We start from the raw sequence: 71,493 nt of genomic DNA, 5'->3' as shown, positions 1-71,493 counted from the left end.
AAGAATTTTATCAATTGGTAACCTATTGTGTTCAAAAGGGGAAGAAAGTAGTATTTCAAAAATGATATATCAAAACCCTCTTGAACACTAAGAGGAGGATCTCATTTAGGGGGAGTTTTGTTTAGTCAAAGGAAAAGCATTTGAAACAAGGGGAGAAAATTTCAAATCTTGAAAAATGCCTTATAAAATCTTATTCATTTAACTTTGACTATTTGCAAAAGAACCTTGAAAAGGATTTACAAAAGAATTTGCAAAAACAAAACATGTGGTGCAAGCGTGGTCCAAAATGTTAAATAAGAAAGAAACAATCCATGCATATCTTGTAAGCATATTGGCTCAATCCCAAGCAACCTTTGCACTTATATTATGCAAACTAGTGTAATTATGCACTTCTATATTTGCTTTGGTTTGTGTTGGCATCAATCACCAAAAAGGGGGAGATTGAAAGGGAATTAGGCTTACACCTAGTTCCTATATAATTTCGGTGGTTGAATTGCCCAACACAAATCTTTAGACTAACTAGTTTGCTCTAGTGTATAAGTTATACAGGTGTCAAAGGTTCACAACAAGCCAATCAAAAGACCAATTTTGGATTCAACCAAGGAGCAAAGGGCCAACCGAAGGCACCTCTGGTCTGGCGCACCGGACTGTCCGGTGTGCCACCGGACAGTGTCCGGTGCACCACCGGACATGTCCGGTGCACCAGAGGACTCCAACTCAAACTCGTCACCTTCGGGAATTTCCAGAGGCACTCGCGCTATAATTCACCGGACTGTCCGGTGTACACCGGACAGTGTCCGGTGCGCCAAGGAGGAGCAGCATCAGGAACTCGCCAGCTTCGGGAATCTCCAACGGCTAGTCCGCTATAATTCACCGGACATGTCCGGTGTGCACCGGACTGTCCGGTGCAACTCCGGAGCAACGACTATTCGGCGCCAACGGCTACCTGTGGCGCATTAAATGCGCGCGCAGCGCGCGCAGAAGTCAGGCGTGCCCATACTGGCACACCGGACAGTAAACAGTACATGTCCGGTGTGCACCGGACATCCAAGCGGGCCCACAAGTCAGAAGCTTCAACGGTCAGAATCCAACGGCAGTGATGACGTGGCGGGGGCACCGGACATGTCCGGTGTGCACCGGACTGTCCGGTGCGCCATCGAACAGGCAGCCTCCCAACGGCCACTTTTGGTGGTTGGGGCTATAAATACCCCAACCACCCCACCATTCATTGCATCCAAGTTTTCCACTTCCCAACTACTACAAGAGCTCTAGTATTCAATTCTAGACACACCAAAGAGATCAAATCCTCTCCAAATTCCACACAACGCCATAGTGACTAGAGAGAGTGATTTGCTTGTGTTCTTTCGAGCTCTTGCGCTTGGATTGCTTTCTTCTTTCTTGATTCTTTCATTGCGATCAAACTCACTTGTAATTGAGGCAAGAGACACCAAACTTGTGGTGGTCCTTGTGGGAACTTTGTGTTCCAAGTGATTGAGAAGAGAAAGCTCACTCGGTCCGAGGGATCGTTTGAGAGAGGGAAGGGTTGAGAGAGACCCGGCCTTTGTGGCCTCCTCAACGGGGAGTAGGTTTGCGAGAACCGAACCTCGGTAAAACAAATCCACGCGTCACGCTCTTCATTTGCTTGCGATTTGTTATGCGCCCTCTCTCGCGGACTCGTTTCTTTATTACTAACGCTAACCCGGCTTGTAGTTGTGTTTATATTTATAAATTTCAATTTCGCCCTATTCACCCCCCCTCTAGGCGACTATCAAAAAGCGCGAAAGATGTTCTGGCAGAATGACTTTTTCCGAGGAAAATTTTGACGCAGAGGGGGTTCCCCCCCTTCTAGCCCCCGAGGGAGGGTCGGGCTTTGTCGAGGCGAGGCTGACCCTTCCTTGACGGTTAGACTCTATTTGTGTATGTAAAGAGAACGAGGTATATGAACGACTTGAAAACATCTTAAGGGTAAAAGCGACGTAGCCGTCGGATGTTCCAAGCGTTGCTGTAGACCTCGCCTTGACTGTTGGCCAGCTTGTATGTTCCGGGCTTCAAAATCTTGGCAATGATGAACGGCCCTTCCCAGGGAGGTGTGAGCTTGTGGCGCCCTCGGGCGTCTTGTCGTAGCCGAAGCACCAAGTCCCCCCACCTGGAGGTCTCGGGACCGAACCCCTCGGGCGTGGTAGCATCGTAGAGATTGCTGATACAGTGCCGAGTGTAGTAAGGCTATGTCCCGAGCCTCTTCCAGCTGGTCCAGTGTGTCTTCTCGGCTGGTCTGGTTGCTTCGGTCGTCGTACACCCTCGTCCTCGGGGAACCGTATTCTAAGTCTATGGGCAAGATAGCCTCGGCCCCATAGACTAGAAAAAACGGCGTGAAGCCCGTGGCTCGGCTTGGCGTCGTCCTCAGACTCCAGACCACCGAGGGGAGTTCCTTCATCCATCGCTTGCCGAACTTGTTGAGGTCATTGTAGACCCTCGGCTTAAGTCCCTGCAGAATCATGCCGTTGGCACGCTCTACCTGCCCATTCATCATGGGGTGAGCTACGGCGGCCCGGTCCACCCAGATGTGGTGGTCCTCACAGAAGTCCAGGAACTTCCTGCCAGTGAACTGGGTGCCGTTGTCGGTGATGATGGAGTTTGGGACCCAAAAGCGATGGATGATGTGGGTGAAGAACGTCACCGCCTGTTCGAACCTGATGCTGTTTAGGGGTCGGACCTCAATCCACTTGGAGAATTTGTCGATGACGACCAGTAGGTGCGTGAAGCCCCCGGGTGCCTTCTGCAAGGGACCGATGAGGTCCAGACCCCACACAGCAAACGACTAGGTGATGGGTATTGTTTGCAGGGCCTGAGCGGGCAGGTGTGCCTGCCTTGCGTAGAATTGACACCCTTGGCAGGTGCGTACAAACCTAGTGGCGTCGGCCACCGCGGTTGGCCAGTAGAAACCTTGTCGGAAGGCGTTTCCAACGAGGGCTCGAGGTGCTGCGTGATGACCGCAAGCCCCCGAGTGTATTTCTTGCAATAGCTCATGACCTTCGGCGATGGATATGCATCGATGGAGGATGCCTGAGGGGCTGCGGTGGTAGAGCTCCTTCTCGTCACCCAGTAAGACGAACGACTTGGCACGCCGCGCTAGTCGCCGAGCTTCGGCTCTGTCGAGGGGTAGCTCTCCTTGGTGGAGATATTGCAGGTACGGGGTCTGCCAGTTTTGATTAGGCGCGACCCCATTCCGCTCTTCCTCGATGCGCAGTGCCTCACCCTCGGCGGCCGAGGGTGCCTCGGGCTGGACCGAGGCCTCCCCGGGCTCGGGCGTGTCGTCGGTCTTGACGGAGGGTTGATGTAGGTCTCGGGAGAAGACGTCCGGGGGAACCATTGTCCGTCTCGAGGCTATCTTAGCCAGCTTGTCCGCAGTCTCGTTGTACCGTCGAGCGATGTGGTTGAGCTCGAGCCCATAGAACTTGTCTTCCAGGCGCCGAACCTCGTCGCAGTAGGCCTCCATCTTCGAGTCGCGGCAGTGGGAGTTCTTCATGACTTGGTCGATGACAAGCTGCGAGTCGCCACGAGCGTCGAGGCGCCGAACCCCTAGCTCGATGGCGATGTGCAACCCGTTAACCAGAGCCTCGTACTCGGCCACGTTGTTTGACGCCGGGAAATGGAGGCGCAACACGTAGCGGAGGTGCTTCCCGAGGGGTGAGATGAAGAGCAGGCCCGCTGAAAGGGAATTAGGCTTTCACCTAGTCCCTAATTAATTTTGGTGGTTGAATTGCCCAACACAAACAATTGGACTAACTAGTTTGCTCTAGTGTATAAGTTATACAGGTGTCAAAGGTTCACAACAAGCCAATTAAAAAGACCAAAGTTGGGTTCAAAATAGAGAGCTAAAGGCATCCCGAAAGGCTCCCTGGTCTGGCGCACCGGACTGTCCGGTGGCACACCGGACAATGTCCGGTGCCCCAGGGGACTTCGCCCAGAACTCCTCAGCCTCGGGAAATTCTCAGAGCCAACGCGCTATAATTCACCGGACTGTCCGGTGTACACCGGACAGTGTCCGGTGCTCCAAGAAGACGTGGTTCTGGAACTTGGCAGCCTCGGGAAATCACAACGGCTGCTCCGCTATAATTCACCGGACATGTCCGGTGTACACCGGACTGTCTAGTGCACCATACGACAGACAGCCTCCACCAACGGTCATGTTTGGTGGTTGGGGCTATAAATACCCCAACCACCCCACCATTCATTGCATCCAAGTTTTCCAACTTCCAACCACTATACAAGAGCTAGCATTCATTGCAAAGCACACCAAAAGAGATCAAATCCTCTCCCAACTCCACACAAAGCCTTAGTGACTAGAGAGAGTGATTTGTAGTGTTCATTTGAGCTCTTGCGCTTGGATCGCTTCTTTTCTTTCGCATTCTTTCTTGAGATCATACTCACTTGTAATTGAGGCAAGAGACACCAATTGTGTGGTGGTCCTTGCGGGAAGTTTGATTCCCAAAGTGATTTGAGAAGAGAAGCTCACTCGGTCCGAGGGACTGTTTGAGAGAGGGAAAGGGTTGAAAGAGACCCGGTCTTTGTGACCACCTCAATGGGGAGTAGGTTTGCGAGAACCGAACCTCGCTAAAACAAATCCTTGTGTCACACTCCTTATTTGCTCGAGATTTGTTTTCCACCCACTCTCATGGACTTGTTATTATTTCTAACGCTAACCCGGCTTGTAGTTGTGTTTATATTTGTAAATTTCAGTTTCGCCCTATTCACCCCCCTCTAGGCGACTATCAATTGATATCAAAGCCCGGTGCTTCATTAGAGCCTAACCGCTCGAAGTGATGTCGGGAGATCATGCCAAGAAGGAGATGGAGACCGGCGAAAAGCCCACTACAAGCCACGGGAGCACTTCACCGGAAGAGTCCCGCACCAAGAGGAAGGAGAAGAAGAAGGACTCCTCCAAAGGGAAGGAGAAGAAATCTTCTTCACACCACAAAGAGAAGAAGGAGAAATCCTCTTCCCACAAGTCGCATCGGAGTGGGGACAAGAAAAAGAGGATGAGGAAGGTGGTCTACTACGAGACCGATTCTTCATCGACATCCACCTCCGGCTCTGACGCGGCGTCCGTCACTTCTAAGCGCCAAGAGCGTAAGAAGTATAGTAAGATTCCCCTACGCTACCCTCGCATTTCTAAACATACACATTTACTTTCCGTCCCATTAGGCAAACCACCAACATTTGATAGTGAAGATTATGCTAGGTGGAGTGATTTAATGCGATTTCATCTAACCTCACTCCACAAAAGTATATGGGATGTTGTTGAGTTTGGTACACAGGTACCATCCGTAGGGGATGAAAACTATGATGAGGATGAAGTAGCCCAAATCGAGCACTTCAACTCCCAAGCCACAACCATACTCCTCGCCTCTCTAAGTAGAGAGGAATATAACAAGGTGCAAGGGTTGAAGAATGCGAAGGAGATTTGGGATCTACTCAAGACCGCGCATGAGGGTGATGAACTCACCAAGATCACCAAGCGGGAAACGATCGAGGGGGAGCTCGGTCGCTTTCGTCTTCGCCAAGGGGAGGAGCCACAAGATATGTACAACCGGCTCAAAACCTTGGTGAACCAAGTGCGCAACCTTGGGAGCAAGAAATGGGATGACCACGAGGTGGTTAAGGTTATTCTTAGATCACTCATCTTCCTTAACCCCACTCAAGTTCAATTAATTCGTGGTAATCCTAGATATACACTAATGACTCCCGAGGAAGTTATCGGGAATTTTGTGAGCTTTGAATGTATGATCAAGGGCTCAAAGAAGATCAACGAGCTTGATGATCCCTCCACGTCCGAAGCACAACCGATGGCTTTCAAGGCGACGGAGGAGAAGAAGGAGGAGTCTACACCAAGTAGACAACCAATCGACGCTTCAAAGCTCGACAACGAGGAGATGGCTTTGATCATCAAAAGCTTTCGCCAAATCCTCAAGCAACGGAAGGGGAAGTATTACAAATCCCGTTCCAAGAAGGTTTGCTACAAGTGTGGTAAGCCCGGTCACTTTATTGCTAAATGTCCATTATCAAGTGACAGTGACAGGGATAACGACAAGAAGGGCAAGAGGATAGAAAAGAAGAGGTACTACAAGAAGAGGGGCGGCGATGCCCACGTGTGCCGCGAGTGGGACTCCGACGAGAGCTCCACCGACTCCTCCGACGACGAGGACGCCGCCAACATCGCCGTCACCAAGGGACTCCTCTTCCCCAACGTCGGCCACAAGTGCCTCATGGCAAAGGACGACAAAAGGAAAAAGGTTAAATCAAAATCCTCCACTAAATATGAATCTTCTAGTGATGATAATGATAGTGATGAGGAAGATAATTTGCGTACCCTTTTTGCCAACCTCAACATGGAACAAAAAGAAAAATTAAATGAATTGATTAGTGCTATTCATGAAAAGGATGACCTTTTGGATTCCCAAGAGGACTTCCTAATTAAAGAAAACAAGAAACATGTTAAGGTTAAAAATGCTTATGCTCTAGAAGTAGAAAAATGTCAAAAACTATTTAGTGAGCTAAGTACTTGCCATGACACTATTGCCAACCTTAGAAATGAAAATGCTAATTTGTTAGCTAAGGTTGATTCTCATGTTTGTAATATTTCAATTTCCAATCCTGGAGATGATAATGTTGATTTACTTGCTAGGATTGATAAGTTAAATGTTTCCATTGCTAGCCTTAAGATTGAAAATGAGAAATTACTTGCTAAGGCCAAAGAGTTTGATGTTTGCAATGTTACTATTTCTAACCTTAGAAGTGAAAACGATATACTACATGCTAAGGTTGTAGAATTAAAATCTTGCAAACCCTCTACATCTATCTTTGAGCATGTATCCATTTGTACTAGATGTAGAGATATTGATATTAATGCTATTCATGATCACATGTCTCTAATTAAACAACAAAATGATCATATAGCAAAATTAGATGCTAAAATTGCCAAGCATAACTTAGAGAATGAAAAATTTAAATTTGCTCGTAGCATGCTTTATAATGGGAGACGCCCTGGCATCAAGGATGGCATTGGCTTCCAAAGGGGAGACAATGTCAAACTTAATGCCCCTCCTAAAAGATTGTCTAATTTTGTTAAGGGCAAGGCTCCCATGCCTCAGGATAACGAGGGTTACATTTTATACCCTGCCGGTTATCCCGAGAGCAAGATTAGGAGAATTCACTCTAGGAAGTCTCACTCTGGCCCAAATCATGCTTTTATGTATAAGGGTGAGACATCTAGGCAACCAACCCATGCTAAGTTGCCTAAGAAGAAAACTCCTAGTGATCAAATGAACATAGTCTTTCATTTAAAACTTTTGATGCTTCTTATGTTTTGACTAACAAATCCGGCAAGGTAGTTGCCAAGTTTGTTGGGGGCAAACACAAGGGCTCCAAGACTTGTGTTTGGGTACCCAAAGTTCTTGTTTCTAATGCCAAAGGACCCAAAACCGTTTGGGTACCTAAAGTCAAGAACTAAAATTGTTTTGTAGGTTTATGCATCCGGGGGCTCAAGTTGGATACTCGACAGCGGGTGCACAAACCATATGACTAGGGAGAAGAAAATGTTCTCCTCCTATGAGAAAAACCAGGATCCCCAACGAGCTATTACATTCGGGGATGGAAATCAAGGTTTGGTAAAAGGTCTTGGTAAAATAGCTATATCTCCTGACCATTCTATTTCCAATGTTTTTCTTGTAGATTCATTAGATTACAATTTGCTTTCCGTTTCTCAATTATGTCAAATGGGCTATAACTGTCTATTCACTGATGTAGGTGTCACTGTCTTTAGAAGAAGTGATGATTCAATAGCATTTAAGGGAGTGTTAGAGGGTCAGCTATACTTGGTAGATTTTGATAGAGCTGAACTCGACACTTGCTTAATTGCTAAGACTAACATGGATTGGCTCTGGCACCGCCGACTAGCCCATGTTGGGATGAAGAATCTTCATAAGCTTCTAAAGGGAGAGCACATTTTAGGACTAACAAATGTTCATTTTGAGAAAGACAGGATTTGTAGCGCATGCCAAGCAGGAAAGCAAGTTGGTGCCCATCATCCACACAAGAATATCATGACGACCGACAGGCTGCTTGAGCTACTCCACATGGATCTATTCGGCCCGATTGCTTACATAAGCATCGGCGGGAGTAAGTATTGTCTTGTAATAGTGGATGATTATTCTCGCTTCACTTGGGTATTCTTTTTGCAGGAAAAATCTCAAACCCAAGAAACCTTAAAGGGATTCTTAAGACGAGCTCAAAACGAGTTCGGCTTAAGGATCAAGAAAATTCGAAGCGACAACGGGACGGAGTTCAAGAACTCTCAAATCAAAGGCTTCCTTGAGGAGGAGGGCATCAAGCATGAGTTCTCTTCTCCCTACACGCCACAACAAAATGGTGTAGTGGAGAGGAAGAATCGAACTCTATTGGACATAGCAAGGACCATGCTTGATGAGTACAAAACTTCGGATCGGTTTTGGGCCGAGGCGGTCAACACCGCTTGCTACGCCATCAACCGGTTATATCTGCATCGAATCCTCAAGAAGACATCTTATGAGCTCCTAACCGGTAAAAAGCCCAATATTTCATATTTTAGAGTCTTTGGTAGCAAATGCTTTATTCTTGTTAAAAGAGGTAGAAAATCTAAATTTGCTCCTAAGACTGTAGAAGGCTTTTTACTAGGATATGATTCAAACACAAGGGCATATAGAGTCTTTAACAAGTCCACTGGACAAGTTGAAGTTTCTTGTGATGTTGTGTTTGATGAGACTAACGGCTCTCAAGTAAAGCAAGTTGATCTTGATGAGATAGGTAATGAAGAGGCTCCATGCATCGCGCTAAGGAACATGTCCATTGGGGATGTGTGTCCTAAGGAATCCGAAGAGCCTCCAAATGCACAAGATCAACCATCCTCCTCCACGCAAGCATCTCCACCGACTCAAATTGAGGATGAAGCTCAAGTCGATAAAGAAGAAGATCAAGCAAATGAGCCTCCTCAAGATGACGGCAATGATCAAGGGGGAGATGCAAATGATCAAGACAAGGAGGATGAAGAACAAAGACCGACACACCCAAGAGTCCACCAAGCAATCCAACGAGATCACCCCGTCGACACCATCCTCGGCGACATTCATAAGGGGGTAACTACTAGATCTCGTGTTGCACATTTTTGTGAGCATTACTCTTTTGTTTCCTCTATTGAGCCACACAGGGTAGAGGAAGCACTCCAAGATTCGGATTGGGTGGTGGCAATGCAAGAGGAGCTCAACAACTTCATGAGAAATGAGGTATGGCATTTAGTTCCACGTCCTAATCAAAATGTTGTAGGAACCAAATGGGTTTTCTGCAACAAGCAAGACGAGCATGGTGTGGTGACAAGGAACAAAGCTCGACTTGTGGCCAAGGGTTACTCCCAAGTCGAAGGTTTGGATTTCGGTGAAACCTATGCACCCGTAGCTAGGCTCGAGTCAATTCGTATATTATTAGCCTATGCTACTTACCATGGCTTTAAGCTTCATCAAATGGACGTGAAAAGTGCCTTCCTCAATGGACCAATCAAGGAAGAGGTCTATGTTGAGCAACCTCCTGGCTTTGAAGATAGTGAGTACCCTAACCATGTTTATAAACTCTCTAAGGCGCTTTATGGGCTCAAGCAAGCCCCAAGAGCATGGTATGAATGCCTTAGAGATTTCCTTATCGCTAATGGCTTCAAAGTCGGAAAGGCCGATCCTACTCTATTCACTAAAACTCATGAAAATGACTTATTTGTATGCCAAATTTATGTTGATGATATTATATTTGGGTCTACTAACGAGTCTACATGTGAAGAATTTAGTAGGATCATGACACAAAAATTCGAGATGTCTATGATGGGAGAGTTGAAGTACTTCTTGGGATTTCAAGTGAAGCAACTCCAAGAGGGCACCTTCATTAGCCAAACGAAGTATACTCAAGACATTCTAAACAAGTTTGGGATGAAGGATGCCAAGCCCATCAAGACACCCATGGGAACTAATGGGCATCTCGACCTCGACACGGGAGGTAAGTCCGTGGATCAAAAGGTATATCGGTCGATGATAGATTCTTTGCTATATTTATGTGCATCTCGACCGGATATTATGCTTTCCGTATGCATGTGTGCAAGATTCCAAGCCGACCCTAAGGAAGCTCACCTTACGGCCGTAAAACGAATCTTGAGATATTTAGCTTATACTCCTAAGTTTGGGCTTTGGTATCCTAGGGGATCCACATTTGATTTGATTGGTTATTCGGATGCCGATTGGGCGGGGTGTAAAATCAATAGGAAGAGCACATCAGGGACTTGCCAGTTCTTGGGAAGATCCTTGGTGTCTTGGGCTTCAAAGAAGCAAAATTCGGTCGCTCTTTCCACCGCCGAAGCTGAGTACATTGCCGCAGGCCATTGTTGCGCGCAATTGCTTTGGATGAGGCAAACCCTGCGGGATTACGGTTACAAATTAACCAAAGTCCCTTTGCTATGTGATAATGAGAGTGCAATTGTTGACACCTTTTTCGGGCGCCAAACACTCAACAAGAACCGGCGGCGGTGCTCTCTGCACAGGCGCGGACGGTCCGCGACCAGGGACCGGACGGTCCGCGACCTGGAGCAGGGGCAAAGGTTCCCTGCCTGACGACCGGACGGTCCGCGCCTACAGGCCGGACGGTCCGCTCGTGCGCAGGGGGCGGCGAAAGTCGCCGGCGGCGCCTGGATCTCGCTCCCAGGAGGGACCCCGTCGGGGAGGAGAGATCCTAGGTGTTGTCTAGGCTCGACAGGCCGACCTAGACTCCTCTAATCGACATAGAGTCGAAGAGAGGCGGAGAATTTGGAGATTGAGAGGCTAAACTAGAACTAGACTAGAACTATTCCTAATGCGTAAGGTAAAAACGAGAAATAGACTTGATTTGTTCGATTGTTGGGGGTTCAATCGGCCGTAGCCCTTCATCTATATAAAGGGGGAGGTCTGGATCCGCTTCAAACTGATTTCCGAGTTAATCCCGTGGTTTTAGGTAACCAATCCCGCGAGAAACTAGGAACCCTAACTGATTCTGCGCACGCGCGGACCGTCCGCGCCACCACCGCGGACAGTCCGGACCGCGGACCGTCCGGCCTCAGGGCCGGACCGTCCGCGAGACACATTTGGTGTCCAACATATGCCCCCCTGCCTTTTGGTGAAGGTTGACGAACCAAAAGCATATGAACTAAACCTGATGTAAGTCACCGGCTTTTCAATATTAAGATCATTTAATAAAGCACCAATGTATAAAGGCCGTTTCAGATCTTATCTTTCTCGGCCATGACCGTTTGATCACTGAATCAAAAGGAATAGAATGGAGGTGCCCCCCAGTATGTATAGACAAAGGGACTTTACATGTACCATGGATTCAGCATCGTACCATTCCATGTTTGAATAGGATAATATACCGACGATGAGTAAACGGGTGGAAAGTACCCTGGTCTCATAGGATAAATAGGCGATGCTTGTTGTGTCGCCTTTCGGGCCGTTTTGTTTACCTGTTTCGTTTTAGCAGATGACCGAGGTTTCTTCGTTGACCGATCACGTAGAACGGTCTTCTCGCTAGTATTCTTGGAGAGCAACTGATCAACATTAGAGTCAGCTTTGATCAGCCGACCATTTGTGCTTTGCCGTTGTGTCTCCTTCCCTTTTAAGATTTTGTGTGGAGGCTGACGTCTTTGGGCATAGGCGGATTGTCCGGCAGAGGTAGCCGAACTGTCTGTCTGAGCACCGAACCGTCCGCACGTAGGCGCCATACCGTCTATGGTGTTCAGGCCAGGCTGTCGTGCTTGGCTCATTGATTGTGCCTGCCCCCCGGTGCCTCCGGACTTTTTAGCCTTATCGTCCGGAGCCTTTCGAACAATCTCCTTTTGTGATATATTCGATGTGCGAGGACTACCAATGATGATGTCTTTGCTTTTGCCTTTATCGGCCATTTCGGGCCGAACTAAGATCTTTTTGCATGTGATATCTATTGTATTAACAGGAAATGGCTGTGTGTCCACTTGCATTTCCTGAAAAGCCAACCGGCCCTCATTTATGGCCGATTGTACCTGTCGACGAAAAACATTACAGTCATTGGTGGCATGAGAGAAAGAATTATGCCACTTACAATAAGCACGCCTCTTTAATTCATCTATAGGAGGGATATTATGAGTTAATTTAATGTTGCCATTTTTAAGTAGCTCATCAAATATCTTATCGCATTTGGCAACATTAAAAGTGAATTTAATCTCTTCTTGCCGATTCTTTTGAACCGGCTGTAAGGAAGAACATGCTGAAGATTTGGCCTTTGTTGGCCAAATAAACTCAGCGGTATATACATCTGCGGATTCATCATCTGAACTATCACGCTCTATTAGATGTATAGTACGGGCGGCCGATTTTGATGTCTCTTTAAATCGGCTTTCATAGGCTAAAGCCCGCTGATGTAGCTGGGCTATCGAAAAGAACTGGGTTCCATCTAATTTGTCTCTTAAGTAGGATAGCAACCCATTAAAAGCTAGCCCTGCTAGCTCTTTGTCTGCAACATGGATCCGAAAGCATCGGTTTCTAGTGTCCCGGAACCTCCGGATATAATCATTAACCGATTCTTCGCGTCCTTGTCGGACTGAAGCTAAGTCAGCTAATCCTAATTCATATTCCCCGGCAAAGAAATGTTCATGAAATTTATTTTCTAACTCATTCCAGGAATTAATGGAATTAGGAGGCAGGGCGGCGTACCATGCAAAAGCAGTACCAGTAAGCGATAAAGAAAATAACCGAACACGAAATGCTTCTCCATCAGCCAATTCGCCTAGGTGTGCTAGGAACTGGCCTATGTGTTCGTATGTGTTTCTCCCATTCTCACCAGAAAACTTAGAAAATTCCGGTATCCTTGCCCCTTGTGGATATGGGACAGTGTCAAACCGGTGATTATATGGCTTTTGGTATGATTGCCCTACTCTGGCTACATTAACTCCGAACTTATCTCGAAATAGTTCAGTCATCTCTTCCCTAATTTTTTCCATTGCACCCGGTGGTAGACCACCAGATCCTGGGCTGTGGGGCTCATTTGGTCGGGTATTAGTATACCGACCTTCTTGCCGTGACCGATCGATAGTGTTGATCGGTCTGTGATTATATGGTGCATTATGGTTTAAATATGTAGAAGGCGAAATATACTGTTGTTGTGGTGTGTAATAATTTGGTGCATGGTGTGCAACAACAGGTTCCGCATATGTGTATCCGGTTTGTACGGTGGTACATCCGAACTGGCCGGTCGTATTCGCCATTATTGGGGCGCCACGCGGTAGTCCCGGTACAGCCCCGGACTGTCCGGCATAGAAAGCCGGACGGTCCGCGTAAGGGTCGGACGGACCGGGTAGCATCTCGGACGGTCCGATCGCGTCCAGGGTCGCCGATCTGCCAAACAGGGACGGCGGCGGTCCTAGGGCGGCCCCGGACTGTCCGGTAGAGCAAGCCGGACGGTCCGCGTATGGGCCGGATGGTCCGGGCAGAAGCTCGGACGGTCCGACCATATTCAGGGGCGCCGATCTGCCAAGCAGGGATGGCGGCGGTGGTACTTGCCCTGAATATGAGTTCATCGGCATACCATATAATGGTTGGGTCTGCAAATCCCCATTTGTTGCCGATGTATTAGACATAGATATCCTGTTACTAGTCTCATATGATGGAAAACTAGGAGCAACAGACTTCTCCAACGTATGCGTTAATTTTCTAATTGACTCTTCTAACCCTCCAATCTGTTGTTTCATTTGATTCTGGTGATGATCTACATACTGTTTAATAAATTGGATGTCGTCGGGTTTACTTACGTTGGGGACTTGAAGCGAAGATAGAAGAGATGCGACGTCGGTCTCTCCATGTTTGACAACTTTCTGGTGGCGATCCACCGTGTATTGTGATAAGAATTTCTCCCTCGCTTGACGCATGTAGTCCTCGTATTGCTGTTGCTCATCGGCTGTCAGACTTTCAACAGCTGGCTTCAGGATATTGTCCGGGGAGATATCGGTGTGATCTTTAGAACCGGCCATTTGAGGGCCTGATTTTTAGTAGATCTAAACACCTTCCCCAGCGGAGTCGCCAAAAGTATGTTGACACCTTTTTCGGGCGCCAAACACTCAACAAGAACCGGCGGCGGTGCTCTCTGCACAGGCGCGGACGGTCCGCGACCAGGGACCGGACGGTCTGCGACCTGGAGCAGGGGCAAAGGTTCCCTGCCTGATGACCGGACGGTCCGCACCTACAGGCCGGACGGTCCGCGCGTGCGCAGGGGGCGGCGAAAGTCGCCGGCGGCGCCTGGATCTCGCTCCCGGGAGGGACCCCGTCGGGGAGGAGAGATCCTAGGTGTTGTCTAGGCTCGACAGGCCGACCTAGACTCCTCTAATCGACATAGAGTCGAAGAGAGGCGGAGAATTTGGAGATTGAGAGGCTAAACTAGAACTAGACTAGAACTATTCCTAATGCGTAAGGTAAAAACGAGAAATAGACTTGATTTGTTCGATTGTTGGGGGTTCAATCGGCCGTAGCCCTTCATCTATATAAAGGGGGAGGTCTGGATCCGCTTCAAACTGATTTTTGAGTTAATCCCGTGGTTTTAGGTAACCAATCCCGCGAGAAACTAGGAACCCTAACTGATTCTGCGCACGCGCGGACCGTCCGCGCCACCACCGCGGACAGTCCGGACCGCGGACCGTCCGGCCTCAGGGCCAGACCGTCCGCGAGACACATTTGGTGTCCAACAGCAATCAAGATGGCGGATAATCCCGTCGAGCATAGCCGCACTAAACACATAGCCATTCGGTATCATTTTCTTAGGGATCACCAACAAAAGGGAGATATCAAGATTTCTTACATTAACACTAAAGATCAATTAGACGATATCTTTACCAAGCCTCTTGATGAACAAAATTTTAACAAACTTAGGCATGAGCTCAATATTCTTGATTCGCGCAATTTCTTTTGCTAACTTGCATACATAACTCATTTGTATACCTTTGATCATGTCTCTCCCATATGCTATGACTAATGTGTTTTTCAAGTCTATTTCAAACCAAGTCATAGGTATATTGAAAGGGAATTGGAGTCTTCGGCAAAGACAAAGGCTTCCACTCCGTAACTCATCCTTCGCCGTCGCTCCGTGCCACTCTCCATCTTTGGGGGAAAGAGCAAAAGGACTTCGTCTTTGGTATAATCTTCACTCATTTATTTATGACCAAAGGGGAAGAAAGAACTTCGAGGGCTCTAATGACTCCGTTTTTGGCGATTCATGCCAAAGGGGGAGAGGGTATTGAGCCCAAAGCAAAAGGACCGCACCACCACCTAACCACCACCTAATTTTAAAATTGGAGATTTTCAATTGATAAATTTCAAAATTGGTATCTTATTGTGTTCAAAAGAGGGAGAAAGTAGTATTTCAAAACCCTCTTGAACACTAAGAGGAGGATCTCATTTAGGGGGAGTTTTGTTTAGTCAAAAGAAAAGCATTTGAAACAGGGGGAGAAAATTTCAAATCTTGAAAATGCTTTGTAAAATCTTAATCATTTACCTTTGACAAAATTGCAAAAGAACTTTGAAAAAGATTTACAAAAGAATTTGCAAAAACAAAACATGTGGTGCAAGCGTGGTCCAAAATGTTAAAAACAAAGAAACAATCCATGCATATCTTGTAAGTATTTATATTGGCTCAATTCCAAGCAACCTTTGCACTTACATTATGCAAACTAGTTCAATTATGCACTTCTATATTTGCTTTGGTTTGTGTTGGCATCAATCACCAAAAAGGGGGAGATTGAAAGGGAATTAGGCTTTCACCTAGTCCCTAATTAATTTTGGTGGTTGAATTGCCCAACACAAACAATTGGACTAACTAGTTTGCTCTAGTGTATAAGATATACATGTGTCAAAGGTTCACAACAAGCCAATTAAAAAGACCAAAGTTGGGTTCAAAATAGAGAGCTAAAGGCATCCCGAAAGGCTCCCTGGTCTGGCGCACCGGACTGTCCGGTGGCACACCGGACAGTGTCCGGTGCACCAGGGGACTTCGCCCAGAACTCCTCAGCCTCGGGAAATTCTCAGAGCCGGCGCACTATAATTCACCGGACTGTCCGGTGTACACCGAACAGTGTCCGGCGCTCCAAGAAGACGCGGTTCTGGAACTTGGCAGCCTCGGGAAATCACAACGGCTGCTCCGCTATAATTCACCGGACATGTCCGGTGTACACCGGACTGTCCAGTGCACCATACGACAGACAGCCTCCACCAACGGTCATGTTTGGTGGTTGGGGCTATAAATACCCCAACCCACCATTCATTGCATCCAAGTTTTCCAACTTCCAACCACTATACAAGAGCTAGCATTCATTGCAAAGCACACCAAAAGAGATCAAATCCTCTCCCAACTCCACACAAAGCCTTAGTGACTAGAGAGAGTGATTTGTAGTGTTCATTTGAGCTCTTGCGCTTGGATCGCTTCTTTTCTTTCGCATTCTTTCTTGAGATCATACTCACTTGTAATTGAGGCAAGAGACACCAATTGTGTGGTGGTCCTTGCGGGAAGTTTGATTCCCAAAGTGATTTGAGAAGAGAAGCTCACTCGGTCCGAGGGACCGTTTGAGAGAGGGAAAGGGTTGAAAGAGACCCGGTCTTTGTGACCACCTCAACGGGGAGTAGGTTTGCAAGAACCGAACCTCGCTAAAACAAATCCTTGTGTCACACTCCTTATTTGCTCGAGATTTGTTTTCCACCCTCTCTCACGGACTCGTTATTATTTCTAACGCTAACCCGGCTTGTAGTTGTGTTTATATTTGTAAATTTCAGTTTCGCCCTATTCACCCCCCTCTAGGCGACTATCACCCGCACCCGCTCCTGTTTTCATCAGCGACCCGTCGAAAAACATAGTCCAGAGTTCCGGTTGGATCGGAGCTGCTGGAAGCTGGGTGTCGACCCATTCAGCCACAAAGTCCGCCAGGACTTGGGACTTGATGGCCTTTCGAGGAGTGAACGAGATTGTCTCGCCCATGATCTCCACCGCCCATTTTGCAATCCTACCCGAGGCCTCTCGGCACAGGATGATCTCCCCCAGGGGGAAGGATGACACCACAGTCACCGGATGAGACTCGAAGTAGTGTCGCAACTTTCGCCGCGTCAAAATTACCGCGTACAGTAGCTTCTGAATTTGCGGGTAGCGGATTTTGGTCTTGGACAGTACTTCACTGATGAAGTAGACCGGCCTCTGGACGAGCAATGCATGCCCTTCTTCTCGTCTCTCGACTACGATCGCGGCGCTGACCACCTGAGTGGTTGCGGCTACATAGATCAAGAGGGCTTCTCCGGCAGCGGGGGCATCAGGATGGGCGCGCTTGTAAGGAGCGCCTTTAAGTTCTCGAGGGCTTCCTTGGCCTCGGGGGTCCAAGTGAAGCGCTCGGTCTTCCTTAAGAGGCGGTACAGGGGTAGGCCTCTTTCGCTGAGGCGCGAGATGAAGCGGCTCAGAGCCGCAAGGCATCCCATGACCCTCTGTACTCCCTTCAAGTCCTTGGTAGGCCCCATGTTGGTGATGGCCGCAATTTTCTCCGGATTGGCCTCGATGCCCCGCTCGGAGACGATGAACCCCAGGAGCATGCCTCGGGGGACTCCTAAGGCACACTTCTCGGGATTGAGTTTTACGCCTTTCGCCTTGAGACACTTGAATGTCGTTTCAAGGTCAGTGAGGAGGTCGGAGGCTTTCCTTGTCTTGACTACGATGTCATCGACGTAAGCCTCGACCGTTCGGCCAATGTGCTCTCCGAACACGTGGTTCATGCACCTTTGGTATGTTGCGCCTGCATTCCTCAAACCAAATGGCATAGTAATATAGCAGTACATGCCAAAGGGTGTGATGAAAGAGGTCGCGAGCTGGTCGGACTCTTTCATCCTGATTTGGTGATACCCTGAGTAGGCATCGAGGAATGACAGGGTTTCGCACCCAGCAGTGGAATCCACGATTTGATCGATGCGAGGCAGAGGGTAGGGAACCTTCAGACATGCTTTGTTTAGACCAGTGTAGTCTACACACATCCTCCATTTCCCACCTTTCTTTTTCACAAGAACAGGGTTGGCTAGCCATTCGGGATGGAATACCTCTTTGATGAACCCTGCAACCATCAGCTTGTGGATCTCCTCGCCTATGGCTCTGCGCTTTTCTTTGTCGAATCGGCGCAGAGGCTGCTTCACGGGTCGGGCTCCAGCTCGGATATCCAGCGAGTGCTCGGCGACATCCCTCGGTATGCCAGACATGTCCGAGGGACTCCACGCGAAAACCTCGGCGTTTGCTCGGAGCCGATCCAGACTTGCTTGGAGGCATCGTTGCTGGGGCCGAGAGGGACGGACTTAACCGCCTCTGCTGGCTCGAAGTTGCCGGCGTGGCGCTTCGCATCTGGCACCTCCTTGGAGAGGCTCTCCAGGTCAGCGATGAGGGCCTCGGATTCAGCGAGGGCCTCAGCGTCCTCCACGCACTCCACGTCGTATTTGTACGCGTGTCGGTACGTGGATCCGACGGTGATGACCCCGTTGGGGCCCGACATCTTGAGCTTGAGGTAGGTGTAGTTGGGGACGGCCATGAACTTGGCGTAGCATGGTCCCCCCAGCACTGCGTGGTAGGTTCCTCGGAACCCAACCACCTCGAACGTGAGGGTTTCCTTTCGGAAGTTGGAGGGAGTCCCGAAGCAGACGGGCAGATCAAGTTGCCCAAGGGGTTGGACGCGCTTCTCAGGGATGATCCCGTGAAAGGGCGCCGCACCGGCACGGATCGTGGACAGATCGATCTGCAAGAGCCCAAGGGTCTCGGCGTAGATGATGTTGAGGCTGCTGCCTCCGTCCATGAGGACCTTGGTAAGCCTGACGTTGCCGATGACGGGATCGACAACGAGCGGGTACTTCCCTGGGCTCGGCACACGGTCGAGGGTGGTCGCCTTGGTCGAAGGTGATGGGCTTGTCGGACCAGTCTAGGTAGACTGGCGCCGCCACCTTCACCGAGCAGACCTCCCGGTGCTCCTACTTGCGGTGCCGAGCTGAGGCGTTCGCCACTTGCCCACCGTAGATCATGAAGCAGTCGTGGACCTCGGGGAACTCCCCCGCTTTGTGACCCTCCTTCTTGTCGCTGTCATGGCCTTTGCCACCTTTCCGCCGGGGGCCCGGTCTTATGGAAGTAGCGCCAAAGCATGACGCACTCCTCAAGGGTGTGCTTGACGGGACCCTGATGATAGGGGCATGACTCCTTGAGCATCTTGTCGAACAGGTTGGCTCCTCCGGGAGGCTTCCGAGGGTTCCTATGCTCGGCGGCGGCGACAAGATCTGCGTCGGCGGTGTCGTGTTTCGCTTGCGACTTCTTCTTGCCCTTCTTCTTCGTGCCGCGTTGAGCGGACGCCTCGGGGACGTCTTCCTGCTGGCGTCCCTGAGGCTGCTTGTCCTTCCGGAAGATGGCCTCGACCGCCTCCTGACCAGAGGCGAACTTGGTGGCGATGTCCATCAGCTCGCTCGCCCTGGTGGGAGTCTTGCGACCCAGCTTGCTCACCAGGTCGCGGCAAGTGGTGCTGGCGAGGAACGCGCCGATGACATCTGAGTCGGTGATGTTGGGCAGCTCGGTGCGCTGCTTCGAAAATCGCCGGATGTAGTCCCGCAGGGATTCTCCTGGCTGCTGGCAGGAGCTTCGGAGATCCTAGGAGTTCCCAGGGCGCACGTATGTGCCCTGAAAGTTTCCGGCGAAGGCTTTGACCAGGTCGTCCCAGTTGGAGATCTGCGCAGGAGGCAGATGCTCCAGCCAGGCTCGGGCGGCGTCGGAAAGGAACAGGGGGAGGCTGCGGATGATGAGGTTGTCATCGTCCGTTCCACCCAGCTGGCAGGCCAGCCGGTAGTCCGCGAGCCACAGTTTCGGCCTTGTTTCCCCCGAGTACTTGGTGATGGTAGTCGGGGCTCGGAACCGGGTCGGGAACGACGCCCGTCGTATGGCCCGGCTGAAAGATTGCTGTAGCATCCCAAAATCCTAACCTAGGTTTGAAACCCTAATCTACCCCTTCCCCTCCTTTCATCCTCTAATTCCAAGAACTCCCTTAGATTTTCTTTCATCATATGCATACACTTTGTTTGATCACAAGCACCTCACTTAGATTTTATTTTCCAACACCTAGATTATCTACAAAATAAATTGTTCAAAAGAAAAAGATGCAAAAAGGGAAATAGGAGTTAGAAAGTAAAAAGAAAAAGAGAAAAACCCTCCCCTCCCCCTGCTGGGCCGACTCCCGGCCCAAACCCGCGACCTCCCCCCCCCCCCCCTCGCGCCCGCGCTCCTCCTCCTCTCTCGGCCCATCTCCGGCCTGCCTCAGCGCGCGCGCCAGCCCGCTCCGCACCCCGCCTCTCTCTCACTGACAAGCCAGCCCCACCTGCCAGCCGCCCTCTCTCGCGCGCCCGCTCCCACTGGCAGACCGGCCCCACCGGTCAGCCGCTTCATCGTCCTCCCCGCATACGACGCCCCACCGTCCCTTCATCGTCGTCCCCTCGCCGCACAGGAAGAGTTTGGCACCGCCCCGTCCTCCCCCCCCCCCCCCCTTGACCAACGTCCTTGCCGGTACCGCCCCGCCGTGGCGTCTCATCGGCGGCGCTGTGCGGCATTTATGGCCGGCACTGTGCAGCTCGCCGGCGTCCGCCGAGCTCCACCGCTCCCCTCCCCTTGGGCGCCTATAAAAGGGTCGCCCCGAGCTCCTTCTTCCCTGCACCGGCCTCGGCCACTCCCCTCCTCTCCTCACCCAAGCGCAATTCGCGAAGCGCCATCATCGTCCTCCTCTCCGGTGAGTCCTTTCCCCCTCCTCCCTCTCCCTCTCTGTTGGTCCAGTGAGAAATTAAGTGAGCCGAGCAGCTCCCTCACGAGGCCACGAACCCGAAGCACCACTTCCCAGCCCCCGTCCCCCACCCAGAGCCCACCGGCGGCGATCCCCGCCGCGGAACTCCGCCCCCTCCCCGAGGGCAGCCCCCTCCCAACCCCCTCTGGCCGAATTGAGCCTACCCTTAGAATCGCCAGGCTCTGCCCGTGCTAAACCACCCTTCCTTGGACCGAGAACCGGGCCACCGGCGGCAAGCCACCGTCAAGCTCAACGGCGACCGGCCCTTCTCCCTCGCTCGGCCGGTTCGCCACGCCGTCTGGCCGCAACGCCGTTTTCTTCCTTCGCTCTCGCTGGCGAGTGGGCCCGCAGCGACGCCGTCACCCTCGCGCACCGCGCCGTCTCCCCCTCGCTCATGGGCCGCCGCTGGGCCGTAAGCGCTCCCCCGCGCGCGCTCGCGCCCGGGGTGGGCCAAAAACCGTGTCCCCAGCCCAGGAAAGGAGAAATCTCTTTTCTTTTTCTTTTCCACCCTTTTTCCCATTTAATTAGTGTTCTCAATATTTTATGCACCAAAAATTATCAAAAAAGATTTCCAAGGTCACATACCATAATGATGTTAGAAAATGACACACTATAATTTGTAAACCACTATTGATGTATTGCTTTATTGCCTGTTTCCTAGAAGAAGCGGGGACCGCAGATCCGGAACCCGTAGCCCCGGAAGAAGGGCTGGAGCCCGAACTTCCGGAAGTAGATCTTCTGTGCCAGGAGAGCTTCAACGAAGGCAAGTCCATCCTTCCCTTGATGCATAAATTACCTATTCTCTCTACCACTGCCTAGGCCGGGAATTATGGGGAAATATTGCATGGTGAGTAAGAGATGGCCAAGCATTAACATATACATTCTGGATACGAAATATGGATTGGGAAGGAGGGCAATGGGTTTCTCCAAATAAAACCTCTTTTTGAAAGATTATGCGATGAAGGGTACTCACCCTCATCACCTTGGGAGTGGGATGATCAGGGACTCCCTGGTTTAGGGGAGGGCCTAAGGTGTTGGCTTAGCTGGTTTAGGCATGAGCAGAAGGATTGTCCCCTCATATAAGGACCGGTTTGTCATCTTCACTACCTGTACTCTTTAATAGTACAACCACTCGAGACTGTGTGGGCAGTCACTCAATCCAAACTCGTGCGGTCCAACCCCAGGGTTAAGAAGGCTGGGGAGCACCGGGAGGATAAGGAGGGGGAAAGTTTTGTCCGGTTTGGACATGGTGGTGGCCTTACTCCTTCCGGATAACCGTTAAGGTTAGGACGTACGAGTAAGGAAAGAGATCTGGCATTCGGGTCTCGCGACGGTGAGATCGCAGAAACCGGGCTAGTGGGTAAAGTGTACCCCTCTGCGCAGAGTTGAAACCTATTCGAATAGTCGGTGTCCACTGGTATGGACGAGTCTGGTATGGTATGGCAATTAGAGCTTTTTCTATGAGTTTCATGAAAAGGGGAATGTGTGAATAAATAGGTGTTGAGAAAGAAACTAAGGCCACGGGAGCGGGAAGCTCAGTGGTGGTTGAGTTTTTGGTTACTTTTAAGACTATGGGAAAACCTTCAAGTAACTGCCTTTCTCTAAGAAAATGATGAGTGACCACAACTCCACCAAATTGAGCATGTATATTATAGGTCTCTTTCTCTCTACGGGAGCGGGGTGGGCTTGCGGAATACCTAGTGTATTCACCCAGATTTATTTATGTTTTTCAGCAGCCGAGGACTTCTTTTCTGCTATGCTTGATTAAGAGGGCTGTGTCTGCACCCAGTTCTGCCTGTGGCTTGGGCTAGTATATTTTCCTACTGCGCTTCTTAATTTGGCTCTCTCGAGCTTGTACCTCGGTATTATAATAACCTTTATAATAACTCTGTACTATTTGAAGTAAGGAATGTGTTTACTAGCCTCCTGGGACTAGTAATTGTATCACATTTGAGTCCCAAAGGATCAGGATGCTTCAGGTGGTATCAGAGCCATAGGATTGGCCGTAGGACGCAGCCCTGACCTTAAAAAAACTTGCCCTAAAAAGAAAATACCTCTTACCCCAAGAAAAGTTCTCTTCTCTTCCCCGATTATAACAAGACCCTTCTTTTCCTATTAGAGATGGAAGACTCTCTGGCCATTAGGACATCCTACTGCTCAGAGGTGGAAGGGTTCCCGCATCTCTTGCGAAGTTGTGCGCTTCGCATGGGAATCCGCAAAAAGCCGGAATACGTCTGGACGGAGCATATCAAAGGCGGAATAGAGAAATGCTCTATGGCAGTCTACCTGGGAGAAAGCCGAAACTATCCAAACCATCCTTCCTTCCAAGTCACTTTTATCGGATACCGTTTCCCATATACTTGCCAAAATGTTGCCCGAAAAGCCCTCTGACAACTGTGTCAGAACTACAACAAAGTGATCTTTGAAACCCCCCTTCGCTACTTTCCACCCAGCAACAAGAATACCCCCACCTGGAGGAAAAGAATTCAGGCCCTATCAGGAGGAGATCCTATTGAGAATGATCCCACCATTGTCTACATGGCCGGATACCTTCACACCCTTGATAACCAATATGATGACCTCGCCCTCCACTGCACCTCCCTAACCTCCCGGGTGGAAAGCCTGGAGCAAAAAGTCAGGGAACTTTCAGAAGAAAAGGCGTCCCTTCAAGAGAGCCTCTCAATAGCTGAAGGCGAAGAGACCAATACCCGTGAAGCTTACCGCACCCTAAAAATGGACTATGACAAGAAACTGAAGAAGCTCGCCCCCGCAAGAAAAATCCGCAAAAAGACCAAAAGCCAAGGATGTCAGACTGAGCAGAAGGAAGAAAACCCTCCAAGGAACCCATCCGACACCGAAGAGATGTCCCTGGCCAGCCTTGATGACCTTCTCAAGGAATTTGGGGACACTTTAGAGAAGGAGTTCGGGAGTACCCTAGATTGCACTCGTGTGTGATGAGCTTGTGGTAGCAGTGTGTTGTGTTATGTAATGGCTTGATGTAATGAATAAAATAACTAGTTAAAAAAATGGCATGTGCATAATAGTGACTCTTTTCCCATGGCAGATGGCTTCGGATAAAACCACGCCTACCGCCTCCGAGATTGGAGCAAGACTTCCTCTAGGAGCTGAAGGAGAGGCTGGCGGAGAAGGGGGTGAGACCCACCTCCTCGCACCTCCGGAACTACCACTAGACCTAGCCCAAGTTCTGGCCAATCAAACCCGACTCATTGAAGTCCTCACTCGAAGTCTGGAAAACCAGCGCCCAGGTGGTGGAAGGCCACAGGACAGGATGGCAGAATTTTTGAGACTCAAGCCTCCCACGTTCGCGGGGTCCAGCAATCCCCTCGATGCAGACGACTGGCTTCGCACGATCAAGAGGAAGTTGGAATCCATCGCTTGTCCCGAAAATCAGCGTGTTCAACTGGCAGCTCATCAGCTTTCAGGAATGGCTTTAGCATGGTGGGACACTTTCAGTGAAGCCGTCAGAGATGCTACCTGGGCAGAATTCGAAGCAGCTTTCCGTGAACACCACGTACCCCAGGGGATAGTTCAACTCAAGGAGGATGAATTCCGGGAGTTAACTCAAGGCGGAAGGATAGTCAGTGAGTATGTGCACAAGTTCACAGAACTGGCCCGCTACGCGCCTGAGGATGTCAGCACCGAGGCCAGAAAAATGGCCCATTTTCTGAGAGGATTAAGACCCGAGCTTAAAACCATCCTCGCCAGCCAAGACTTCCACAACTTCTCTCACCTCTCCAACAAAGCTATCCAGGTGGAAAGGGCAAAAGAGGAAGAAAAAGGGCACATCAAGAGGAAATTCCAAGTCCTCCGAGCTCAACAGCAAGAACGTCACCAGAGAGCTCGACCCTTTGGGCTTCCACCCAGGGGACCAAGCTTCAATAAACCATATGGACCCACTCCATCACACTATAGTCAGCAGAGTCAGAGCTCCCTTCAGGCACCCTCCGTTGCAAGCAACCAGCCGCCAGCAAACGCTTGTTGGCACTGCGGAGACCCCAGTCACTTCAAGAACAACTGCCCTCAGTTGAAGGCACCCAGACCAACCTACTCCAACTCGGTGAATGGCCCCAAGATTCCATCGGCACCTACCTCCAAGGCACTTCCTTCAAACAGCCAACAGAGCAGGACTCAGTATCAGGGCAGAGCCCGGGTCAACCACGTCGACGCTCAAGAAGCTCAGCAAGCCCCGGGAGTAGTGCTCGGTGAGTTCCTTGTTGAATTTACTCCCGCTACTGTGCTTTTTGATTCAGGAGCATCCCATTCTTTTATAGCCGCTAAGTTTGTGGAAAAGCATGACATCCCCTCTACACCCCTAGCTATCCCTTTGATCACCCGAACCCCGGGATCAGACCTCCTGTGCAAACTCAGGTGCTCCCAAGTCAGAATTCTCTTAAGTGGGGTAGTGTTCCTGGCAGACTTAACCATCTTGCCATCCCAAGGAATTGATGTAATCCTAGGAATGGACTGGCTAGCTAAGCACAAGGGTATCATCAGCTGCGCAAGCAAGACTGTTCTCCTCACAGATCACCAAGGAAAGGCAGTTTCCTGTCAAGCCCAACCGCCCGCAAACGATCCAATGATATTTAATCTAACAGCAGAAAGCATGTCTGTAATCGAAGAGTTTGAGGATGTGTTTCCGGAAGAGTTGCCCGGGATGCCACCAGAAAGAGGAGTACAGTTCTATATAGATCTCATTCCCGGCACTGCGCCCATCGCAAAGAGACCATACCGCATGGCCCCCACTGAGTTGGCAGAATTGAAACTTCAGATTTCAGAACTACAGCAAAAAGGGTACATCCATCCCAGTTCGTCTCCCTGGGGAGCACCCGTTCTTTTCGTTACCAAAAAGGATGGAAGTATGAGGATGTGTATTGATTATCGATCCTTGAACGAAGTTACAATCAAGAATAAGTACCCTCTCCCTCGGATCGATGACCTCTTCGACCAACTGCAGGGAGCCAAATACTTCTCCAAGATAGACCTCAGGTCAGGGTATCACCAACTAAGGATCAAGGAAGCAGACATTCACAAGACTGCATTCGTCACCAGATACGGGCAATATGAATTCACAGTGATGCCATTTGGGCTAACAAACGCACCCGCCTTTTTCATGAACCTCATGAATAAGGTATTTATGGAAAAATTGGATAAGTTTGTCGTGGTCTTTATCGACGACATCCTCATATATTCCAAGAGTCGCAAGGACCACGAGCATCACCTTCGAATCGTCCTCGGAAGACTCAGAGCACATCAACTTTATGCTAAACTCAGCAAGTGTGAGTTCTGGTTAGAGAAGATAGCTTTCCTGGGGCATATCTTGACTGCAGAAGGGATAGAAGTGGACCCATCCAAGGTAGAAGCTGTTTCAAATTAGAAGCAACCATCCAACGTCAGTGAAGTGCGAAGCTTTCTGGGAATGGCAGGGTATTACCGCCGCTTTATCAAGGGATTCTCCAGCATAGCAAAACCCATGACCGAACTTCTCAAAAAGGACAATAAGTTTGTGTGGACTCCCAAATGTGAGGAAAGTTTCCAATTCATCAAGGAGAAGCTTACAACCGCACCAGTTTTGACTCTGCCAGATATACACCAGGATTTTGTCATCTTCTGTGATGCTTCCAAGCAAGGCTTAGGGTGTGTCTTGATGCAAAATGAGAAGGTCATTGCTTATGCATCCCGCTTACTCAAGCCGCACGAGCAGAACTACCCTACCCACGATCTGGAATTGGCAGCCATAGTGCGCGCCCTAAAATATGGAGGCATTATCTGATCGGGAACAAATGCCACATCTTCACTGATCACAAGAGTCTGAAGTACATCTTCACGCAACCGGACCTCAACCTCCGTCAAAGAAGATGACTTGAATTGATCAAGGATTATGACCTCGAAATCCACTACCACCCCGGGAAGGCCAACGTGGTAGCAGACGCCCTCAGCCGAAAACCTTTCGGGATTAAAGGAACCAACTTTCTGGAAGTTTGGAAGAAAGAATCAGCTCAGCTGAATGCATGTCTGGGAGACAACGGTAGCCTGGAAGTCAAGCCAAATCTAGAAGATCTCATATGCAAGGCTCAACGCCTGGACGGACAGCCAGGCTTATGGAAAGAGCTCGCAAGGAGCAACCTCCGGACCTTAGGACAGACGAGCAAGGAGTCCTCTAGTTCAAGAACCGCCTGTGTGTGCCAGTGGGAGAGGCACGAGAAACCCTGCTCAATGAAGCCCACAACTCAGCTTACTCTATCCACCCAGGGACCACCAAGATGTACCTAGACCTCAAGGCCAGATACTGGTGGAAAGGGATGAAGAAGGAAATAGCACAGTATGTGGCCCGATGTGACACCTGTCAGCGAACAAAGGCCGAACATCAGAAGCCTGCAGGCCTACTTCAACCCCTCCCAATACCCGAATGGAAGTGGGAAGAAATAGGCATGGATTTCGTAACCGGACTGCACAGATCACGGAAAGGAAATGATTCCATATGGGTAATAATCGATCGTCTCACCAAGGTGGCCCACTTCGTTCCAGTAAAGACCACTTTTGGAGGAGCCGCCCTTGCCCGAATATACCTTAAAGAGATAGTCAGACTCCATGGCATTCCATGGAAGATAGTATCAGATAGAGGAACGCAGTTCACTTCAAAATTTTGGAAGGGCCTTCAGCAAGCAATGGGCACCAAGCTAGATTTCAGCACCGCTTATCATCCCTAGTCAGATGGTCAAACCGAAAGAGTCAACAAGGTCCTCGAAGATTTACTCAGAGCCTGCGTGTTAACTTTCGACAGAGATTGGGAGTCCAGTTTGTCGTACGCCGAATTCTCGTACAACAACAGCCATCAGGCCAGCATCAAAATGTCACCATTCGAAGCACTGTATGGAAGAAAATGCCAGACTCCCCTAATGTGGTCCAATGTGGGGGAAAGGACACTAGAAGGACCCGACTTTGTTAAAGAAGCCGAAGAAAAAGTCGCTTTAATCCGCAGGAGGTTACTTGAAGCTCAGAGTCGACAGAAGAGTTACGCAGACAATAGACGAAGGGAACTCAGTTTTGAGGAAGGAGATTTCGTTTATCTCAAGGTCTCCCCGATGCGTGGTGTCAAAAGGTTCCAAATGAAAGGAAAACTGGCACCACGTTTTGTCGGTCCCTACCCCGTCATTTCCCGAATAGGGCCCGCAGCATACCGTCTTGAGACCAGAATCCATGTCAGATATTCACAATGTGTTCCATGTGTCTCAACTCCGCAAATGCCTAAAGGTACCAGAAACCCGCATCGAGGCAGATGCAATTCAGATTCAAAAGGATCTCCAGTACCGGGAAAAGCCAGTGAAGATTCTCGACTCAGCAGTCAGAAGGACCCGCAACTCAGAAGTGAAACTCTGTAAGGTTTAGTGGAGCAGAGATGGAGAAGAGGAAGCCACCTGGGAAAGTGAGGACTCTCTAAGGAAGGAATACCCTTACCTTTTCTCGAGCCCCGTCTGAATCTCGAGGGTGAGATTCCTTTAAGTGGGGTAGGTTTGTAGCATCCCAAAATCCTAACCTAGATTTGAAACCCTAATCTACCCCTTCCCCTCCTTTCATCCTCTAATTCCAAGAACTCCCTTAGATTTTCTTTCATCATATGCATACACTTTGTTTGATCACAAGCACCTCACTTAGATTCTATTTTCCAACACCTAGATTATCTACAAAATAAATTGTTCAAAAGAAAAAGATGCAAAAAGGGAAATAGGAGTTAGAAAGTAAAAAGAAAAAGAGAAAAACCCTCCCCTCCCCCTGCTGGGCCGACTCCCGGCCCAAACCCGCGGCCTCCCCCCCCCTCACGCCTGCGCTCCTCCTCCTCTCTCGGCCCATCTCCGGCCTGCCTCCACGCGCGCGCCAGCTCGCTCCGCACCCCGCCTCTCTCTCACTGACAAGCCAGCCCCACCTGCCAGCCGCCCTCTCTCGCGCGCCCGCTCCCACTGGCAGACCGGCCCCACCGGCCAGCCGCTTCATCGTCCTCCCCGCATACGACGCCCCACCGTCCCTTCACCGCCGTCCCCTCGCCGCACAGGAAGAGTTCGGCACCGCCCCGTCCTCCCCCCCTTGACCAACGTCCTTGCCGGTACCGCCCCACCGTGGCGTCTCATCGGCGGCGCTGTGCGGCATTTATGGCCGGCACTGTGCAGCTCGCCGGCGTCCGCCGAGCTCCACCGCTCCCCTCCCCTCGGGCGCCTATAAAAGGGTCGCCCCGAGCTCCTTCTTCCCTGCACCGGCCTCGGCCACTCCCCTCCTCCCCTCACCCGAGCGCAATTCGCGAAGCGCCGTCGTCGTCCTCCTCTCCGGTGAGTCCTTTCCCCCTCCTCCCTCTCCCTCTCCATTGGTCCAGCGAGAAATTAAGTGAGCCGAGCAGCTCCCTTACGAGGCCACGAACCCGAAGCCCCCTCCCAACCCCCTCTGGCCGAATTGAGCCTACCCTTAGAATCGCCAGCCTCTGCCCGTGCTAAACCACCCTTCCTTGGACCGAGAACCGGGCCACCGGCGGCAAGCCGACGTCAAGCTCACCGGCGACCGGCCCTTCTCCCTCGCTCGGCCGGTTCGCCACGCCGTCTGGCCGCAACGCCGTTTTCTCCCTCCGCTCTCGCTGGCGAGTGGGCCCGCAGCGACGCCGTCACCCTCGCGCACCGCGCCGTCTCCCCCTCGCTCATGGACCGTCGCTGGGCCGTAAGCGCTCTCGCGCGCGCTCGCGCCTGGGGTGGGCCAAAAATCGTGTCCCCAGCCCAGGAAAGGAGAAATCTCTTTTCCTTTTCTTTTCCACCCTTTTCCCATTTAAATAGTGTTCTCAATATTTTATGCACCAAAAATTATCAAAAAAGATTTCCAAGGTCACATACCATAATGATGTTATAAAATGACACACTATAATTTGTAAACCACTATTGATGTATTGTTTTATTGCCTGTTTCCTAGAAGAAGCGGGGACCGCAGATCCGGAACCCGTCGCCCCGGAAGAAGGGACGGAGCCCGAACTTCTGGAAGTAGATCTTCTGTGCCAGGAGAGCTTCAACGAAGGCAAGTCCATCCTTCCCTTGATGCATAAATTACCTATTCTCTCTACCACTGCCTAGGCCGGGAATTATGGGGAAATATTGCATGGTGAGTAAGAGATGGCCAAGCATTAACATATACATTCTGAATATGAAATATGGATTGGGAAGGAGGGCAATGGGTTTCTCCAAATAAAACCTCTTTTTGAAAGATTATGCGATGAAGGGTACTCACCCTCATCACCTTGGGAGTGGGATGATCAGGGACTCCCTGGTTTAGGGGAGGGCCTAAGGTGTTGGCTCAGCTGGTTTAGGCGTGAGCAGAAGGATTGTCCCCTCATATAAGGACCAGTTTGTCATCTTCACTACCTGTACTCTTTAATAGTACAACCACTCGAGACTGTGTGGGCAGTCACTCAATCCGAACTCGTGCGGTCCAACCCCAGGGTTAAGAAGGCTGGGGAGCACCGAGAGGATAAGGAGGGGGAAAGTTTTGTCCGGTTTGGACATGGTGGTGGCCTGACTCCTTCTGGATAACCGTTAAGGTTAGGACGTACGAGTAAGGAAAGAGATCCGGCATTCGGGTCTCGCGATGGTGAGATCGCAGAAACCGGGCTAGTGGGTAAAGTGTACCCCTCTGCGCAGAGTTGAAACCTATTCGAATAGTCCGTGTCCACTGGTATGGACGAGTCTGGTATGGTATGGCAATTAGAGCTTTTTCTATGAGTTTCATGAAAAGGGGAATGTGTGAATAAATAGGTGTTGAGAAAGAAACTAAGGCCACGGGAGCGGGAAGCTCAGTGGTGGTTGAGTTTTTGGTTACTTTTAAGACTATGGGAAAACCTTCAAGTAACTGCCTTTCTCTAAGAAAATGATGAGTGACCACAACTCCACCAAATTGAGCATGTATATTATAGGTCTCTTTCTCTCTACGGGAGCGGGGTGGGCTTGCGGAATACCTAGTGTATTCACCCAGATTTATTTATGTTTTTCAGCACCCGAGGACTTCTTTTCTGCTATGCTTGATTAAGAGGGCTGTGTCTGCACCCAGTTCTGCCTGTGGCTTGGGCTAGTATATTTTCCTACTGCGCTTCTTAATTTGGCTCTCTCGAGCTTGTACCTCGGTATTGTAATAACCTTTATAATAACTCTGTACTATTTGAAGTAAGGAATGTGTTTACTAGCCTCCTGGGACTAGTAATTGTATCACATTTGAGTCCCAAAGGATCGGGACGCTTCACTTGAGGACCGGATGGTTCGGGCGAGGGACTCCTATCCTCCCCGCTGTCGTAGCGTCCCCCACGCCTCAGGTGGTAGCCTCGGCGCACCTTCTCGTCGAGGTGGGCTCGACGGTCGCGGCGGTGGTGCCCGTTGCCAAGGCGACTCGGGGCTGCAGGCGTTGCGTCCCGCGTGCGCCCGGTGTGGATCGAGGCTTCCCGCATGAATCGGGAAGTCACGGCGCGATGCTCCGGAGGGTACCCTTGCCTTCGGGAGACAGAGCTTTCGGCCCGTCGGACCGCGACATCCTCCAGGAGATTCTTGTGTTCTCCCTGGATACGCCGCCCCTCGGTGGTGGATGGCTCCGGCATCGCTCGGAGTAGTATTGCTGTTGCAGCCAGGTTCTGGCCGACCCCACTGGAAGCCGAGGGCAGCCTTGCCCTGGCATCGTCAGTGATGCAGTGCTGGACGTCCTGGGCCAGATGACGCGCTTCTCCGGCTAGTGCTCGGCCTGCCCACTCCTGCCCGATGTTCTGCCGGAGCTGCACAAGTTGTCCTGCTTCCTCGTCGAGCTTGGCTTGCATCCCGCGGATTTGCTCGAGTTGTGTGTCCTGACCCCCCACAGGGACTGAGACCATAGCTAGCTCCCGAAGGATGTCAACGTGAGGCGCAGGCCTAGGGGGGTCGCCGTCCTCCGGCATACCAAGGTGGTTGCCTTCGTCGAGACCCCCTAGATCGACGTGGAAACATTCACGACTTGGGCCACAGTCTTCGTCGTCAAGGCTGTGGCCACCATCGGAGTAATCGGAGAGGCAGTAGTCACATGCGGTCATGAAGTCTCGCATGGCACTGGGGTTACCGAGCCCGGAGAAATCCCAACCAGAGTCGGGCTCGTCATCTTCCTCCGAACCCGGGGGCCCGTAGGTCGAGACGGTCGTCAGTCGGTCCCAGGTTGACCACATATGGTACCCCGGAAGGTTAGGATATGCCTTTATGAAAGCGTCCACCGAAGCAGGGTCGCTTGGTGGGTCGAAGCTGAATCTAAAAGGCACAGGGTGGAAAACGGACGGTACCTCTTGATTGACGGATGGTGACGAAGTCGCGTCGAGGACGGATTGCACCGTTAGGCTAACGCCCAGCAAGTCATTCGCGAGCGTGCTGGCGTCATCCGTTCGTTTGGGGTTGGCGTGTTGCGGGGAAACGACGCTCGTCTTCGTCTCAGACGCGAAGTCAACGCCCGACGTGTCCCCCGCTGGGGCGCCGGCGTCGTCGACTCGCTCGACAGCCAATGAGGTGCCGCCTCCTGCTTGGCCATGGTTGCCCCGCCTCCTCCTCCTGCGGCAGGGAAGGTGACGGGACAGGCCCGGATTCTGCTCTTCCGCCATGGGGGGAAGACGTCGTCGATTCCGCCGCCGTCGGGCGGGCTGACGGCCGTCGTTGTCGTTGTCGCGAGGCGGAGGAAGGAGTACCATGTCGTAGCCACCGTTGAGGGACATGAACTGGAGACTCCCGAAACAGAGCAGCGTCCTGGGTGGGAGAGGTTGTTGGAGACTACCCATCTGGAGCTTGACGGGAAGCTGTTCGTCAACACGCAGCAGGCCCCTACCTGGCGCGCCAACTGTTGGTGTTTCGACCCCGGGGGGTCCCTGGATCGACGAGTAAATTGTCACTGCGTGTCCCAGCCCAGATGGGTCGGCGCGAGACGGAACACAAGGAGGGGGAAAACTGCGGCTTCGTGTTGTCCTGCGCCCAGGGTGGATGCGCTTGCAGTAGGTGGTTACAAGCGTCCGCGAGGGAGAGGGAGAGAGAGAGAGCCTGCTCGTCAGCCCGTCCTCCCACGCGGCCACCCCCTCGTACGAGGGCCCTGGACCTTCCTTTTATAGATGTAAGGACATGGCCCAGGTGTACAATGGGGGGGTGTAGCAGCATGCTAACGTGTCCGGCAGAGAGGAGCCAAAACCCTATGTACATGCCGACGTGGCTGTCGGAGAGGTGTTAGTGCCCTGTGCATATGTCGTGGTCGTCGGAGGAGCGCTTGAGCCCTGTAGAAGCACAGATGTCGGGGTTGTCGGGACCTTGCTGACGTCTCCTTGCTTCCGTAGGGGACTGAGAACCGCCGTCGTCATGGGAGCATGCGGGGTGCCATCATTACTTGTTTACCGGGGCGAGCCAGATGGGACGCCGGTCTTGTTCCCCGTAGCCTGAGCTAGCTAGGGGTAGCGTAATGATGTACCCCCCTGCAACGTGGTCGGTCCGAGCCCAAGGTCGGGTGAGGCGGTGACTCCTCCGGGGTCGAGGTTGAGGCCGAGCCTTGGGGTCGGGCGAGGCGGAGACCGTCTTCCGAGGTCGAGGTTGAGTCCGAGCCCTGGGGTCGGGCGAGGCGGAGACCGTCTTCCGAGGTCGAGGCGGGGGCCGAGCCCTGGGGTTGGGCGAGGCGGAGCTTCCTATGGCGCATGAGGCTGGACTCGGCCACAGTCAGCCTCACCCTGGCGGGTGGCACAGCAGTTGGAGCAGGGCAGGTGGCGCTGTTTTCCTGTCAGGTCAGTCAGTGGAGGGGCAAAATGACTGCGGTCACTTCGGCCCTACCGACTGAGGAACGCGCGTCAGGATAAGGTGTCAGACGATCCTTGCATTGAATGCTCCTGCGATATGGTCGGTTGACGAGACGATCTGGCCAAGGTTGCTTCACTGCGAAGCCTGCCCGAGCTGGGCCTCGGGCGAGTCGAAGGTGCGCCTGTTGCTTGAGGAGGCCCTCGGGCGAGGCGTGAATCCGCCTGGGTCTACTGTTCCTGCCCGAGGCTGGGCTCGGGCGAGGCGAGATCGTGTCCCTTGAATGGACAGAGCTTTGACCTGTATTGCGCCCATCAGGCCTTTGCAGCTTGTGCTGATGGTGATTACCAGCCGAGTTTAGGAGTCTTGGAGGTACCCCTAATTATGGTCTCCGACATCCTTAAACAAAATTTATCCTCAAATAAAATTTTCAGGCCACAAACCATTGTCATTAATTACAGAACACCAAATATGGGGCTTGGATGCTTACACTAGGCTTCAAACACAAGACCTAGGGTTTTGCATGTCTTTTTCTCATCACTCTGCTATAGATAACCTCGGTGTCATAGATCATGACACCGACTCATAAGGTACACTTGTGATAATAGTCTTCACATGGATATAAACATAAAATTTTGATAAAAAGCTAAAATTTAAAAGCGGGCCGTGTTGATACCCGACACATCAAGCTACACCACACTCATAATGTCTAATGAGTGGATTTTACATCCGCACCCACACTCGTTGGGCAACCGCTAGGTGTTGAGCACCGGTTGGGTAATCTATAATGCAAATACTTAGATCAAAGCACCACAAATAGCAAGAAAAACACATATAATTATTTTAAAAACATAATATATAATTATTCAGAAGCACACAATATATAATGCAATATCACATCACATTTAAAGAAGAGTTTTTTAATTCGGTGCTCTTAGTTTTGGTGGTGTGGTCATTTATATTCTTAGTCGTGTTTTTATTTAGTTGTGTCCTTCTATTCTATAGCACTAGAATTTGACCAACAGATATGAAACCCCTAGGCATGCATGCACAAGTAGGCCGCCCTTATCCTCGTCCTCCTAGCAGTAACGCACTGTGCACGTGTACATGCATGCACCGGTCATGGCCATGATGGTGGCCATCAGGCGCCCAGGCCTGCCACAGGCGGCGTCTTGTCTGTCGCCGCCGCGGGGCGCCTCCGTACCGGCAGCGCACGAGTGGCGTCGCACAGGGGCGGACCCATGTTGGTCTCAGCGAGGGCACAGGCCCCGGCTCAAAATTTGTTAACTATAGTTAGTAGACAAATTTTCACCATTAGTGCTCCATCTCAAGAAAATTAGAGGCCCTCACTCATGTACATGTTCAGCTAAACTTCATATGTGGTTAGAAGTATGCCCCGGCTTAGTTTTTTGGCTGGGTCCGCCCCTGGCGTCGCAGGACGGGAAGCTGCTGGCGAGAGGCGCCGTGTCACGTCCTGCCTCACCCGCCCCCTTCCATCGGCCGTCGGAATTCTCGTCGCGCCTGTGCACCTCGTCTTTGCCTCATCGCAGGTGAAATTTTTTACTATACGCCTGCAGGCATATTTTTTCCATGCAGGAACGAATTATTCTCCCTCTCTCACACACACTGATTCCCAGAGAGTTGAGAACGTCGTTACATGTGTTCAGTTCACGGATGGTTTGAGTTTGAAAAAAAAACAAAAAGAAAAGTCCACGGATGGTTTGCCTCATTTTAGCCCACTGGAAAGCCCACCCCCACGAACCAAAGCTTCTATGAGCCCAGCCCACCTAACCTACCAAACATGCCGAGCCATCAACACCCGGCAGCCCGCCACGCCATCCATCCAACGACCCACACTGAGACGTCCCCTCCCCGCTCCGTCCTCTCTCCTCTGCCGCCGAGACGACGCGATGGCGGGGTCCGCCGCCTTGCCGCCGCTCGCCGCCTTCGCGTCGCTCCTTACCGCGCGGCGCTTCGCCGCCGCCAGGTCCGCGCTCCGGTCCCTGCTCACGCCGCGCCTACTGGCGGTGCCGTTCGCGGACCTCGCCGCCTCGTCGCTCCCGCGCGGCGCGCCGCCGCACGCCGTGGTGGCGTTCCACGACATGCTCTTCCGCGCGTACGCGGACGCGGGCGCGGCGTGCCGCGCGGCCGAGGCGCTCGACGCCGCCGTGTCCCGCCTCGGCAGCCTCGACCCGCGCTCGCTCACGTTCTCGCTGCTCTCGCTCCGCCGCGCCGGGCGCCTCGCGGACGCCGCGGGCCTCCTGGAGCGGGCGCTCGGCTCGTGCCCGGGCTCCGTCTCGCCGTTCGCCGCGTCCGTCGTCGTCGACGGGCTCTGCAAGTCGGGGCGCGTGGACGACGCGCGCCGGCTGCTCGACGATATGCCTCGCCACGGCGTGAGTCTGAATGCGCTGTGCTACAACTCGCTGCTTGACTGTTACGTGCGACAAAAGGATGACGGGCGGGTCCAGGAGATTCTAGAGATCATGGAGAACGAAGGCATCGAGGCGACGGTCGGGACGTATACGATCCTTGTGGATAGTTTGTCGACCGCCAGGGACATCAGCAAGGTCGAGGCTCTGTTTAATGAGATGAAGGCGAATAATGTTGTGGGGGATGTGTACCTGTACACCGCTGTCATCAACGCGTATTGCCGAGCAGGGAACATGCGGAGGGCCGCCAAGGTTTTGGATGAATGCGTTGGCAATGGCGTTGAGCCAAACGAGCGTACATATGGTGTATTGATCAAAGGGTTCTGCAAGATTGGGCAGATGGAGGCTGCAGAGATGTTGCTGGCAGACATGCAAGGGCAAGGTGTAGGGCTTAACCAAATCATTTTCAATACCATGATTGATGGCTATTGTCGCAAAGGGATGGTGGACGATGCTCTTAAAATAAAGGCGGCCATGGAGAAAATTGGCGTCGAACTGAACATCTACACATACAACACACTGGCCTGTGGACTGTGCAGGGTGAATAGATTGGATGAGGCAAAGACTCTATTGCACATCATGATCGAGATGGGTGTCGTGCCAAATTACGTCACTTACACTACACTGATCAGCATACACTGCAAGGATGGCGACATGGTGGAGGCTAGAAGGCTGTTCCGAGAAATGGCAGAGAAAGGGGCGACGCCCAGTGTTTTGACCTACAGTGTTATGATTCATGGGTACGCCAAGAAGGGGAGGATCCGTGAGGCTGAGAGGTTCAGAAAGGAGATGGAGAAGAAAGGGTTTGTTCCAGATGTATACACCTATGCATCGCTAGTTCATGGGCACTGTGTCAATGGGAAGGTGGATGTGGCGCTGAAGCTATTCGAAGAGATGAAGCAGAGGGGAACGGAACCTAATGTCGTGGCCTATACGGCTCTGATATCAGGTCTGGCGAAGGAAGGGAGATCAGAGGCGGCGTTCCAGCTGTATGATGATATGCTGAAAGCTGGATTGATCCCAGATGACTCCCTATATTCTGCCCTTGTAGGAAGCCTTCACACAGATAACCGGAAAGATGTTAAGGTTTCTTAGGCAGCTTCGCTTTTAAGGGAAAGCAACCTAAGTTTTTGTAAGTTACCCTGTAGCAACTGAAGAGGTCGGAAGTCCAGAATTAACTCCATAATGTTATTCAGTTTACAAGGTGGGATGGAGTACTAGACTGTTGCATTTCAGTTAAATGACATAAGGAGATCTCAGCTAGCTGTGATGAAGCAGCAAAATTGCAGAAATGATTACATGCTGACGTGCAATATTACATGGCCACCTCCAGATTCCAATTCCTCATTGGGTAACAAATTTTATTTTTGTTTTAAGCATGTTTAGAACACTGGAACAATAGGAGGCTGTGCAGATTTTATTTCAAGATTAAGTTTGTAATAGTAGTATTAGTAGTCATGGAATTGTTACAAAACAAGCAGTTCTTGTACATTACTCTTGAAATTGCTCACTGTTATAGAGATATTTGCACTTGGAAACTTGCTGGTATATATTAAAAAAATGAATACTTCATGTGATTCCGTGTATCTGCCAGCTTTCCCCCCTTTTGATCCATTGAAAGGATCTGAATATCCAGCAGAACAGCCCTTCACCTCTGCAAGGAAGCACCAATTCACGCCTGTGTTGCTGTTTGCTCTTCAATACTGTGCTTGGCCTGGTGTCTGCCAAGCTTGTTCTGCATTGCTATTGTTCTACAAAACAAAAAAATCGTTGCAGTTTCTTGCACGACAGCATGGCTCAGTAGAGCGTAATCACATATATATTTTTTTTTCACACAAAACTAACCGTCTCTAAAGTCGTATTTTGTGCAGGTAGATTGCCTTTCTCTTCCTGTACAGACCTAACCACCTTCATTTCCTACGAGCAAAATGACAGGATGGTGTGCTGCTCCTGCTAGAGACCAGACCAAAGGTAAAAAGGAATAAAAGTCGACAGAATGAGAGGGCGCACCGATTTCAGCTGTTCCACTTCAGAGTCAAGTCCTTTCTTGAGACCCTGGAGTTCCTGTAAGCAACACAATTCAATTCACCGGTGGTATGGGGTGTTCATTACTACAACCAGCAGCCTTGAATTTTCAAGGTGAGGGAAAAAGGACAGAGCAGAGAACTCACATTCTGGCATGTCTTGACCTGCGTCTCTACATTGGAGCGCCAGTTCTGCACCTCCTGAAGCAATGGTCAGCCATTCACATCTCATCAGCATCTGATTAGGGAAACAACTAAGGCTCCGTTTGGTTCCATTAGTCCTACGACTAAAGTTTAGTCTAGGGACCAAATTTTAATCCATACCTTGTTTAGTTGTAGAGACTAAACAGGTTCTAAATACATTAAATACAACACATAAAGACCAAAATACTCCTTTTTTTTGTTTGACACCAGTTTTATAACAAGGGTAATTGGAGTAAATGTTGTCATTTAGTCCATTTTAGCATCTATGTGAGGGACTAGAGACTAAAGTCAATTAGTTCCTACTTTAGTCCTTCCGTTTGGCAAAATAGAGACTAAAGGGGACTAAAAACCAGAGACTAAAGATTAGTCCCTCTAACCAAACGGGGCCTAAATCCTCAAATCGAATCAAGTGTTGGGAAATCCATACGCACCTGTTTCAGCTTCTGGATCCTCTCCAGCAACTCCGCCTGCGACGAGGTCAGCTCCTGCAACGCAAGCACAAGCACAAGGATCAGCTCAGAACTCTGCTGCTGCTTTGAAGAACCCGGTAGTGCCGCGCCCTCTATCTGAAGCACCTTGACTCGCCCGTCCAGCTACTCGAACCCCGATGGTCTCTGCAAGTGAAGGATCAGAAATTCAGAATTGTGGATTCCATCACATCACCCGAGAGGCAGTTGGCCGTGCGTACCGAACGGCTTGGCGTGGCTCTAAACTGTCGGTTAACCGCGAAACAAACCAGTTTTTGCTGTTTTTTACAGAAAAAATGAAATTTTTGACAAGATTTATTTGTAGTTTGCTCAATTCATATTGCACAAAAAATATTAATTGATCTACACGACATGTGTTCACCAAAATAACATACAACATTCATATGCAACCACAAATTCCAGTTCTCATGCAACAAACAACCAGCGAACTTCGCAATACTCAAATACAAGTTCTTTTATAACTCTCCAACAAGGCAACTACACATAGGTCAACTTATTTCACAATACTCACATGTTCAGCTCGAGTTATAGTGATAGTACTTAGACATGTTGGAAGTATCGTGATATTGTTCCAATCCGTCATAGTGATAGTGATAGGTCTATAGACTTTTCGCAGGACGAGAAGCAGCTGGCGTGAGGCGCCGTGTCCGTACCGTACGCGGGGAACCCGTCACGTCTTGCCCCCTTCCATCGGCCGTCGGAATTATCGTCGCGCCTGTGCACCTCGTGTTTGCCTCATCGGCAGGTGAAATTTTTTACTATATCACTGCCTGCAGGCATATTTTTTCCATGCAGGAACGAATTATTCTCTCTCTCACACACACTGATTCCCAGAGAGTTGAGAACGTCGTTGTTGAGAAACCCTAATGAAGGGTTATGTGAGCAAATACCGAATATAGCCCTTAGGGCTATCGCGTCTCTATATATAGAACTTGTACCCCTCATATGGAATAGAGAAGAGAAAGAGGCCATAGGCCCAACCCTATATCATGTGTCTCGTGTGTTTCCTCTGTGGTGCTTATGGGAAGGGAGACGAGTTCTCTACAGCTTCTTGCGCCTCTACTGCTGACGGGAGGGAAGGGAGCGGATCTGGTGATCCGTGGTAACGTAGTTCTCAACACGTTATCAGCACGCTTTACCTCGACGTTGCTGCGGGATTGGATCTGCATCAACTCTCTGTCAATCCGGCAGGTCTCCGGCCTAGCCGAACTGTCCTACGCGACAGACTTCGATTTCCCCTGCGCAATGGAACGAACTGTATGAGATTGAATCTACTCCTATTCACCGGAAGAGAATTTAGCCACCACTCCGGTTTCCCATAACAGGGGCACGTAGCCCAACCATTGCCCTCTATGAGTCATGTCTGCATTAGAAGTTGCGTCCACGCCGGAGCTGCGTCACGGCGGTGCTCCGTGGCGTCGTCTCCATTCACGGGTGGAGGCTTGGGTAGGCGTCACCCAGCTTGGGAAAAGTCTCTGCCTATCGATCGGCCCTAGCCCCCGCGGTGGATAATTGTCGCTCCTGTACGCACTGGCGCGGCCAGTCGCCCGCCCTGCTACTGGCTCCACGCGGCCCTACAGACCAGCGTCGAGCCCTCAGCCCTGGATGGCTGTGTCCTGTGACCGTGTGTACCTGGCGGGCGAGCGGCCAGTAGCTGCTAAGAGAAAAACAGATCTGATGGCATGTGCGTTTTCCACGAGCGGGTCATCCGCGTGGACCATTTCTTTCCTCTGTATTTTGAATAGATAAGACAAAGCCGATTTTTCCAGGGGCTTCTCCCCGATCGTGGCTGCATGGCTGTTGACCAGAAGTGCGTGCATGCAGCGAGCTTTTAGTTAAAAAAGTGGTCGCGCATGCAAGGGGCAGCTTTATCTCTTAAATTGCCACACACACCCACCTCCTGCATTGCCGCATGCAATATGTTAATTACATATTAAAAATGTTTTAGCACAAGGATTTGGATGACTAGAGGATAACCTATTATACGATAGCAAGACAATATGTTTTATTTTGCCGCTTCTAATTCAATTTCCTGTCTACTAAATAATTAGTAGACAAATACATGCATGAATATGGTAAAATATTTGTTACACCTGATGTGCTATGTTCATGCATTAGTTCTGGAGTTTATTTTTCTGCTTTTATTTCATGTAGTAGATAATTGACAGAAATTATTAAAATGTGTGAAGGCTATATTGTGTATACCCAAATCGCTCTAAATATTTGTGTTGCGTTGAGCTTTTGGGCTCACGTCGAGCGATTAAATGATACAGTGGATACTCAGGCACGTCGATCAGACTACATTTTTAATTGGCTGAGCTATGATATTGGCTGCGCCCTGGCAACATGACACGTTATTTGTATCGTACGAACTTGGTTGCGTCATGTGATTGTTATGTTGCACTCTCGTTTAATCGGACCGCTCTCGTTGAGTCGGACCACCATCGCCGGGTCGCGTATTTTTCGCATGCCCTGTAGGCACTATCTGTCTGCCGTGATCATCGGACCACAATTGTGCCTGTTGCGCACGTTGCGTGGACTTATCGTATACCCCGATTATCGAGCCATAATTGTGCATGTTGCGCTTATTACGAAGGCTTGTTATGTTGTTGTAGCCCTGATGGCCGCACACGCGTTGACACCAGACGCTAGAACTTGTACTCGCGTGGATTGTGGTGGGTTGTTCAAGCCCCTGAAGTCACATTATGCGCAACCTTCATAGACAATTTTGTTTAGCTCTATATCTTATTTGATTGTGTTGTGTGGCATCATATATTTATATATCGCCAAGTGGTCATAACAATTATATCAAGCTATATAGTGCTTGGAAATCTGGGAAATTAAATTAATATATATATAAAACACAGATAAGTTAATTATCTGCTCTCTTATCATGCATAAAGTTTTACTCGAAGTAACTCGAAGGTATATAATATAATGCATGAAAGCCTTTTCGGCATAGAAGACATCACGAATTGGGATTCTATTAGTAAGCAATATGACCTTACCAAATGAATAAAGGCTAGAAATTTCAGTCATATATTGCTCAACCAATTGTTGACACATTGCTCTCTTTGTCGCTGAACGACATAAAGCAAATTCTGAGATAAAAGGACATGTAACCCCTAGCAACCCGGAGTTGCGAGTATATGTTATTCTGAGAAAACATTCACTATGTTGGTGTGAAAAAAACCATTGTGTGTTCCCGTCGAACCACTTTATTCGTCCTCTCTAGGACCTCTATGCTTGTGTTGCATACATCTCTCAGAATTATAAATACTTATAGTCACTAAATTGACTTGGCATAGTCCTTTGATTGGTATGGTACAACTTTAAGCTAAATAATAAAGATCAGTCCTAAATGGACATATACCTAGAGTTTATGTAGCAGAACTACAATGAATTCCACCTTTGAAATGCTTACCGTAATATATCTCTGATCTACCAGGAGTAAGAAGAGTAGAAAATAGCCATGAAATCCCATATTACCACAGAGCTTAAAGTGAAATTGGACATTAATATGTCATTGGTTTGTGGCGCCGGAAGATCCATAAGTATTGACCACTAAGCTATTGGTGATGGTAATTTGTGATAAAAATATGAAGATCTTATGGAGACCAGATGTATTCTCCCTAATCTTGACGACTCCTTCGTATGAAAGCAGTATTATCTGTTGTTGAAGATGGATCCTAGGCGGATACCAGTATTGTTTCGTTCTTGCCAAGCAGTTATCATCATTTGCTTCATCAAAAGCTAGTTATATGGTGATTTTCCCAGATAAAATGAATTCTTGGCCTTGCCTGTTCTATTCCAAATCTTCTCTTTTTGCCGAACAACGAAGAGATCGAAATAATGCTTTATAGAACAAATTGGTATATCATATGAGGAGAAATATTTGCCCTGCTGGCAGCACCACAAATTATTAACTATTGTTATAAATTCTCTCTCAAAATTATAATACCTAAAAATGTTGCATAAATTGATACCCAATTTCATATCGGTATGAGTAATTGGGTAAACCATGGGCAATAATAAAACGAGCTAGACTATACATCTCTGCATATAAAAATCTCTGCTTGGCAGCATTGACCTGATGTTGTGCACTTTACTACCAATATAAACATACATTTTCCTATGTGCCTCAAAGCACAATGCAACCAGTGAATGTCTTTGTGAGCGTTAGACCCTGATGGTCATTTTACTTGTTGATCTGAAGTCAACTAATGGCTCCAAACGACGAATGGTATTCATGAGCCCCTGAAGAAGCCTTATGGATAAAATAGTGTTGTGCATGTTAGTCTAAATCTTAATGATTGACTGTGCATTTGGTAATAATAACAATAAGTTTGCAGAATTGTAACCACGAAGCAACTTGTTGTTGCGTGTCTCACTGGATGTTGAGACTAACCCTTCATGTTGAAGAAAAAAACATGTAGTATTCATGCCACTACATTAATCTAAGTCCATAGCTCACTGCATAAAACCCCGATCTGTAATGTGCGTAAGATTTCCCAAATAAATCACCACAATAGCATACATTGGCCACAACTGGATGATTGTGGTTGGGGATTTTATCTGTATGCTTTTAGAACATCTCGGCATTAGGGGGAGGAATGCTCATATAGTGTAATGCCTCAATATTCTACTAAACGCACAAAAGCCAAACTGAACCCGTCGTTCAGAGTGTACTCCTGTGTATATGGAGTTTGCCAGAAATCGTTAAGGAGTAACCATATTGGTTTGAATGCTTCTACCTGATGTAGATGTGGATATACCCGGGATTAATATCATATCCACATTTGACTTATTGGTATTTGATCTATTCTCGGGGACGCCTGTGAATATGATCCATTAGCCTTAGTCAAAGCATATATTCTGATTGCAGATTCACGTGGTCTGTAATTGAAAGTCGCCTAGAGGGGGGGTGAATAGGGCGAAACTGAAATTTACAAATATAAACACAACTACAAACCGGGGTTAGTGTTAGTAATAAAGAAACGAGTCCGCGAGAGAGAGCGCAAAACAAATCCCAAGCGAATAAGCAAGTGAGACACGGAGATTTGTTTTACCGAGGTTCGGTTCTTGCAAACCTACTCCCCGTTGAGGAGGCCACAAAGGCCGGGTCTCTTTCAACCCTTCCCTCTCTCAAACGATCCACGGATCGAGTGAGCTTTCTTTTCTCAATCACTTGGAACACAAAGTTCCCACAAGGACCACCACAAGATTGGTGTCTCTTGCCTCAATTACAAGTGAGTTTGATTGCAAAGAATGGATCAAGAAAGAAGAAAGCAGTCCAAGCGCAAGAGCTCGAAAGAACACAAGCAAATCACTCTCTCTAGTCACTATGGCGTTGTGTGGAGATTGGAGAGGATTTGATTTCTTTGGTGTGTCTAGAATTGAATGCTAGAGCTCTTGTAATAGTTGGGAAGTGGAAAACTTGGATGCAATGAATGGTGGGGTGGTTGGGGTATTTATAGCCCCAACCACCAAAAGTGGCCGTTGGGAATCCTGTCTGTTCGATGGCGCACCGGACAGTCCGGTGCACACCGGACAGTCCGGTGCCCCCTGCCACGTCATCACTGCCGTTGGATTCTGACCGTTGGAGCTCCTGACTTGTGGGCCCGCCTGGGTGTCCGGTGCACACCGGACAGGTACTGTTCCTTGTCCGGTGTGCAAGTATGGGCGCGCCTGACTTCTGCGCGCGCTGCGCGCGCATTTAATGCGCCGCAGGTAGCCGTTGGCGCCGACTAGCCGTTGCTCCGGAGTTGCACCGGACAGTCCGGTGCACACCGGACAGTCCGGTGAATTATAGTGGACGAGCCGTTGGCTTTTCCCGAAGCTGGCGAGTTCCTGAGGCCGACCACCCTTGGCGCACCGGACACTGTCCGGTGTACACCGGACAGTCCGGTGAATTATAGCGGAGTCGCCTCTGGAAATTCCCGAAGGTGATGAGTTTGAGCTGGAGTCCTCTGGTGCACCGGACACTGTCCGGAGTACACCGGACAGTCCGGTGCTCCCAGACCAGAGGGCCTTCTGTTCCCACTTTGCTCTTTTGTTGAATCCAAAACTTGGTCTTTTTATTGGCTGAGTGTGAACCTTTTACACCTGTATAATCTATACACTTGGACAAACTAGTTAGTCCAAAGATTTGTGTTGGGTAATTCAACCACCAAAATTATATAGGAACTAGGTGTAAGCCTAATTCCCTTTCAATCTCCCCCTTTTTGGTGATTGATGCCAACACAAACCAAAGCAAATATAGAAGTGCATAATTTAACTAGTTTGCATAATGTAAGTGTAAAGGTTGCTTAGAATTCGAGCCAATATAAATACTTATATGCATGGATTGTTTCTTACTTATAACATTTTGGACTACGTTTGCACCACATGTTTTGTTTTTGCAAATTCTTTTGTAAATCTATTTGAAAGATCTTTTGCAGATAGTCAAAGGTGAATGAATAGAATTTTGCGAAGCATTTTCAAGATTTGAAATTTTCTCCCCCTGTTTCAAATACTTTTCCTTTGACTAAACAAAACTCCCCCTAAAAGAGATCCTCCTCTTAGTGTTCAAGAGGGTTTTGATGTATCATTTTGAAATACTACTTTTTCCCCCTTTTGAACACAATAGGATACCAAATGAAAAATATTCAATACTGAGTTTTTGAAATTTGAAATAGGTGGTGGTGCGGTCCTTTTGCTTTGGGCTCATTTCTCCCCCTTTTTGGCATGAATCGCCAAAAACGGAATCATTAGAGCCCTCGAAGTGCTATCTTCCCTTTTGGTCATAAATAAATAAGTTAAGATTATACCAAAGACGAAGTCCGGTCCTTTTGCTTTGGGCTCTTTCTCCCCCAAAGGAAAAGTCCTTTTCTTGGATGCTCATGCTTGTCTCCCCCGAGAATGGAGAGTTTCTTGGAGCGTCGGCGAGGGATGAGTTTACGGAGTGGAAGCCTTTGTCTTTTGCCGAAGACTCCAATTCCCTTTCAATATACCTATGACTTGGTTTGAAATAGACTTGAAAACACATTAGTCATAGCATATGAAGGAGATATGATCAAAGGTATATAAATGAGCTATGTGTGCAATCTAGCAAAAGAAGTTCCTAGAATCAAGAATATTAAGCTCATGCCTAAGTTTGTTAAAAGATTGTTCATCAAGAGGCTTGGTAAAGATATCGGCTAATTGATCTTTAGTATTAATGTAAGAAATCTCGATATCTCCCTTTTGTTGGTGATCCCTCAAAAAGTGATACCGAATGGCTATGTGCTTAGTGCGGCTATGCTCGACGGGATTGTCAGCCATTTTGATTGCACTCTCATTGTCACATAGCAAAGGGACTTTGGTTAATTTGTAACCGTAGTCCCGCAGGGTTTGCCTCATCCAAAGCAATTGCGCGCAACAATGACCTGCGGCAATATACTCGGCTTCGGCGGTGGAAAGAGCGACCGAATTTTGCTTCTTTGAAGCCCAAGACACCAAGGATCTTCCCAAGAACTGGCAAGTCCCCGATGTGCTCTTCCTATTGATTTTACACCCCGCCCAATCGGCATCGGAATAACCAATTAAATCAAATGTGGATCCCCTAGGATACCAAAGCCCAAACTTAGGAGTATAAGCCAAATATCTCAAGATTCGTTTTACGGCCGTAAGGTGAGCTTCCTTAGGGTCGGCTTGGAATCTTGCACACATGCAAACCGAAAGCATAATGTCCGGTCGAGATGCACATAAATAGAGTAACGAACCTATCATCGACCGGTATACCTTTTGATCCACGGACTTACCTCCCGTGTCGAGGTCGAGATGCCCATTGGTTCCCATGGGTGTCTTGATGGGTTTGGCATCCTTCATCCCAAACTTGGTTAGAATGTCTTGAGTGTACTTCGTTTGGCTGATGAAGGTGCCCTCTTGGAGTTGTTTGACTTGGAATCCTAGAAAATACTTCAACTCCCCCATCATAGACATCTCGAACTTCTGTGTCATGATCCTACTAAACTCTTCACATGTAGACTCGTTAGTAGACCCAAATATAATATCATCAACATAAATTTGGCATACAAACAAGTCATTTTCAAGAGTTTTAGTAAAGAGTGTAGGATCGGCCTTTCCGACTTTGAATCCATTTGCAACAAGAAAATCTCTAAGGCATTCATACCATGCTCTTGGGGCTTGCTTGAGCCCATAAAGCGCCTTAGAGAGCTTATAGACATGGTTAGGATACTCACTGTCTTCAAAGCCGGGAGGTTGCTCAACATAGACCTCTTCCTTGATTGGTCCATTGAGGAAGGCACTTTTCACGTCCATTTGATAAAGCTTAAAGCCATGGTAGGTAGCATAGGCTAATAATATGCGAATTGACTCAAGCCTAGCTACGGGTGCATAGGTTTCACCGAAATCCAAACCTTCGACTTGGGAGTATCCTTTGGCCACAAGTCGAGCTTTGTTCCTTGTCACCACACCATGCTCATCTTGCTTGTTGCGGAAGACCCATTTGGTTCCTACAACATTTTGGTTAGGACGTTGAAAGGGAATTAGGCTTACACCTAGTTCCTATATAATTTTGGTGGTTGAATTGCCCAACACAAATCTTTGGACTAACTAGTTTGCCCAAGTGTATAGATTATACAGGTGTAAAAGGTTCACACTCAGCCAATAAAAAGACCAAGTTTGGATTCAATAAAGGAGCAAAGGGGCAACCGAGGGCACCCCTGGTCTGGCGCACCGGACTGTCCGGTGTGCCACCGGACAGTGAACAGTACCTGTCCGGTGCACCAGGGGACTCAGACTCAAACTCTTCGTCCTCGGGAATTCTCGGAAGCCGGCGCGCTATAATTCACCGGACTGTCCGGTGTGCACCGGACATGTCCGGTGCTCCAAGGAAGCTCGGCCTCCGGAACTCGCCAGCCTCGGGTTCGCGCGGCAGCCGCTCCGCTAAAATTCACCGGACTGTCCGGTGTGCACCGGACTGTCCGGTGAACCACGGAGCAACGGCTACTTCCGCGCCAACGGTCACCTGCAAGCGCATTTAATGCGCGCTCTGCGCGCGCAGTCGGCAGGCGCGCCCATACCGACGCACCGGACAATGAACAGTTCATGTCCGGTGTACACCGGACATCCAGGCGGGGCCACATGTCAGAGCTCCAACGGTCAGAATCCAACGGCAACGATGACGTGGAAGGGGGCACCGGACTGTCCGGTGTGCACCGGACTGTCCGGTGCGCCATCGAACAGAAGCCTCCAGCCAACGGTCAAGTTTGGTGGTTGGGGCTATAAATACCCCAACCACCCCACATTCATAGCCATCCAAGTTTTCCACTTCTCAACTACTACAAGAGCTCTAGGCTTTCAATTCTAGACACATTCAAAGAGATCAAATCCTCTCCAATTCCACACAAAACCCTAGTGACTAGTGAGAGTAATTTGCCGTGTTCTTTTGAGCTCTTGCGCTTGGATCGCATTCTTTCTTCCTCACTTGTTCTTGTGATCAAAACTCCATTGTAATCAAGGCAAGAGGCACCAATTGTGTGGTGGCCCTTGCGGGGAAGTTTTGTTCCCGGATTTGATTTGAGAAGAGAAGCTCACTCGGTCCGAGGGACCGTTTGAGAGAGGGAAGGGTTGAAAGAGACCCGGCCTTTGTGGCCTCCTCAACGGGGAGTAGGTTTGAGAGAACCGAACCTCGGTAAAACAAATCCGTGTGTCACACTTCATCATTTGCTTGCGATTTGTTTTGCGCCCTCTCTCGCGGACTCGTTTATATTTCTAACGCTAACCCGGCTTGTAGTTGTGTTTATATTTGTAAATTTCAGTTTCGCCCTATTCACCCCCCCCCCCCCCTCTAGGCGACTATCAATTGGTATCAGAGCCCGGTGCTTCATTAGAGCCTAACCGCTCGAAGTGATGTCGGGAGATCACGCCAAGAAGGAGATGGAGACCGGCGAAAAGCCCACTACAAGCTACGGGAGCACTTCATCGGAAGAGTCCCGCACCAAAAGGAGGGAGAAGAAGAAGAGCTCCTCCAACAAAGGGAAGGAGAAGAAATCTTCTTCTCACCACAAAGAGAAGAAGGAAAAATCTTCTTCCCACAAGCCGCATCGGAAAGGCGACAAGCACAAAAGGATGAGGAAGGTGGTCTACTACGAGACCGACACTTCATCAACATCCACCTCCGACTCCGATGCGCCCTCCGTCACTTCTAAGCGCCAAGAGCGCAAGAAGTATAGTAAGATCCCTCTACGCTACCCTCGCATTTCCAAACATACACCTTTACTTTCCGTCCCACTAGGCAAACCACCAACGTTTGATGGTGAAGATTACGCTAGGTGGAGCGATTTAATGCGATTTCATCTAATCTCGCTCCACAAAAGCATATGGGATGTTGTTGAGTTTGGTGCGCAGGTACCATCCGTAGGGGATGAAAACTATGATGAGGATGAGGTGGCCCAAATCGAGCACTTCAACTCTCAAGCCACAACCATACTCCTTGCCTCTCTAAGCAAGGAAGAATACAACAAAGTGCAAGGGTTGAAAAATGCAAAGGAGATTTGGGATGTGCTCAAAACTGCGCACGAGGGAGATGAGCTCACCAAGATCACCAAGCGGGAAACGATCGAGGGGGAGCTCGGTCGGTTCCGGCTTCAAAAAGGGGAGGAGCCACAACACATGTACAACCGGCTCAAGACTTTGGTGAACCAAGTGCGCAACCTCGGGAGCAAGAAGTGGGATGACCACGAAGTGGTAAATGTTATTTTAAGATCTCTCATTTTTCTTAATCCCACTCAAGTTCAATTGATTCGTGGTAATCCTAGATATACTAAAATGACCCCCGAGGATCGGGCATTTTGTAAGTTTTGAGTGCATGATAGAAGGCTCGAGGAAAATCAACGAGCTTGGCGACTCATCCGAAGCCCAACCCGTTGCATTCAAGGCAACGGAGGAGAAGAAGGAGGAGGCTACACCAAGTCGACAACCAATCGACGCCTCCAAGCTCGACAATGAGGAAATGGCGCTCGTCATCAAGAGCTTCCGTCAAATCCTCAAACAAAGGAGGGGGAAAGACTACAAGTCTCGCTCCAAGAAGGTTTGCTACAAGTGTGGTAAGCCCGGTCATTATATTGCTAAATGTCCTATGTCTAGTGACAGTGACCGAGGCGACGACAAGAAGGGGAGAAGAAAGGAAAAGAAAAGATACTACAAGAAGAAGGGCGGCGATGCACATGTTTGTCGGGAATGGGATTCCGACGAAAGCTCAAGCGACTCCTCCGACGACGAGGACGCCGCCAACATCGCCGTCACCAAGGGACTTCTCTTCCCCAACGTCGGCCACAAATGCCTCATGGCAAAGGACGGCAAAAAGAAGGTTAAATCTAAATCCTCCACTAAATATGAATCCTCTAGTGATGACAATGCTAGTGATGAGGAAGATAATTTGCGTTCCCTTTTTGCCAACCTTAACATAGCTCAAAAAGAAAAATTAAATGAATTGGTTAGTGCTATTCATGAAAAGGATGACCTTTTGGATTCCCAAGAGGATTATCTAATTAAAGAAAACAAGAAACATGTTAAGGTTAAAAAGGCTTATGCTCTAGAAGTAGAAAAATGTGAAAAATTGTCTAGTGAGCTAAGCACTTGCCGTGAGATGATTGACAACCTTAGAAATGAAAATGCTATTTTAAATGCTAAGGTTGATTCACATGTTTGTAATGTTTCAATTCCCAATCTTAGAGATGATAACGTTGACTTGCTTGCTAAGATTGATGAATTAAATGCATCTCTTGCTAGCCTTAGATTAGAGAATGAAAATTTAATTGCTAAGGCTAAAAATTTTGATGTTTGCAATGCCACTATTTCCGACCTTAGAACTAAGAATGAAATGTTGCATGCTAAGGTTGTAGAACTTAAATCTTGCAAACCCTCTACATCTAATATTGAGCATGTTTCTATTTGCACTAGATGTAGAGATATTGATATTAATGCTATTCTTGATCATATGGCTTTAATTAAACAACAAAATGATCATATAGCAAAATTAGATGCTAAAATTGCCGAGCATAACTTAGAAAATGAAAAATTTAAATTTGCTAGAAGTATGCTCTATAATGGGAGACGCCCTGGCATCAAGGATGGCATTGGCTTCCAAAGGGGAGACAATGTCAAACTTAATACCCCACCTAAAAATTTGTCTAACTTTGTTAAGGGCAAAGCTCCCATGCCTCAGGATAACGAGGGTTACATTTTATACCCTGCAGGCTATCCTGAGAGCAAAATTAGGAAGATTCATTCTAGGAAGTCTCACTCTGGCCCTAACCATGCTTTTATGTATAAGGGTGAGACATCTAGCTCTAGGCAACCAACCCGTGCCAAGTTGCCTAGAAAGAAAACTCCTAATGCATCAAATGATCATGCCATTTCATTTAAAACTTTTGATGCATCTTATGTGCTCACTAGCAAATCCGGCAAGGTAGTTGCCAAATTTGTTGGGGGCAAGCACAAGGGTTCCAAGACTTGTGTTTGGGTACCCAAAGTTCTTGTATCTAATGCCAAAGGACCCAAAACAGTTTGGGTACCTAAAGTCAAGAACTAAAATTGTTTTGTAGGTTTATGCATCCGGGGGCTCAAGTTGGATACTCGACAGCGGGTGCACAAACCACATGACAGGGGAGAAGAAGATGTTCTCCTCATATGAGAAAAACAAAGATCCCCAACGAGCTATCACATTCGGGGATGGAAATCAAGGGTTGGTCAAAGGTTTGGGTAAAATTGCTATTTCACCTGACCACTCCATTTCCAATGTTTTTCTTGTTGATTCATTAGATTACAACTTGCTTTCTGTTTCCCAATTATGTCAAATGGGCTACAACTGTCTTTTTACTGATATAGGTGTCACTGTCTTTAGAAGAAGTGATGATTCAATAGCATTTAAAGGTGTGTTAGAGGGTCAGCTATACTTAGTAGATTTTGATAGAGCTGAGCTCGACACATGTTTAATTGCTAAGACTAACATGGGTTGGCTCTGGCACCGCCGACTAGCCCATGTTGGGATGAAGAATCTTCATAAGCTTCTAAAGGGAGAGCACATTTTAGGACTAACCAATGTTCATTTTGAGAAAGACAGGATTTGTAGCGCATGCCAAGCAGGGAAGCAAGTTGGCACTCATCATCCACACAAGAACATAATGACGACTGACAGGCCACTGGAGCTCCTACACATGGATCTATTCGGCCCGATCGCTTACATAAGCATCGGCGGGAGTAAGTACTGTCTAGTTATTGTGGATGATTATTCTCGCTTCACTTGGGTATTCTTTTTACAGGAAAAATCTCAAACCCAAGAGACCTTAAAAGGATTCTTGAGACGAGCTCAAAATGAGTTCGGCTTAAGGATCAAGAAAATACGAAGCGACAATGGGACGGAGTTCAAGAACTCTCAAATTGAAAGCTTCCTTGAGGAGGAAGGCATCAAGCATGAGTTCTCCTCTCCCTACACGCCACAACAAAATGGTGTAGTGGAGAGGAAGAATCGAACTCTATTGGACATGGCAAGAACCATGCTTGATGAGTACAAGACACCGGACCGGTTTTGGGCCGAAGCGGTCAACACCGCCTGCTACGCCATCAACCGGTTATATCTTCACCGAATCCTCAAGAAGACATCATATGAACTCCTAACCGGTAAAAAGCCCAACATTTCATATTTTAGAGTTTTTGGTAGCAAATGCTTCATTCTTATTAAAAGAGGTAGAAAATCTAAATTTGCTCCTAAAACTGTAGAAGGCTTTTTACTTGGTTATGACTCAAACACAAGGGCATATAGGGTCTTTAACAAGTCCACTGGACTAGTTGAAGTCTCTTGTGACGTTGTGTTTGATGAAACTAACGGCTCTCAAGTAGAGCAAGTTGATCTTGATGAGATAGGTGAAGAACAGGCTCCATGCATCGCGCTAAGGAACATGTCCATCGGGGATGTGTGTCCTAAGGAATCCGAAGAGCCTCCAAGTACACAAGATCAACCATCCTCCTCCATGCAAGCATCTCCACCAACTCAAAATGAGGATGAGGCTCAAAATGATGAAGAGCAAAATCAAGAAGACGAGCCACCTCAAGATGATAGCAATGATCAAGGGGGAGATACAAATGATCAAGAAAAGGAGGATGAGGAAGAACCAAGACCGCCACACCCAAGAGTCCACCAAGCAATCCAACGAGATCACCCCGTCGACACCATCCTCGGCGACATTCATAAGGGGGTAACTACTCGATCTCGGGTTGCACACTTCTGTGAACATTACTCGTTTGTTTCCTCTATTGAGCCACACAGGGTAGAGGAAGCACTTCAAGATTCGGATTGGGTGATGGCGATGCAAGAGGAGCTCAACAATTTCACGAGGAACGAGGTATGGCATTTAGTTCCACGTCCTAACCAAAATGTTGTAGGAACCAAATGGGTCTTCCGCAACAAGCAAGATGAGCATGGTGTGGTGACAAGGAACAAAGCTCGACTCGTGGCCAAAGGGTATTCACAAGTCGAAGGTTTGGATTTTGGTGAAACCTATGCACCCGTAGCTAGGCTTGAGTCAATTCGCATATTATTGGCCTATGCTACTTACCATGGCTTTAAGCTCTATCAAATGGACGTGAAAAGTGCCTTCCTCAATGGACCAATCAAGGAAGAGGTCTATGTTGAGCAACCTCCCGGCTTTGAAGACAGTGAGTATCCTAATCATGTCTATAGGCTCTCTAAGGCGCTTTATGGGCTCAAGCAAGCCCCAAGAGCATGGTATGAATGCCTTAGAGATTTCCTTATTGCTAATGGCTTCAAAGTTGGCAAGGCCGATCCTACACTCTTTACTAAAACTCTTGAAAATGACTTGTTTGTATGCCAAATTTATGTTGATGATATTATATTTGGGTCTACTAACGAGTCTACATGTGAAGAGTTTAGTAGGATCATGACACAGAAATTCGAGATGTCGATGATGGGGGAGTTGAAGTATTTTCTAGGATTCCAAGTCAAGCAGCTCCAAGAGGGCACCTTCATTAGCCAAACGAAGTACATTCAAGACATTCTTGCTAAGTTTGGGATGAAGGATGCCAAACCCATCAAGACACCCATGGGAACTAATGGGCATCTCGACCTCGACACGGGAGGTAAGTCCGTGGATCAAAAGGTATACCGGTCAATGATTGGTTCATTGCTTTATTTATGTGCATCTCGACCGGACATTATGCTTTCCGTTTGCATGTGTGCAAGATTCCAATCCGACCCTAAGGAATCACACCTTACGGCCGTAAAACGAATCTTGAGATATTTGGCTTATACTCCTAAGTTTGGGCTTTGGTACCCTAGGGGATCCACATTTGATTTAATTGGTTATTCGGATGCCGATTGGGCGGGGTGCAAAATCAATAGGAAGAGCACATCGGGGACTTGCCAGTTCTTGGGAAGATCCTTGGTGTCTTGGGCTTCAAAGAAGCAAAATTCGGTCGCTCTTTCCACCGCCGAAGCCGAGTACATTGCCGCAGGACATTGTTGCGCGCAATTGCTTTGGATGAGGCAAACCCTGCGGGACTACGGTTACAAATTAACCAAAGTCCCTTTGCTATGTGATAATGAGAGTGCAATTAAAATGGCCGACAATCCCGTCGAGCATAGCCGCACTAAGCACATAGCCATTCGGTATCATTTTCTTAGGGATCACCAACAAAAGGGGGATATCGAGATTTCTTACATTAATACTAAAGATCAATTAGCCGATATCTTTACCAAGCCACTTGATGAACAATCTTTTACCAGACTTAGGCATGAGCTCAATATTCTTGATTCTAGAAATTTCTTTTGCTAAGCTTGCACACATAGCTCTTTTGAATACCTTTGATCATATCTCTTTTATATGCTATGACTAATGTGTTTTCAAGTTTATTTCAAACCAAGTCATAGGTATATTGAAAGGGAATTGGAGTCTTCGGCGAAGACAAAGGCTTCCACTCCGTAACTCATACTTCGCCAACGCTCCGAGCAACTCTCTCTTCTTTGGGGGAGAAATGAGCATCAAAGAAAAGAACTTCATCCCTGGGGAAGAGAGTAAAAGCTCAAAAGCTTCGCTCTTTGGTATAATCTTAACTCACTTATTTATGACCAAAGGGGAAGTTTGCACTTCGAGGGCTCTAATGGTTCCGTTTTTGGCGATTCATGCCAAAAAGGGGGAGAAATGAGCCCAAAGCAAAAGGACCGCACCACCACCACCAAATTCAAAAACTTAGTGCTTTCCAAAGTCTTTATCATTTGGTATCCTATTGTGTTCAAAAGGGGGAGAAAGTAGTATTTCAAAAGTGGTATATCAAAACCCTCTTGAACACTAAGAGGTGGATCTCTTTTAGGGGGAGTTTTGTTTAGTCAAAGGAAAAGCATTTGAAACAGGGGGAGAAAATTTCAAATCTTGAAAATGCTTTTGCAAACTCTTATTTATTCACCTTTGACTATTTGCAAAAGATCTATGAAAAGGATTTACAAAAGGTTTTGCAAAAACAAAACAAGTGGTGCAAACGTGGTCCAAAATGTTAAATAAGAAAGAAACATTCCATGCATATCTTGTAAGTAGTTTTATTGGCTCAATTCCAAGCAACCTTTACACTTACATTATGCAAACTAGTTCAATTATGCAGTTCTATATTTGCTTTGGTTTGTGTTGGCATCAATCACCAAAAAGGGGGAGATTGAAAGGGAATTAGGCTTACACCTAGTTCCTATATAATTTTGGTGGTTGAATTACCCAACACAAATCTTTGGACTAACTAGTTTGTCCAAGTGTATAGATTATACAGGTGTAAAAGGTTCACACTCAGCCAATAAAAAGACCAAGTTTTGGATTCAACAAAAGAGCAAAGTGGGAACAGAAGGCCCTCTGGTCTGGGAGCACCGGACTGTCCGGTGTACTCCGGACAGTGTCCGGTGCACCAGAGGACTCCAGCTCAAACTCATCACCTTCGGGAATTTCCAGAGGCGACTCCGCTATAATTCACCGGACTGTCCGGTGTACACCGGACAGTGTCCGGTGCGCCAAGGGTGGTCGGCCTCAGGAACTCGCCAGCTTCGGGAAAAGCCAACGGTTAGTCCAAAGATTCACCGAAATCCAAACCTTCGACTTGGGAGTATCCTTTGGCCACAAGTCGAGCTTTGTTCCTTGTCACCACACCATGCTCATCTTGCTTGTTGCGGAAGACCCATTTGGTTCCTACAACATTTTGGTTAGGACGTTGAAAGGGAATTAGGCTTACACCTAGTTCCTATATAATTTTGGTGGTTGAATTGCCCAACACAAATCTTTGGACTAACTAGTTTGCCCAAGTGTATAGATTATACAGGTGTAAAAGGTTCACACTCAGCCAATAAAAAGACCAAGTTTGGATTCAATAAAGGAGCAAAGGGGCAACCGAGGGCACCCCTGGTCTGGCGCACCGGACTGTCCGGTGTGCCACCGGACAGTGAACAGTACCTGTCCGGTGCACCAGGGGACTCAGACTCAAACTCTTCGTCCTCGGGAATTCTCGGAAGCCGGCGCGCTATAATTCACCGGACTGTCCGGTGTGCACCGGACATGTCCGGTGCTCCAAGGAAGCTCGGCCTCCGGAACTCGCCAGCCTCGGGTTCGCGCGGCAGCCGCTCCGCTAAAATTCACCGGACTGTCCGGTGTGCACCGGACTGTCCGGTGAACCACGGAGCAACGGCTACTTCCGCGCCAACGGTCACCTGCAAGCGCATTTAATGCGCGCTCTGCGCGCGCAGTCGGCAGGCGCGCCCATACCGACGCACCGGACAATGAACAGTTCATGTCCGGTGTACACCGGACATCCAGGCGGGGCCACATGTCAGAGCTCCAACGGTCAGAATCCAACGGCAACGATGACGTGGAAGGGGGCACCGGACTGTCCGGTGTGCACCGGACTGTCCGGTGCGCCATCGAACAGAAGCCTCCAGCCAACGGTCAAGTTTGGTGGTTGGGGCTATAAATACCCCAACCACCCCACATTCATAGCCATCCAAGTTTTCCACTTCTCAACTACTACAAGAGCTCTAGGCTTTCAATTCTAGACACATTCAAAGAGATCAAATCCTCTCCAATTCCACACAAAACCCTAGTGACTAGTGAGAGTAATTTGCCGTGTTCTTTTGAGCTCTTGCGCTTGGATCGCATTCTTTCTTTCTCACTTGTTCTTGTGATCAAAACTCCATTGTAATCAAGGCAAGAGGCACCAATTGTGTGGTGGCCCTTGCGGGGAAGTTTTGTTCCCGGATTTGATTTGAGAAGAGAAGCTCACTCGGTCCGAGGGACCGTTTGAGAGAGGGAAGGGTTGAAAGAGACCCGGCCTTTGTGGCCTCCTCAACGGGGAGTAGGTTTGAGAGAACCGAACCTCGGTAAAACAAATCCGTGTGTCACACTTCATCATTTGCTTGCGATTTGTTTTGCGCCCTCTCTCGCGGACTCGTTTATATTTCTAACGCTAACCCGGCTTGTAGTTGTGTTTATATTTGTAAATTTCAGTTTCGCCCTATTCACCCCCCCCCCTCTAGGCGACTATCAGACGTGGAACTAAATGCCATACCTCATTTCTAGTGAAGTTGTTGAGCTCCTCTTGCATCGCCACCACCCAATCCGAATCTTGGAGTGCCTCCTCTACCCTGTGTGGCTCAATAGAGGAAACAAACGAGTAATGTTCACAAAAATGTGCAACACGAGATCTAGTGGTTACCCCCTTATGGATGTCGCCGAGAATGGTGTCGACGGGGTGATCTCGTTGGATTGCTTGGTGGACTCTTGGGTGTGGCGGCCTTGGTTCCTCATCCTCCTTGTCTTCCTCATTTGCATCTCCCCCTTGATCTATGCCGTCATCTTGAGGTGGCTCATTTGATTGATCTTCTTCTTCATCAACTTGAGCCTCTTCCTCATTTTGAGTCGGTAGAGATGCTTGCGTGGAGGAGGATGGTTGATCTTGTGCATTTGGAGGCTCTTTGGATTCCTTAGGACACACATCCCCAATGGACATGTTCCTTAGCGCGATGCATGGAGCCTCTTCTTCACCTATCTCATCAAGATCAACTTGCTCTACTTGAGAGCCATTAGTCTCATCAAACACAACGTCACAAGAAACTTCAACTAGTCCCGAGGACTTGTTAAAGACTCTATATGCCCTTGTGTTTGAATCATATCCTAGTAAAAAGCCTTCTACAGTCTTAGGAGCAAATTTAGATTTTCTACCTCTTTTAACAAGTATAAAGCATTTGCTACCAAAGACTTTAAAATAAGAAATATTGGGCTTTTTACCGGTTAGGAGTTCGTATGATGTCTTCTTGAGGATTCGGTGTAGATATAACCGGTTGATGGCGTAGCAAGCGGTGTTGACTGCCTCGGCCCAAAACCGATCCGAAGTCTTGTACTCATCAAGCATGGTTCTTGCCATATCCAGTAGAGTTCGATTCTTCCTCTCCACTACACCATTTTGTTGTGGCGTGTAGGGAGAAGAGAACTCATGCTTGATGCCCTCCTCCTCAAGGAAGCCTTCGATTTGAGAGTTCTTGAACTCCGTTCCATTGTCGCTTCTTATTTTCTTGATCCTTAAGCCGAACTCATTTTGAGCCCGTCTCAAGAATCCCTTTAAGGTCTCTTGGGTTTGAGATTTTTCCTGCAAAAAGAACACCCAAGTGAAGCGAGAATAATCATCCACAATAACTAGACAGTACTTACTCCCGCCGATGCTTATGTAAGCGATCGGGCCGAATAGGTCCATGTGTAGGAGCTCCAGTGGCCTGTCGGTCGTCATTATGTTCTTATGTGGATGATGAGTGCCAACTTGCTTCCCCGCTTGGCATGCGCTACAAATCCTGTCTTTCTCAAAATGAACATTGGTTAGTCCTAAAATATGTTCTCCCTTCAGAAGCTTATGAAGATTCTTCATCCCAACATGGGCTAGTCGGCGGTGCCAGAGCCAACCCATGTTAGTCTTAGCAATTAAGCATGTGTTGAGTTCAGCTCTTTCAAAATCTACTAAGTATAGCTGACCCTCTAACACACCCTTAAATGCTATTGAATCATCACTTCTTCTAAAGACAGTGACACCTACATCAGTGAAAAGACAGTTGTAGCCCATTTGACATAATTGAGAAACGGAAAGCAAATTGTAATCTAAAGAATCAACAAGAAAAACATTGGAAATGGAATGGTCACGAGATATAGCAATTTTACCCAAACCTTTGACCAAACCTTGATTTCCATCCCCGAATGTGATCGCTCTTTGGGGATCTTGGTTTTTCTCATAGGAGGAGAACATCTTTTTCTCCCCTGTCATGTGGTTTGTGCACCCGCTGTCGAGTATCCAACTTGAGCCCCCGGATGCATAAACCTACAAAACAAGTTTAGTTCTTGACTTTAGGTACCCAAATGGTTTTGGGTCCTTTGGCATTAGACACAAGAACTTTGGGTACCCAAACACAAGTCTTGGAGCCCTTGTGCTTGCCCCCAACGTATTTGGCAACTACCTTGCCGGATTTGTTAGTCAAAACATAAGATGCATCAAAAGTTTTAAATGAAATATTATGATCATTTGATGCACTAGGAGTTTTCTTTCTAGGCAACTTAGCATGGATTGGTTGCCTAGAGCTAGATGTCTCACCCTTATACATGAAAGCATGATTAGGGCCAGAGTGAGACTTCCTAGAATGAATTCTCCTAATTTTGCTCTCGGGATAACCGGCAGGGTATAAAATGTAACCCTCGTTATCCTGAGGCATGGGAGCCTTGCCCTTAACAAAGTTGGACAATCTTTTAGGAGGGGCACTAATTTTGACATTGTCTCCCCTTTGGAAGCCAATGCCATCCTTGATGCCCGGGCGTCTCCCATTATAAAGCATGCTACGAGCAAATTTAAATTTCTCATTTTCTAAGTTGTGCTTGGCAATTTTAGCATCTAGTTTTGCTATGTGATCATTTTGTTGTTTAATTAAAGCCATATGATCATGAATAGCATTAATATCAACATCTCTACATCTAGTACAAATAGATACATGCTCAACAATAGATGTAGAGGGTTTGCAAGAATTAAGTTCAACAATCTTAGCATGAAGAATATCATTTTTATCTCTAAGATTGGAAATGGTAACATTGCAAACATCTAGTTCTTTAGCCTTAGCAATTAAATTTTCATTTTCTACTCTAAGGCTAGCAAGAGCAATGTTCGATTCTTCAATCCTAGCAAGCAAATTATCATTATTATCTCTAGGATTGGAAATTGAAACATTACAAACATGTGAATCAACCTTAGCATTTAAACTAGCATTTTCATTCCTAAGGTTGTCAATCATCTCACGGCAAGTGCTTAGCTCACTAGATAATTTTTCACATTTCTCAATTTCTAAAGCATAAGCATTTTTGACCTTAACATGTTTCTTGTTTTCCTTAATTAGGAGGTCCTCTTGAGAGTCCAAGAGGTCATCCTTTTCATGAATAGCACTAATCAATTCATTTAATTTTTCTTTTTGTTCCATGTTAAGGTTGGCAAAAAGGGTACGCAAATTATCTTCCTCATCACTAGCATTATCATCACTAGAGGTTTCATATTTAGTGGAGGATCTTGATTTTACCTTCTTTTTGCCGTCCTTTGCCATGAGGCACTTGTGGCCGACGTTGGGGAAGAGGAGTCCCTTGGTGACGGCGATGTTGGCGGCGTCCTCGTCGTCGGAGGAGTCGCTTGAGCTTTCGTCGGAATCCCACTCCCGACAAACATGGGCATCGCCGCCCTTCTTTTTGTAGTACCTTTTCTTTTCTCTCCTCTTGCCCTTCTTGTCGTTATCCCTGTCACTGTCGCTTGATAATGGACATTTTGCAATAAAGTGACCGGGCTTACCACACTTGTAGCAAACTTTCTTGGAGCGGGACATGTAGTCTTTCCCTCTCCTTTGCTTGAGGATTTGGCGGAAGCTCTTGATGACGAGCGCCATTTCCTCATTGTCGAGCTTGGAGGCGTCTATTGGTTGTCGACTTGGTGTAGACTCCTCCTTCTTGTCCTCCGTCGCCTTGAATGCGACGGGTTGAGCTTCGGATGTGGAGGGATCATCAAGCTCGTTGATCTTTCTCGAGCCTTCGATCATGCACTCAAAACTTACAAAATGCCCGATTACTTCCTCGGGGGTCATTTTAGTATATCTAGGATTACCACGAATTAATTGAACTTGAGTAGGGTTAAGGAAAATAAGAGATCTTAGAATAACCTTAACCACTTCGTGGTCATCCCACTTCACGCTCCCGAGGTTGCGCACTTGGTTCACCAAGGTCTTGAGCCGGTTGTACATGTGTTGTGGCTCCTCCCCTTTGCGAAGCCGGAACCGACCGAGCTCCCCCTCGATCGTTTCCCGCTTGGTGATCTTGGTGAGTTCGTCTCCCTCATGCGCGGTTTTGAGCACATCCCAAACCTCCTTGGCGCTCTTCAACCCTTGCACTTTGTTATACTCCTCTCTACTTAAAGAGGCGAGGAGTATCGTTGTTGCTTGAGAGTTGAAGTGCTCGATTTGGGCCACCTCATCCTCATCATAGTCTTCATCCCCTACGGATGGTACCTGTGCACCAAACTTAACAACATCCCATATGCTTTTGTGGAGCGAGGTTAGATGAAATCGCATTAAATCGCTCCACCTAGCGTAATCTTCACCATCAAAAGTTGGTGGTTTGCCTAATGGGACGGAAAGTAAAGGTGTATGTTTGGAAGTGTGAGGATAGCGTAGGGGGATCTTACTATACTTCTTGCGCTCTTGGCGCTTAGAAGTGACGGATGCCGCGTCGGAGCCGGAGGTGGATGCCGATGAAGAATCGGTCTCGTAGTAGACCACCTTCCTCATCCTTTTCTTCTTGTCCCCACTCCGATGCGGCTTGTGGGAAGAAGATTTTTCCTTCTTCTCTTTGTGGTGAGAAGAAGATTTCTTCTCCTTCCCTTTGTTGGAGGAGATCTTCTTCTTCTCCTTCCTCTTGGTGCGGGACTCTTCCGATGAAGTGCTCCCGTGGCTTGTAGTGGGCTTTTCGCCGGTCTCCATCTCCTTCTTGGCGTGATCTCCCGACATCACTTCGAGCGGTTAGGCTCTAATGAAGCACCGGGCTCCGATACCAATTGAAAGTCGCCTAGAGGGGGGGGTGAATAGGGCGAAACTGAAATTTACAAATATAAACACAACTACAAACCGGGGTTAGTGTTAGTAATAAAGAAACGAGTCCGCGAGAGAGAGCGCAAAACAAATCCCAAGCGAATAAGCAAGTGAGACACGGAGATTTGTTTTACCGAGGTTCGGTTCTTGCAAACCTACTCCCCGTTGAGGAGGCCACAAAGGCCGGGTCTCTTTCAACCCTTCCCTCTCTCAAACGATCCACGGATCGAGTGAGCTTTCTTTTCTCAATCACTTGGAACACAAAGTTCCCACAAGGACCACCACAAGATTGGTGTCTCTTGCCTCAATTACAAGTGAGTTTGATTGCAAAGAATGGATCAAGAAAGAAGAAAGCAGTCCAAGCGCAAGAGCTCGAAAGAACACAAGCAAATCACTCTCTCTAGTCACTATGGCGTTGTGTGGAGATTGGAGAGGATTTGATTTCTTTGGTGTGTCTAGAATTGAATGCTAGAGCTCTTGTAATAGTTGGGAAGTGGAAAACTTGGATGCAATGAATGGTGGGGTGGTTGGGGTATTTATAGCCCCAACCACCAAAAGTGGCCGTTGGGAATCCTGTCTGTTCGATGGCGCACCGGACAGTCCGGTGCACACCGGACAGTCCGGTGCCCCCTGCCACGTCATCACTGCCGTTGGATTCTGACCGTTGGAGCTCCTGACTTGTGGGCCCGCCTGGGTGTCCGGTGCACACCGGACAGGTACTGTTCCTTGTCCGGTGTGCAAGTATGGGCGCGCCTGACTTCTGCGCGCGCTGCGCGCGCATTTAATGCGCCGCAGGTAGCCGTTGGCGCCGACTAGTCGTTGCTCCGGAGTTGCACCGGACAGTCCGGTGCACACCAGACAGTCCGGTGAATTATAGTGGACGAGCCGTTGGCTTTTCCCGAAGCTGGCGAGTTCCTGAGGCCGACCACCCTTGGCGCACCGGACACTGTCCGGTGTACACCGGACAGTCCGGTGAATTATAGCGGAGTCGCCTCTGGAAATTCCCGAAGGTGATGAGTTTGAGCTGGAGTCCTCTGGTGCACCGGACACTGTCCGGTGTACACCGGACAGTCCGGTGCTCTCAGACCAGAGGGCCTTCGGTTCCCACTTTGCTCTTTTGTTGAATCCAAAACTTGGTCTTTTTATTGGCTGAGTGTGAACCTTTTACACCTGTATAATCTATACACTTGGGCAAACTAGTTAGTCCAAAGATTTGTGTTGGGTAATTCAACCACCAAAATTATATAGGAACTAGGTGTAAGCCTAATTCCCTTTCAGTAATAACTCTCCTCCAATGGACTCGCCCTGCTGGTGATTTGCCTCACGAAGAGGTTCATCTTGATGATGAAATTCTTAGCAATGCGCGCAATATCATTGTGCTGGGAATACGGAACAATGAATCTTTCGTTTTGGGAAATGACGAAGATCATTATTAAATGTGGGAGACAAATGTGTCGACACCTATCTTGCCTCTATAGATTGCAAAGGGATCCAAAACAAAGTCCTAGGCATGAGTGCTTTAAGCTCTCTTATCGGGTCATTGATAAAAGCAATCGAGGCTGAACCAATAATCGCAAAATGAAAGTCGCGAGCTTGAAGTTCGTACATTTATGGGCACTATTGAAATAATGTGTGGTGAATGTGATGGTTCAAGTGGTCTTGTGAGAGACCCATCCCACATATGTGTTGAATAAACAATGTTCCACTATGTAATATATCTGGCAAATGACATGAATTAAAATATGCAGTTAATAGGATTCTGAAGATCCGTCATGAGATCCTAGGAGGACTCATATATTTGAATTATAAATATGCAACATATAAATCTCATACCGAATAATACATTCCTGATGAATGATCACTCTCCTATGTAGGGAGAATATCTCGTAGTTGAGACTATCGTTCCCAGATGGAACCTATCCAGAAGAAACAAAGTCTGTATTGAACACCAAAGTTTGATAATCCCTATAAAGGGATAAAGACCCATACAGACCCAAAAAGGAATAAGATGAGGTACCAAAGGACTTGGAGTTCACCGAATAAGCACATGTGCATTCCATGAGTTTTACTCATGGTAATTTCCACTAGATGTGAAATTACGGTATCCTCTAAAGCCCCGATGGCAGAAACCTATAAGGTTTAGGTGTTACTGGCAAAATATCCCTATTATGCCAGAATGACAGACTATAACGATATATCTGATCGATGAAAAATCCCTGATGGATTATGATCTTTGATGGACTTTTGTTACACCATCATAGATGTTGCAATAGATGAACGCCTGAAGCGATGTGTCATATTAGAATATGTACTATTGCAACTATATTATCCCCTAAGTCCTATTGAATGACATGTTATTTGCTTTGCACAACTATGTATAAATTGTGGTGTAAGATAGAAAATGATAGCACCTCAACCTCATCCATTCTCGTTATTCCAGATGAACAATGAGACATATATCTTGAAGAATATGCTTGAATAATGAGGGATAACGACTTTGACAGATGTCATCGTCAGGGGGAGCGAATGCTTACATTGATCACAACCGTGAGACAAGAAATGTCATATTCTATGCCCTGAAGGCGTCAGCTTGATGATCAATATGTGAACCTTTATGGAAGTTTCTATCAAATATGTAGATCTAGTCGATCGAACACCACTAGTCGAAGTTGCTTATTTATGTTGATACGTGCACTTACCTCGTGTATCCTAGAAGTGAGTTGAGGTGAAGTTCTTGAAATAATCTTTGCAAGGATATGCAATCTGTTTGCTAAATCTATATGTGCATATACTTCCAGAAGAAAATATTTTGCCATATTGATATAGTTTTGCAAGGATCAGGGAGCACATTTCTAAAGTTAGCCTTTGTAGAAGATTCGGTAGAATCTAGATCCCAGAGGATTGAAATCTGTCCCGATGACAGCTGTTGTACTCTTTTTCCCTTGGTGAGTTTTCTTGAAGTTTCTCACATGAGGTTTTTAACGAGACAACAAAGTGCAAATGCAATTTGTATCACCATGCACTCTTTCTCCACATTTTTCCCACTGGGTTTTTTTGGAGTTTTAACGAGGCATGTGTTGGTCGCGGTATTCGCCCAAGGGGGAGTGTTGAGAAACCCTAATGAAGGGTTATGTGGGCAAATACTGAATATAGCCCTGAGGGCTATCGCGTCTCTATATATAGAACTTGTACCCCTCATATGGAATAGAGAAGAGAAAGAGGTCATAGGCCCAACCCTATATCATGTGTCTCGTGTGTTTCCTCTGTGGTGCTTATGGGAAGAGAGACGGGTTCTCTACAACTTCTTGCGGCCTCTACTGCTGACGGGAGGGAAGGGAGCGGATCTGGTGATCTGTGGTAACGTAGTTCTCAACAGTCGTTACATGTGTTCAGTTCACGGATGGTTGAGTTTGAAAAAAAAAATAGAAAGAAAAGTCCACGCCTCATTTTAGCTCACTGGAAAGCCCACCCCGACTAACCAAAGCTTCTATGAGCCCAGCCCACCTAACCTACCAAACAGGCCGAGCCATCAACACCCGGCAGCCCGCCACGCCATCCATGCAACGACCCACACTGAGACGTCCCCTCCCCGCTCCGTCCTCTCTCCTCTGCCGCCGAGACGACGCGATGGCGGGGTCCGCCGCCTTGCCGCCGCTCGCCGCCTTCGCGTCGCTCCTTACCGCGCGGCGCTTCGCCGCCGCCAGGTCCGCGCTCCGGTCCCTGCTCACGCCGCGCCTACTGGCGGTGCCGTTCGCGGACCTCGCCGCCTCGTCGCTCCCGCGCGGCGCGCCGCCGCACGCCGTGGTGGCGTTCCACGACATGCTCTTCCGCGCGTACGCGGACGCGGGCGCGGCGTGCCGCGCGGCCGAGGCGCTCGACGCCGCCGTGTCCCGCCTCGGCAGCCTCGACCCGCGCTCGCTCACGTTCTCGCTGCTCTCGCTCCGCCGCGCCGGGCGCCTCGCGGACGCCGCGGGCCTCCTGGAGCGGGCGCTCGGCTCGTGCCCGGGCTCCGTCTCGCCGTTCGCCGCGTCCGTCGTCGTCGACGGGCTCTGCAAGTCGGGGCGCGTGGACGACGCGCGCCGGCTGCTCGACGATATGCCTCGCCACGGCGTGAGTCTGAATGCGCTGTGCTACAACTCGCTGCTTGACTGTTACGTGCGACAAAAGGATGACGGGCGGGTCCAGGAGATTCTAGAGATCATGGAGAACGAAGGCATCGAGGCGACGGTCGGGACGTATACGATCCTTGTGGATAGTTTGTCGACCGCCAGGGACATCAGCAAGGTCGAGGCTCTGTTTAATGAGATGAAGGCGAATAATGTTGTGGGGGATGTGTACCTGTACACCGCTGTCATCAACGCGTATTGCCGAGCAGGGAACATGCGGAGGGCCGCCAAGGTTTTGGATGAATGCGTTGGCAATGGCGTTGAGCCAAACGAGCGTACATATGGTGTATTGATCAAAGGGTTCTGCAAGATTGGGCAGATGGAGGCTGCAGAGATGTTGCTGGCAGACATGCAAGGGCAAGGTGTAGGGCTTAACCAAATCATTTTCAATACCATGATTGATGGCTATTGTCGCAAAGGGATGGTGGACGATGCTCTTAAAATAAAGGCGGCCATGGAGAAAATTGGCGTCGAACTGAACATCTACACATACAACACACTGGCCTGTGGACTGTGCAGGGTGAATAGATTGGATGAGGCAAAGACTCTATCTATTGCACATCATGATCGAGATGGGTGTCGTGCCAAATTACGTCACTTACACTACACTGATCAGCATACACTGCAAGGATGGCGACATGGTGGAGGCTAGAAGGCTGTTCCGAGAAATGGCAGAGAAAGGGGCGACGCCCAGTGTTTTGACCTACAGTGTTATGATTCATGGGTACGCCAAGAAGGGGAGGATCCGTGAGGCTGAGAGGTTCAGAAAGGAGATGGAGAAGAAAGGGTTTGTTCCAGATGTATACACCTATGCATCGCTAGTTCATGGGCACTGTGTCAATGGGAAGGTGGATGTGGCGCTGAAGCTATTCGAAGAGATGAAGCAGAGGGGAACGGAACCTAATGTCGTGGCCTATACGGCTCTGATATCAGGTCTGGCGAAGGAAGGGAGATCAGAGGCGGCGTTCCAGCTGTATGATGATATGCTGAAAGCTGGATTGATCCCAGATGACTCCCTATATTCTGCCCTTGTAGGAAGCCTTCACACAGATAACCGGAAAGATGTTAAGGTTTCTTAGGCAGCTTCGCTTTTAAGGGAAAGCAACCTAAGTTTTTGTAAGTTACCCTGTAGCAACTGAAGAGGTCGGAAGTCCAGAATTAACTCCATAATGTTATTCAGTTTACAAGGTGGGATGGAGTACTAGACTGTTGCATTTCAGTTAAATGACATAAGGAGATCTCAGCTAGCTGTGATGAAGCAGCAAAATTGCAGAAATGATTACATGCTGACGTGCAATATTACATGGCCACCTCCAGATTCCAATTCCTCATTGGGTAACAAATTTTATTTTTGTTTTAAGCATGTTTAGAACACTGGAACAATAGGAGGCTGTGCAGATTTTATTTCAAGATTAAGTTTGTAATAGTAGTATTAGTAGTCATGGAATTGTTACAAAACAAGCAGTTCTTGTACATTACTCTTGAAATTGCTCACTGTTATAGAGATATTTGCACTTGGAAACTTGCTGGTATATATTAAAAAAATGAATACTTCATGTGATTCCGTGTATCTGCCAGCTTTCCCCCCTTTTGATCCATTGAAAGGATCTGAATATCCAGCAGAACAGCCCTTCACCTCTGCAAGGAAGCACCAATTCACGCCTGTGTTGCTGTTTGCTCTTCAATACTGTGCTTGGCCTGGTGTCTGCCAAGCTTGTTCTGCATTGCTATTGTTCTACAAAACAAAAAAATCGTTGCAGTTTCTTGCACGACAGCATGACTCAGTAGAGCGTAATCACATATATATTTTTTTTTCACACAAAACTAACCGTCTCTAAAGTCGTATTTTGTGCAGGTAGATTGCCTTTCTCTTCCTGTACAGACCTAACCACCTTCATTTCCTACGAGCAAAATGACAGGATGGTGTGCTGCTCCTGCTAGAGACCAGACCAAAGGTAAAAAGGAATAAAAGTCGACAGAATGAGAGGGCGCACCGATTTCAGCTGTTCCACTTCAGAGTCAAGTCCTTTCTTGAGACCCTGGAGTTCCTGTAAGCAACACAATTCAATTCACCGGTGGTATGGGGTGTTCATTACTACAACCAGCAGCCTTGAATTTTCAAGGTGAGGGAAAAAGGACAGAGCAGAGAACTCACATTCTGGCATGTCTTGACCTGCGTCTCTACATTGGAGCGCCAGTTCTGCACCTCCTGAAGCAATGGTCAGCCATTCACATCTCATCAGCATCTGATTAGGGAAACAACTAAGGCTCCGTTTGGTTCCATTAGTCCTAGGACTAAAGTTTAGTCTAGGGACCAAATTTTAATCCATACCTTGTTTAGTTGTAGAGACTAAACAGGTTCTAAATACATTAAATACAACACATAAAGACCAAAATACTCCTTTTTTTTGTTTGACACCAGTTTTATAACAAGGGTAATTGGAGTAAATGTTGTCATTTAGTCCCTTTTAGCATCTATGTGAGGGACTAGAGACTAAAGTCAATTAGTTCCTACTTTAGTCCTTCCGTTTGGCAAAATAGAGACTAAAGGGGACTAAAAACCAGAGACTAAAGATTAGTCCCTCTAACCAAACGGGGCCTAAATCCTCAAATCGAATCAAGTGTTGGGAAATCCATACGCACCTGTTTCAGCTTCTGGATCCTCTCCAGCAACTCCGCCTGCGACGAGGTCAGCTCCTGCAACGCAAGCACAAGCACAAGGATCAGCTCAGAACTCTGCTGCTGCTTTGAAGAACCCGGTAGTGCCGCGCCCTCTATCTGAAGCACCTTGACTCGCCCGTCCAGCTACTCGAACCCCGATGGTCTCTGCAAGTGAAGGATCAGAAATTCAGAATTGTGGATTCCATCACATCACCCGAGAGGCAGTTGGCCGTGCGTACCGAACGGCTTGGCGTGGCTCTAAACTGTCGGTTAACCGCGAAACAAACCAGTTTTTGCTGTTTTTTACAGAAAAAATGAAATTTTTGACAAGATTTATTTGTAGTTTGCTCAATTCATATTGCACAAAAAATATTAATTGATCTACACGACATGTGTTCACCAAAATAACATACAACATTCATATGCAACCACAAATTCCAGTTCTCATGCAACAAACAACCAGCGAACTTCGCAATACTCAAATACAAGTTCTTTTATAACTCTCCAACAAGGCAACTACACATAGGTCAACTTATTTCACAATACTCACATGTTCAGCTCGAGTTATAGTGATAGTACTTAGACATGTTGGAAGTATCGTGATATTGTTCCAATCCGTCATAGTGATAGTGATAGGTCTATAGACTTTTCGCAGGACGAGAAGCAGCTGGCGTGAGGCGCCGTGTCCGTACCGTACGCGGGGAACCCGTCACGTCTTGCCCCCTTCCATCGGCCGTCGGAATTATCGTCGCGCCTGTGCACCTCGTGTTTGCCTCATCGGCAGGTGAAATTTTTTACTATATCACTGCCTGCAGGCATATTTTTTTCCATGCAGGAACGAATTATTCTCTCTCTCACACACACTGATTCCCAGAGAGTTGAGAACGTCGTTGTTGAGAAACCCTAATGAAGGGTTATGTGAGCAAATACCGAATATAGCCCTTAGGGCTATCGCGTCTCTATATATAGAACTTGTACCCCTCATATGGAATAGAGAAGAGAAAGAGGCCATAGGCCCAACCCTATATCATGTGTCTCGTGTGTTTCCTCTGTGGTGCTTATGGGAAGGGAGACGAGTTCTCTACAGCTTCTTGCGCCTCTACTGCTGACGGGAGGGAAGGGAGCGGATCTGGTGATCCGTGGTAACGTAGTTCTCAACACGTTATCAGCACGCTTTACCTCGACGTTGCTGCGGGATTGGATCTGCATCAACTCTCTGTCAATCCGGCAGGTCTCCGGCCTAGCCGAACTGTCCTACGCGACAGACTTCGATTTCCCCTGCGCAATGGAACGAACTGTATGAGATTGAATCTACTCCTATTCACCGGAAGAGAATTTAGCCACCACTCCGGTTTCCCATAACAGGGGCACGTAGCCCAACCATTGCCCTCTATGAGTCATGTCTGCATTAGAAGTTGCGTCCACGCCGGAGCTGCGTCACGGCGGTGCTCCGTGGCGTCGTCTCCATTCACGGGTGGAGGCTTGGGTAGGCGTCACCCAGCTTGGGAAAAGTCTCTGCCTATCGATCGGCCCTAGCCCCCGCGGTGGATAATTGTCGCTCCTGTACGCACTGGCGCGGCCAGTCGCCCGCCCTGCTACTGGCTCCACGCGGCCCTGCAGACCAGCGTCGAGCCCTCAGCCCTGGATGGCTGTGTCCTGTGACCGTGTGTACCTGGCGGGCGAGCGGCCAGTAGCTGCTAAGAGAAAAACAGATCTGATGGCATGTGCGTTTTCCACGAGCGGGTCATCCGCGTGGACCATTTCTTTCCTCTGTATTTTGAATAGATAAGACAAAGCCGATTTTTCCAGGGGCTTCTCCCCGATCGTGGCTGCATGGCTGTTGACCAGAAGTGCGTGCATGCAGCGAGCTTTTAGTTAAAAAAGTGGTCGCGCATGCAAGGGGCAGCTTTATCTCTTAAATTGCCACACACACCCACCTCCTGCATTGCCGCATGCAATATGTTAATTACATATTAAAAATGTTTTAGCACAAGGATTTGGATGACTAGAGGATAACCTATTATACGATAGCAAGACAATATGTTTTATTTTGCCGCTTCTAATTCAATTTCCTGTCTACTAAATAATTAGTAGACAAATACATGCATGAATATGGTAAAATATTTGTTACACCTGATGTGCTATGTTCATGCATTAGTTCTGGAGTTTATTTTTCTGCTTTTATTTCATGTAGTAGATAATTGACAGAAATTATTAAAATGTGTGAAGGCTATATTGTGTATACCCAAATCGCTCTAAATATTTGTGTTGCGTTGAGCTTTTGGGCTCACGTCGAGCGATTAAATGATACAGTGGATACTCAGGCACGTCGATCAGACTACATTTTTAATTGGCTGAGCTATGATATTGGCTGCGCCCTGGCAACATGACACGTTATTTGTATCGTACGAACTTGGTTGCGTCATGTGATTGTTATGTTGCACTCTCGTTTAATCGGACCGCTCTCGTTGAGTCGGACCACCATCGCCGGGTCGCGTATTTTTCGCATGCCCTGTAGGCACTATCTGTCTGCCGTGATCATCGGACCACAATTGTGCCTGTTGCGCACGTTGCGTGGACTTATCGTATACCCCGATTATC

General features: G+C 48.4%; 3 protein-coding genes across 3 annotated transcripts; 1 reads left to right on the top strand and 2 right to left on the bottom strand.

The window, feature by feature from the left end:
- Positions 1–35,591: 35,591 nt before the first annotated feature.
- Positions 35,592–37,745, top strand: LOC103647930 (pentatricopeptide repeat-containing protein At2g32630). Its single transcript, XM_008672427.3, has one exon. The coding sequence runs from the start codon at positions 35,655–35,657 to the stop codon at positions 37,266–37,268; it is 1,614 nt and encodes a 537-aa protein (XP_008670649.2). The 5' UTR covers positions 35,592–35,654; the 3' UTR covers positions 37,269–37,745.
- LOC103649340 (uncharacterized) lies at positions 37,602–40,795 on the bottom strand. Its single transcript, XM_020549170.1, has 5 exons — positions 40,787–40,795; positions 38,833–38,994; positions 38,345–38,398; positions 38,184–38,237; positions 37,602–38,090 (listed from the first exon to the last, which is right to left on the bottom strand). Exons 1-5 carry the CDS (start codon positions 40,793–40,795, stop codon positions 38,004–38,006), a joined length of 366 nt encoding a protein of 121 aa, XP_020404759.1. The 3' UTR covers positions 37,602–38,003.
- Positions 40,796–67,643: 26,848 nt separating this feature from the next.
- On the bottom strand, positions 67,644–70,838 carry LOC103647927 (uncharacterized). Its single transcript, XM_020549168.1, has 5 exons — positions 70,830–70,838; positions 68,875–69,036; positions 68,387–68,440; positions 68,226–68,279; positions 67,644–68,132 (listed from the first exon to the last, which is right to left on the bottom strand). The coding sequence occupies exons 1-5, from the start codon at positions 70,836–70,838 to the stop codon at positions 68,046–68,048; spliced, it is 366 nt and encodes a 121-aa protein (XP_020404757.1). The 3' UTR covers positions 67,644–68,045.
- Between the last annotated feature and the right edge of the window lie 655 nt (positions 70,839–71,493).

The sequence above is a fragment of the Zea mays genome, chromosome 2 (genome assembly GCF_902167145.1).
Source record: "Zea mays cultivar B73 chromosome 2, Zm-B73-REFERENCE-NAM-5.0, whole genome shotgun sequence".
NCBI classification, from domain to species: Eukaryota; Viridiplantae; Streptophyta; class Magnoliopsida; order Poales; family Poaceae; genus Zea; species Zea mays.
Note: the sequence above shows the minus strand (reverse complement) of the source record. Positions and strands in the feature narration are given on the sequence as shown.

Excerpts from the sequence above, each read along its gene's own strand:
- LOC103647930 (XM_008672427.3), top strand. The coding sequence starts at position 35,655 with ATGGCGGGGTCCGCCGCCTTGCCGCCGCTCGCCGCCTTCGCGTCGCTC.
- LOC103649340 (XM_020549170.1), bottom strand. Across the intron at positions 38,238-38,344 it reads AGGTCAAGACATGCCAGAAT|GAACTCCAGGGTCTCAAGAA; the intron begins GTGAGTTCTCTG and ends TGTTGCTTACAG. Across the intron at positions 38,091-38,183 it reads AAGTGGAACAGCTGAAATCG|GAAATGAAGGTGGTTAGGTC; the intron begins GTGCGCCCTCTC and ends TTTTGCTCGTAG.
- LOC103647927 (XM_020549168.1), bottom strand. Across the intron at positions 68,280-68,386 it reads AGGTCAAGACATGCCAGAAT|GAACTCCAGGGTCTCAAGAA; the intron begins GTGAGTTCTCTG and ends TGTTGCTTACAG. Across the intron at positions 68,133-68,225 it reads AAGTGGAACAGCTGAAATCG|GAAATGAAGGTGGTTAGGTC; the intron begins GTGCGCCCTCTC and ends TTTTGCTCGTAG.